Genomic DNA, 69,449 nt, shown 5'->3' with positions numbered 1-69,449 from the left:
AATAGATGGACATAACCATCTAGTATCACATATAGATGTATCCCAGAGCCTCCCCTTAATCAGCTACCATTTTGAGGTGCATGCAAGTATGTATGCGAGAGATGGATTGCCAATTCCTGTGGAAAGGCTAGATTGTCCCCCTTGTGTATTGTAGCCATGCGAAGTGATACTAAGGGTTACTTTGGCAGCTCAGGCTAGGTCTATCCAGGGCAGCACAACCTCCACCCTTAATTATCCTAGGCCTGCGCATCCCTGCCTAAATCAGGAGAGAACGCCCCCCTTCCGATGTCACTGTTTGGGAGTCAAGCTTCAGTGGAGGACCCCCTAGTCTCTTGTGCACACTATACCGAAAATAGCCCACAATTCACAAAATACCTCAAAAAATACCTAAAAATCAAGGAAAAATCAGAAAAAATAGCAACTTGATAAATAAGATACAATGCAGGACTTGGGCTTCATATGATACATATAGTTAGACCACTATATTACATTTGCATCCAGCTGGATTAAAAGAACATATGCTCTTTGCATGTTTTAAGCATCTACTTAATTAGCTACAAAAGTCTGCTTTTAACTCAATTGTTGCCACATAATCTAATTACTGTATAAGAGATTTAGCTAGTAAAATAAGCCAAGCACCTTCCTTCCAACATTCTTTCTCCTATTCATACTCTTCATTGTTCACTGATTTTGAAAAAAAGCAATGAACAATAATCAGCCACCACCACCATCATGCTAAACATACATCGCAAACATAGCACAGCCAGGAAACTCTAATACTAGAATGATCCCTTCTTCCTCTAATCAAAGCCAACACAAGAACAAGAACTTCAGAACCAATGCAACAAGCAACTGTATGTATCAATATAGGAGTTACTACATCCTGCCAAAGTTAACTAAAGTTCAATTTAGTTAATAAACAAAAATGCATGTTTCCTTACAGTAAAGTTAACTAATTACATTTAACTAAGACAGATCAAAACAACTAGTAAACAAGGCATACTGATTGTTCTAACAATCAATTCTGAACATGAACTAAGGGACCTCAACTATACATAAAGATGATGCTAGCAGCACCTTAGAAAATCATAGCTATGCTATACACATGTAGGAGAAAAAATTAATCAGGTGGTGTAACAATATAACCAAAATAAAAAATTGGTCGAGCATACCAGCCACACAAATACATACTACAAGTAAATACAATGTCCTAAAACTGAATAGAAAAATAGCTTGGTTTCAAGCTTACCAACCTTCCTCCAACATTCTTTCTCCTATTCATGTTCTTCAACACCTCACTTTTCATTGATTCTGAAACAAGACAATAAACAATAGTCAACATTGAAAAGTCATAAATGAAAACTTAATCTACTATTTTATTAATCCATTGCTGATCATGTCACAAACCAGTCACCACACAGCCAGGAGCTAAATAATCCCATGATAAGATTAAATTAACATCAAAGAAGCAAGATATGCTATTTCTAATAGAGCATCGGTAATTAATTTGGCTCCAATTATCACACATGTTCATCTACATGTCCAATTTCTAAGAATTCATCAGCAATTAACCAAAAAAGAAAAGGATCATTCAACCACGTAGCAAGAAAAACAGGTGCTAACACTCATGCATATGAAAAACGACATTAATCGGGTAGTTGACCAGGTAGCAAGAAAGAACAGGCAGATTAATCAGGTAGTTGACCAATTAAAAAATCATTCAGCCAGCTGTAATCATTCTGTTGGCCTAGTGCAATACATGATCAGCCAAGTTACTAAGGAACAGTCCCATTTTCAACAACCATCAAGAACAAAGAGCACTACAAATTCATGCAGAACCTCACTTTAGTATATTACTGCAGACATTGAGTGGATGTAAGATAATAATATGTGTGTCTACTAACTTCAGCCACAATAATGATTTTGTTGGAGTAGACGGTAGTTAAATAATCATATATCAAAATTTTATGTCTATATAGGGTCATGGGGTTGCCTCAGGGATTGAAAGGATCTTGGTGTCGCCTAGAGGAGGGGTGAATAGGCGTAACCTGAAATCATCGCCACTTAAAACAAGTTTACCAGGGACTTGCGGATTATTCCAGAAATATGTACGGAGATTCCGCAAATTACAGAATCTACGAAGAAATCTTCGAAATCTTCGAGGATAGGAAACATACGCCTTAAGCAGCGGAATAAAAACTGTCTACCTAGAAACCAGAACTTCCGGGTTCAAAACCGGAACCTCCGATTTTGGCTCGGGCAGAGAGGACCCCCAAACCTTATGCGTTGCAAGTGAGGTAAAGGTCAAACCAAGTTTAGAGAGTATGCTCAGATGGTGTATCTTAGTAGGATCACAAAGTTACTTCACTTCACAAACATGAACACCCGAGTAGAACAACCAATATTATGAGATCACAATGAAATGGAAGTGCAATGCAAAACTAAGCAAACTAGTGAGAAGACACAGTAATTTGTTTCACCGAAGTTTAGATTCACCTCCGGGCAAATCCTACATCTCTGTTGGGTGCTTCCAAGAAGTCGGGTTGCACTCAACCCTTTCCCCACTTCACTAGTTAGCTTCTTCCCTTTTAGAGGTGAAGCTTGACCTACACAAACTGTCCCATGGCTCACCACACCTTGGGAACTCTTGGGCGACGCCTAGCCATCTAGGAGGAACACCTCCAAGAGTAACAAATGCTTCACTTTAAACTTAACAAGGCAAACCAGTGCTCAAGTGTATGGGTGCTCTTCTAGTGCTCTCAAATAACTCCTCTCCACTACCCAACTCAAAAGATCTATCAAAGATCACACTACCTCACTAAGAGAGGTTGGGGAGAGCTATTTGGCTTTAGTTCAGCTTAGAACAAGCAGGAAGCACACCTGCAACTGCAAAAATAGCAACCAGCCACTGAGGAGATCGTGGGGTATAAATACTCCACTCCCCAAAAACTACCCGTTAGAGTTGTCAACCAAAACCGAAACTTTCGGTTTTCTAAAACCGAACCCTCTGTTTTTCCAAACCAACTAGCCATTAGGGGTTTGGTTCTGGAGTTTTCTGTAACTTTCTCCAGAAACTTTGGAACTTTCGTAATCTTCCGGAAACTTCTCTGGAAACTCCGGAACTTCTTGTTTTGCCACTTCCTGACCCGTTAGTGTGTACGTATGGCTTTTATGTCTCTCATCCCTCACATAGGACACTTGAGCACTGAGACTTTGTCAAATGACCATATGATGCATCCCTCTTGATAGTACGGCACACCTATACTCAAGATCAAAACATAAATACCATACACATCCTCTTGAGCTTCTTTATCATGAACCAAGCCATACTTTGATAATGATATCTACTTGAGAGCTACATCCATCTTTGTCTCTTTGGTTTGAGAACTTCAACCTTGAGCTAGTGACTTGGATCAATATTCAACCGCTTATGAATGAAATCCAATTTTCTATCACAAGTCACTTCCTCATATGACTCAATAAACATTTGATGCCTCCCATTGCTATACTCGGTAAGGCTTGACTTGATACCTTAAAATCCTCCAAGCACTAGCCACTTCACCCTAGCAAAGCTCATGGCCCAAGTCACTACTTGGCCAAACTTTGCCTAGTACCTCGTTGGTAATCACTTGCTTGATTTCTTTATCAATCACTGCCGCATTTGAGTCTAGCTATGTTTTGACATCATGAATGAAATTCACTTGAGATCATATCTTCTTTTGACTTCTATATCTCATTTGTTCATAACAAGCTTCTCATTTTATTTTGAGACCAACTAATATACCAATGTCATCATGCCTCTATCTTCACTTCAATTTGCTTGTCACATATCACACATAGCCATCATGGGATCCACATACTATTCCTTATTATGACATTCATCTTTAACTTCAAGCAATCTTGCAATATAAGGCTATCAACCAAGCCTCAACTGTAACATCCGCAGAAATCACCAACTAAAATCACCATTAAAAATCGCTTTCAAAATCTTTTTACCGCTGAGCTCCCGGAATTCTAAAATCTTCCCGGTGATTTCGCCGTTTCAGCACTCAAGCCGACAGCCATCATTTTATCCGTGCCCGTAATTTCCGCCGCGTGCCGTCATCAGACGCCGCGCGCGTGCTCCGACCGCATGCCGCGAACGCCACCGGTCTCCCTCTTTTCTTTCTCTTTTCCCCCTCCCTTATTGTTTTTCTTTTCCTTCTTCCTTTTCTTCTTCTTCTTTCTTCTTCCTCCTTCCTTCTTCTCTCTCCTCCTCCTTCCTCTTCCTGGCGCCGGCACGCCCGGCCCCAACGCCATTATTCCCCCCGACGCCCACCTCCCCTGGCGCCATACCGCCGGCCGCCCGGCCCCCCCTGCGCGCCCGGGACCCACGCCACCCGGCCCGGCGCCAGCCGCGCCGGCGCCTCCCCTCGAGCCGCACGCCCGACCCGGCCCCGGCCACCTGCGCCGCCCCGCTCCGGCGCCCGGCCACCTCGGCCCCGCGCACCCGCCTCCCCTGCGCCGGCCCCGCCTCCAGCCCCGCTCCGCGCCGCCCCGCCGGCCCCTACCTCCCTGCCCCGGCACGCCACCGGTGCCGTGCCGCCAAGCTCCCACCACCGGCCATCAACCGGCCTCCTACCGCCGGCCAGCCCCCCCTCTCGTCGGCCTATAAAAGGGGCCACGACCGGCCTCCCTCACCACCCAATCTCCTTCTAGCTCTCCGTCCTCCACCCCTTGCGCCAACCATAGCCGCCGCCACCCGAGCGCCGCCGCCATCTTGACCACCGTCGGCCGCCCCTCTCATATCTCCAAGTGCCCGAGGTAAGGGGCAAAATGGAGCCCCCTCCCCTTCCTCCGCCGCCCCCGTCCCCCGGCCCGCCGCCGGCGAGGTCCGGCCGGCCGGTCGCCACCGGCCCCCAACCCCACCTCTCTTCCTCTCTCTATTCCTGGGGAGAAGAAGATAAGGTGCCCCAGATTTTCGATCTGACCCCAAGTTTTCCCAAATTGCACATAGGTCCTTCCACCACTCTCATAAACCTATTCGCAGATAAGCCCCTCCACCTCCAAAAGTATTTACAAATAGGTCCAATATTCACAAATAGGTCCCTGGTTTATCGCAAATCAGTCCTAAACCTCATTTTTAAGCCCCTAATCCCTGTTTAACTCATCATTTCATGTGCCAAACTTCCTCCAATTAATCCCAAATTCGACCACGTCATCCTCCAGTATACTTCCGCCGATCCATATCCAAATTTCCCAAAAATACTCTTTCTACCTATTTTCCGTTTGCGTTTTCTGTTCGGAGCTCAACGGGTAAAAACCGTTTTTCTTTTATTTATTTGTGTGCCCGTTTGTGTGTGCCGTAGATCGCGGAGTACCCGAGGAGGAGCCCGAGGAGGAGTTTGACCGCGAGCCCGAGCCCGAGCCCGAGGACCAGCAACACGAGCCGGAACTCCCGGAAGGCTTTGAAGACGGCAAGTCCAATCTCTCCCTTTGATGCATACTTAATACCTAGTTTTTCAAACACAACCTATTGGCCTGTTTTATAAAATGCATATTGTTTTATTGCAAGACATGGTTGGATAGCCACTCCTTGATTGTTATGAACCTTCCTTGTTGTCCTACGTTTATCTCTAAATATGACTTGCTCTGCTTAGATGATAACTACTGCTAGAACGCTTAGGAATTTGTTACTCAACTTCAATCATTATTGCAATGGTTTATTTGGAGAATAAATGTGTGTGTGTGTTCAAATGGGAAAATAGTTTTCCGGGTTCAAAGGCAAGGGATGTGTAGATGAGATGGATGGGTGTTTCTTGTGTGAAATGGCAGGATGTGGTGCTCGTACCTTAGTGGTTGAGCAAGGTTGGGAGATATCCATCTTGTCACGGTTAAGGACCGAGTTGATGTGTCATCTTGCCTAATTCAACCATCAACCATCTGCAACCACTCGACAGTTGTATGGGCAATGGCTTAGCATAAATCCCACTAGCTGAACTGTTAGTCTTCAGGGGTGCTGGTGAGCAACGGGAGCCCATAGAAAAGGAGTAAGATCTTGGTGACTTAGGTCCTAGTTACGGTCTCGTGGGTGAGTCGTTAACCCCTTGGGTGCTTCCGTGTGGACTAGCCAGTCTTAGCTAAGGTGGGTAAGGGCTTTGTTAGGATCCGCACCGGCACTAAGGTGATCGTGCTGCGGTACCCTACTTGTGCGAAAAGTGTACAACCTCTGCAGAGTTAAAACCTATCCGGGTAGCCGTGTCCATGGCATTGGACGAGTTACGGCTTGGTCACATAACTAGCATTTGGGGATGGATGGTTTCATGGCGTGTGTGTGTGTGTGTGTGTGTGTGTGTGTGTGTGTGTGTTGGATTTTGAAAGAGTCCGGCAGTTGTGCCATGAGCTATGACGGACGGGGAGTCCGATAGCGATAAAATTTGGATCCTTGGTGTAGGATCAACCCCACTCAATGTTTCGGTTACTAAAGAAAAGCTCTACAAAAACTCCTTTGAAAACGAGCCCATACATGTGTTGAAAATCTAGCTTTATTGCAAATGAACCCTAGTCTATCCTTGTTTTATCCTGTGCATATACTTGTTTGTATCCCCCTCCGTGGATGGGGTTGGACTTGTTGAGTACTTTTGTACTCACCCTTTCTTCGTTGCTACAGAGGAAGACCCGGACTTCATCGCTGAGGACTTTGAGTAGGAGGTTGTGTCCGCACCCAATGCTGCCTGTGGTGTTGGCCTTTCCAAGATGCTTCTGCTGCCGTGTAGTCCCGAGTGCTGTCTTTTGGCAGTCGCTTGGTTAGCCGCTGTTGTTTATTTGCTTCTTATCGCTGCGTGGCTTTCACGCCCACTCCCTCGGGAGTTGTACGGTAACTGAATTATCTGTCGAATAAATGTGTTATCAACCTCCTAGGACTGATATTTGCATCACAGTTAGTCTCTACTTATGTGGGGACGCTTCATCAACTCTCTTTTACACCGTTGCTTGCTTAGATGAACAATGACATATACCATAATTGTTTTTTTCATTGTATGAGCCATTTGATGCAATCTTTCCCACAAAGATTATTCATCAATAGCATTATACCTACTCATAGACTTAACACGTTCATTAGTCCTTTAATCACGTTGTCATTCAACTCACCAAAATCCACTAGGGGCCTAGATGCTCTTTCAGGGATCAATGAAGCAGCATGCCCTCCAACAACACCCAAATAAGGTTGGACTGCCTCAGAGGCACCCCGGAGGTTCCCGAAGTAGCGAACAAACTCCCAGGCTATATGTAACATAACAGGACAATATATAAACATAATGGAACTTTAACCTCATGATAGCAAGCTATGGTTAAGATTATTTGGGGAGCAAGCCTTATTATGATAGCAAACAGAAATCTTATGAATATATTATCCTGACCCAGGCAAGTCAGCACTAACAGGGGCACTCTACACAACTACTAGCCAGCGAGGATCCTTCAGAACATGCCACACGAACTGTATTGTACTGTTATGAACCTGCCCCTTATGGTTTATTGCTATGACAACCACTAATGCTCAAGTTTTACAATTTTGATGTATGTTGGAGAATCATACTAGCCAACACAAGGTTGGCCTCAAGAGAGCATATAAAATAGAAATTCAAGGGACAGCACTAAACTTGCAATTTAGGTGACCACACTGAACTGAATCCGTGAGGTGCCATGGATGTAAACACACGATTACGACAGAATACTTCAATCAATTACGACAGGCACATCACACGATTCAGTCAAGGTAGATTAAGTTGTAATCCAGCAAAGCCATTTATTCAGAAAGCTGCTTGCATTCAGGACATTTCACGCAAGTACAAATTGATCGACAGGGGTGGATAACATGCTAATGATGAGCACTACTAGCATACTAGATGCGCAGAGAGGCTTACCTAGGCCAAGAATGTCCGGTGAACAAGATCTAAAAGAACTCGAATCAACAAGAGGAGTATAAGCCCTAGATAATAGGAGAGGAGAAATATTGTGCTGAGGAGGAAGACATATAGCGCCATCGTGGTGGATGCGGAGGTGGTGGCTGAGGCTGAGGTGCCACCGCAGATCGGAGGCGCAGAGGCGGCGCTTGGATAGGGAGACGGAGCAGTGGCAGCGTATCGACAGGATGACGAAGGGGGCGATGCTTGGATGGCGGAGGGACGGCAGCACCTGGACGGAGGCAGGGTGACAGGGAGGCGACGCGAGCGCTTGGGAGTCGGGAGTCGGGAACATCCGCTTGGACCCTGGAGGTGGGGAGGAGCAGGCCCGTGTAAAAGGAAGGGATAGAGCGGAGCTTCCCTAGCAAATGGGCTTCCAAAAGGCAGGTTTGATTGGCCCGTAGCCAGAGGGACGCGCGGGCCTCCAACCAAGGAAAAGGCCGGGAACCGTTGGGGTTTGATGTCTCCAAAGGGGCCCTAAGGGTTGTTGGATCCTGATGGTCCATTTGGGTATGTATCCATACAGACGAGTTAGATTAACAGTAGGTGGGTTGCATTTTATACTTTCATATATATTTCCTTTTGTTAACTGACAAAAGCAAGAGAAGCTGTTTTGTAACCTGGATTCTTCACCCACACCACATTAGTTAATTCAAGATTTTTTTTTAAAAAAGAGAGAGATTGGCTAGTAACAAGAACCATACATATCCCTAAAAAAAATTGTCTAAACATTTTGAATCCGTGGAAGTTGACGTTGACATCAGGTATGTCATACTCTATAGTTTTAAAGTTTGAAGTTAAAAACTGATCAAATTGTATATGCATGAAACCATCGCAACATGAGACCACTTGTCAACAGCTAGTAGCATGTTCATTATTTAAAGATACGTCGCTTACGTATAGGAAGATTTGGTCACTACTAATTGCATGGAAAATTAAGCGCAGCTTTTGTCAAACATGACGGCATATGTTGCCCCTTGAATTGTCTTTTGCAAAGATGCTCTCTTGAAATTTAACCGCCCGAGGTGATTGGAAATTTGCTTGGTCGGCGGAGTATGCTGTCAACAAGTATCATACTCCTTCAAGCTTGAATCTAGGTAAATTGCTTTATGCTTAAATGGGATTACAGAGGTCGTAGCCTTTTTTTAAAAATAATTAATTTGATGATATGATGAAATGGTAAAATTTTCGCGAACCGCCTTCTACACAATATATAAATATGCAACACTGACACTTCAAGTACTCGGTCACTTCGTACCACCGCGAACAAAACTAGTGGTTCCTTCATCAGCAAATTTGGTGGAAGTGTAGCATGCCCTTATTATTAACCCATCTTTAGTTTAAAGTCTTAGGACAAACAGTCGCCATCTTCCACCAAATGTACAACTAGATCATTGCATTTGCACCCCTTTTTTTTCCAAAGATCCAAAAAAAAAGACATCACGTTTTCCGCTGCTTTTGGGAATGATGTCTTGGTAGCCCTGATTAACCTGCATGATGATCGGGCTTTGCTTGTAGGCTTTAGATGACACTAGCTAGTAGCAGGTGGGATTCTGGAAAAAAAACTAGTGGCCGAAACTAAGTTCCACCGTAACAACCCCGTAGAACCAACTCATAAAAACAAATACAAACTCTGCCCGCAAAAAATTGCATGGAAAATTTACAAACTCTAAACTTTTCTGTAGAACTCCTGGTTTCAGGCTTGTAGTCGAGGCAATATGAGTTGGAATGAGCTAGTCATCATGTGGCATCCCAAATGCAGGGATGGGTTTTCTTGTGGCGTCACCCCCTGCACCTTTTCCAGCTACTTCTTCCGGTGGCTGCACATCAGAGTTGGGTCACACGTCAACAGGCGCAGGCCCGCCGTTTTGTCCCGCCTCCTGTACAGCAGCCTTAGTTTAGGCAATGGCGGTGGGCCCGGCCGGGGCGTACGCCTTCGTCTACATACGTGCACGTGAACAGTTGGCCTTGGTCTCGGCTGTTCCGGCGTACGTGACGCATGCAACGCGAAAACAAGTATCAGCTACAGGACCGTTTGTGTCCGTAGGTAGTAGCGATGGACCGGGTCAATCATCGCCGTCCGACGTTCTGGCCACCTTCCAGATCCGTTTGTGCAGAGATTAGAGCAAAGAGGGCTCTTCTTCCTTGGTCTAAAAAAAAAATTCATCCTTGTGTCGGAGAGGTTGAGAGAGACTCGAGGAAGGTCACCAGATTGTCAATTGAGATGCAGATTTATTTTTTAAAAGAAAAACATTTAGTGGTCCCTACATCTTCTAAATACTTGCATGAGAAGGGTACAAGCTTAACGCATTTTGGTAAAACTAACAAGCGAGGTGTCATTTCGAGGCACCTTGTACACTACTGCATGCATTCAGATGCCATTCCCAAATTCCTATCCAAAAAATGCTCCCCGCTGATCCCCATGTATGTTCGATCGAGGTGGCAGATGCCATGCCAAGCAGAAGAACGCTTGCCTGTGGGGACGGACAAGCAAAGAGGCTGCTGTCCTGCTAACCCAAACCCAACGGTGGTGGTGCGGACCAGCCGCGCATTGATTGGGAGGGAGCCCGGACGTGGCCCACCGCCGGCCCAGCCACTGCCGCCGCGCGGACGTGGACCTGGCCCACAAGCACCTGCGCCAGCTGCATGGCATGTTGGAAGAATGGAAGAGCTTCTTCAGCTCCATGCATCCTCCTCTCCAATCAATGCAAACTTCTCCAGCTTCTTCTCCCCTTCGCATATAAAACAAATATTTTTCCCGCCAGGCCACGGAGATTATACACACATATAATAAACGAGCTGGTACGTAGTAGAAACAAAGATAGATCCTGCTCGCAGCAGGCCACGTTCGTCCGATCTGAGTGGGATCGGAGGATGTTTAAAAATGGTTTTTGAATGCACCGGCGAGCCCGGGGTTGGCGTTTCGGAATTTTGAAGGAGTGGGCGGGCGGGCGGGCGGGCGGCCTCTGACGCGGTACGCAGCAGTTATGGGCGTTGGTAGTTAATCTACACGTGGTCGCTTCGTCTACCTCGAGCGAGCGATCACGGGCTACAGGAGCTCTGACCACGACGGATGAATGCCGGCCGCTTGCTCCATCCATTATGGCGTTTTTCCTTTCAAATTTTTCCCTGCATGAGGGAGCCATTTCGCTCGCTTCGGATGGATTGTTCAGGTCGCCCACAGATAGACGCTGCAGGGTTTCGTGTAATCGCCGGCTCGGCGCAAATGGCATTATGCCGCATGGACCACCCTCGTGCGCTTGCTTGCGTTGCGTGCGGGAGGTGAGACGACGGTCCTTTCGTCTCCGTCCATCCGTCGGCCGAGATCGATTTTGTGCGCATTCAATCCCGCCATGATACGAGGATTGATTGATCGAGTAGGCAGTTGCAGCTTACGTGGCTGCTGACGGAGCTTTATTTGGCTTCTTGTGAGACGAGCTAGGCGGGTCTCGGCACAGCCCACGTGCCATGATTTGGACTCGGAGATCATCAAGAGCGTCTCATCTGTGACTAGAGATGCAAATGGTTCGGATATTTCGTGACGGGCCGACGGGATAGCTCCGCTAGGGATTGGAGAAAGTGAGAAACCGTCTCGATTGGATTAGTCTGCCGGGATGGGATAGATTCGCGCTAATGTATTTTTGGAAATAAGTATTTGGATTTAGCAGAGATGTATCGTTGGGGGTATATACATGGATGCACACGATATTTTCAAATGATTGGGTCTTAGGAAAAGTTGGAACATGTTCCAGCTTCCAGGGCAAAATTCTAGAAAAGGGCCACGCAGAGTCTATGAATTCACACGTAAGCAAGGGCCAGAATAAGCTCAGAGAGTGGGGAGGAGGCCAGGAGCCCAGGAAGGCAGGTGCGTGTTCTATGATGATGAGCAGCAGCAGAGTCAGACAGACTCTATCAGAATGTCTATGGGCCAACGGCCAACCTGCAGTGTCGTTTTCGAGTTTTCCTGGATGTTTATAGATGATGGCTGGCTGGCCCCATTTCCATTGAAAGCCCAAAGGCTATCAGAGAAGCAGCGAGCGTTTGGGGGCCTGGACTGGATTAAAAGGTCTTTTGGGCTATCCCATGGGCCTTCAATTCAGCCTATGCCAGACGGCGAGAAACGATCGATATCTGTGTTTGTGTATTTTTGACTTTTTTTTTCTCTGAATGAAGTCAAGAGTGTCAGACTCGGAATGTGTCGGGGGGCCTCGAGTTCAGCCCAGTAGAACCATTGGCTGGTACCTGATGCAAACAACAGAATAGAAGCAATGAACCACGGCAGCATATCAGTAGTTACTTAAACTGCTGATACATGACATGTTTAGCAATAACCTATAGAACCTTTCATGAACGAACCTACGCAATTCCAGCGATCAAGAAAAGCAGGTAACAGACGTTTAGATGTTTAGCAGGCAATAAACTAGCATCGATCTATGGATAATCATACCCAGAAAACAGATAAGCACAGCTCAAAAAAGATACTTTCTGTTTTAGCAGAAAATATAATGTATGGAGAAACAAATTTAAAACAACGCTAAAAAGATACTTTCTGGTCACAGTAAGAAAGAAAGAAAGAAACTTCCATTTGCAAGGTATACGCCTCTCCTTGTGTAGGACGTCTATACTCTATATATACACAAGGACCAAGCACTAATTTCACCAGCAGCATAGAAAATCACAAGGGAGTTAAAATCCATCTGCTCTTGTGATCTTCCCACCAACGATTCGAATCTCATCAGCAGATCGATCAGCCATGGCACCTAGCATCCTCCTCAAGATCGCCTCCCTCGTCGTCGCCGTCGTCCTCCTGGCCACCCCACAAGCTCGAGGTATACACGCGCTTGCATCGCATGCATCAAGAATTCGATCGCGATCCTAGTACGAAGATACTAACGATTATAACATTTATTAGGTTGGGCGTCGGCGGACGCCGGCGATCAGGTGTCGGACATGGTGCCGGTGCGGACGCCGGCGGAGCAGGTGGTGATGGCGATCTCCGGCGGCGGCGCGGGGACGATGGCGGTGGGGTCGCCCGTGTGCCTGCAGTGCCGGTGCTGCTCCAGGTCGAGCCCGGGCAACTGCCAGACGACAACCTGCTGCTCCAGCTTCAACTGCGACCCCGCCGGCAAGTGCAACCTCGTGCAGGACAAGTGCGGCTGCAGCGGCTGCGGCGGCGCCAACTAGTTGTCGACCGAGATCGAGATTCGAGAGCATGGATCGGCGGATTGATATGGGGAGTTATAGGATTTTGTTTAGATATACATAATAATTTGGATCAGAGTCCAATCTGCCTCATTGATCAATAGCGCATGAGTAGGAATTGTCAATTTCTGTGTCCTTTTTTCTTCTTCTGAAGTTGACAGTAAAAGGATGACAGAAAGTGCCGCGTTATCATCTCATAAAATCTGTGTACTGTATTGCACAAAAATGTTTGCTTCCACTACAGATTTGCTAGCAAACAAAGAAACGGAAACTGCAGAAATGAATACACATAAATACGTACGTCCTCCTAATCAGAGGCGTTAGAGGCATACATCTGTTGTGCATCGTTTTGCATATGTGTTGCTACACTTGCTCGTTCCTAATCTTGGTGGTGAACCGATGGGTACGTAGTAGCAGGCGCGAGGGAAGCCGCCACCGCCGGCGGAGTACAAGCTGCTGGAGCGGCTACTGGCACTGGGGGTTGCGCGCTGAACGCCACGTCGCCACCGCGCCACGGACTCTGTGCGATCGCTGCAGGTGCTGCCTCAAGAACACCAACCCGCAGGTGCGCCTCACGACGTCCTCCTTCCGGAGGATCTGTGTCGTGTGGATGCCACCCCTGGAAAGAAATGAGACGGTGGCGAAAGCATGCATATACAGGAAGAAATAAATTGAAGGCAACTTCATTTGACTTTGGTATGGGTTTCCAGTAAAGGAGTAACTGAACGTTGGCCAGACCCAGCATGCAGCATTGCAGAAATTCCCAGTTCTCCGAAACAACCACCACACCAGATTCGAAACATACAGATCCAATAGATTACAAGCGCGCTTCAAGATGTCTTTGTCACGCTTCGACTAGAGTTGCAATTAAGAAGACCGACAAAGTTCGATAACGATAACAAGTTCAGACACAACAAGAACTAATTCCACTCAAACAGACAATGTGAGTAGACCAAAGCTTTAACCGGAAGCACCTAGCAGCAGTGGATGCAACCAAAGACGCATCATCCCCTGTTCCATGGCGGCAGCATGCCAACTTGGATGTGAATTTAATTTAGCCCTGCAACTGGATGCAATGAAAACCTATAGTTAGAAACCACCACTGCATATATGCAGCCATGCAGGGCAAACATTGCTACTTCCAGTCCGTCACAAAGGGTGGTTTTTGACTGCACACCATAAGTTTGTAATACTATTCTTTTTCCTCATACACACTGCCATTTGTTCCGGTAATCATGCATTGATAGAACATATAGTGACACCAAAAGGTTAATAATGACGTGGTTCTAACAAATTTACTTGTGCAGACAAACAGCTCTACCTTAATTTACTACTCTCTGGTCGATTTACTAGTCAATTGTAACTCTGACGTAACAACTATATACTGCTCTAAATGAATACATACTTACCAGCATCTACTTGGTATGAGTGCCGTCTTTTTTCATGGAATCAGTTACCTCCCCGGCCGGGCGGGCTGGCCGCCGGCGCTCGGCTCTCGGCGCGCAGGCTCGGGCCTCGGGGTGCTCTTCACGGGAGGGCAGACAAGTTTTGTTCCATGACCACTTCCATCACTAATCACCAATCATGATATTTACCCATTCCAAATTGTAAATTGTTTTTTAAGGTGAATGCCAATGGTGTATAATAGGTTGGAATGTAAATCATTTTTTTTAGGTGAATGCCAATGGTGTACAATAGGTTCTAGCATATTTGTACAAAACTTTTGAGAAGCTGTTTTATGAAATATGTTCGTAATTATTGGTTTGGTGGAATAAAATCAGAAAAAGAAAAGTTCATGGTTGTTGGTGTGGAGCCAGTTTTTTAAAAGGAGTCACCTGGGACTAAAGAGAGCACCTTTTGTCCTGAATAGTCAGTTCTGATTGGTTTTTCAGGATCTATGTGGCTTACCAACTGGAATTAAATGTGAGTTTTCCACCAGTGACTCACCGCTGCATTAGGTGAAGGGACCTTAATTTTCAGCTCTATACTTTTGGTGATGAGTCACGTAGCGACTAAATCATCAAGTCGTAGTTGGCAATATGTTTGGGATGGTAGTTGGACCTTACATGTGGAGTTTGGCAGATTATCAGTTTCCATTAGGTGAATAGGTGATAATCCGTGAATGTGGGTTCGCCTTTTGGGAGGACGAGGGATGTGAATGTGGGTTCGCCTTTTGGGAGGACGAGGGATGGCTAAGAATATGGATTTTGTAAGAAGGAAAGAAGAATTATCTCTAGAAATTTGTTTCAAACTAAACTAAATCCTTATTTGTTGTATTTCACTGTTTCTTTCTACTTCTTCATGCCAGCAGGAATTCAATCATGAAGCTTTCCAGATGGACACCTCCAGCCTTCCCCAGTGCAAGTTTTTGAAAATTGATATGGGAGCACACGGATTACACGCCTTTGAGATGATCGTGTCACATCTCCTCAGGAAATGCTCTAATGCAAGAAAACTGTATGTTCATTGGACCCACTTCAGGAAGGTATGCTGTCTATTTATTTGGATAATTGAGTGTGGTGTATCCTGGCCACCTGTTTTACATGCATGATTTGGCTACAGCTACTTTGGAGTTCGAAGCCAAAATCCATTTTTGCGTAAAAGTTGTAAAGATCGTTGGTACATTTGCATTAGCGGGTTCAATTTTGTTTCACTGCAAATCCCAACCTTAATTTTACCAGTTCTTGAAGTACAGTACATTTTTCCTTGTGGTGAATGAGATTTGAGGGGAAATGCACACAGATTCTCACGTGGCACAGATGATCTTGTTACATCTCCTGATTCAACAAACGTTATAGTGCAAGAAAATTGGATGTTCATTGGATCAGCATTGGAAAGTTATCTTGTCTACTTATTTGACTATTAGTTGCACGTGTGAACATCCTTTTTTTATATTGTATACTAACCTAGTGTCAAACTCCGAAGCCAAAGTCCGTTCATTTGATTTTCTTTGCAGTCCTGATGTGTAGCTAGTTTCACTAATTCTCCAACAATTTTTTCTTTGCCAGAAATAAATTTGTGAGAGGAAATGCACGCTGATCCATCTGTTTCTCCCTTTTTCAGGAGTCGTATACGTATAATCCACTCTCCAGGTCCATGGACAGGGAGGAGGAACGAGTATATTCTTCGTGTGGTCAGCTAACCACCGACCGCGTCGCCCTGGACTCACTCTCGAAGAAGTAGAGCTCAGCTTCTCCATGGTGGGAGATCGCGTGGTGGTGTAACTGGTGAAGCTGGTACTGCTTGTCTGTAGGCCAACCCTGAGAAGGTTGGCCATCCGCGCACACCGGGCTGCTCCGATGTTGAGCACCGCAACGCCGGAGGCCATCACCGGCTTCTGCCGCCCAGAGACGAGCGTCAAATTTTACAAAATCCAAGAGTTTTGAGTAATGAGTTGGCTGCTAATCCCTGTGATTGTGTAACCAGCCTGAATGTTTAACTCTTGTTATTGGTACTTGTAAGGAATTGAACGTTGGACGGATCCAGCATGTTGTACTGCAGAAATTCCTAGTTCTCTGAAACATCGACCACGCAGGGTTTGAAACATAGAGAGTAGCAGCTCCCGCTTGATACATACTTGTAGGGAGTACAGAGATGATGTCTTTGTCACGCTTCGACTAGAGTTGCACTTATGCAGACCAGCTAATAAGTTCAACAGCAGTGTGGTGTGACCGTGTGAGTGGTGTGTCTCTGTGTGGGTCTTTGTGTTTGAGTTTTGACATTCGAGGCAGTGTAAATAAACCAATTTTCTTCTTTTCCATCCCCAATTCAAAGAAACCCAGCTCTGCTGCGTGTTTCAAAGAGGGAAAAGAGGCCACATGGATATGGGAAAACTTGAATCATCAGCTAACAGTCCATCAATAGAGACCTGTCCTGGCTCCTGGGAAAAAAAATACACTGCTAAGTGCTAACATGATCCATTGGAAATAAGTTTACGACACGTCAAAAAACCAAAATCATTAAAAAGTTCTTACGGTAACTATTAGTGGCCTATCTCAACATGAACAAATTGTCAAATCGTCAAGTAGCACATATGGTGATCACAAGGATCTAGACAAGACTTAAATTCACCAACAATCCATTTTGAATATAAAAAATTGCAAATACCAAATATTATTTACACTACAAATCCCTGCAATATGCTAGTAACTTGAAGTTTTGTGAACTGCAAAAGGCCAAAAAGACTATGATAAAAAAGCTAACCACTTCTTATCCTTTAATTGTTCTTGATGAAATAGATGGTGGGAATCCAAAGTACGGGTAACAAGAGGAGGATCCCATTCTACTGACCCTCGCAATATTGGAAGTTTTAGTCTTGAGTGAGAAACAGACATAATTAACATATGACGGACCATTGAAATATGGCGGGTGTGCTAGGAAAAGGTATCCTTCGGCTAAACCAATGAATCCATTTAAGCAAGGAGAGCACAGTGGGGTTGTATCACTCATATGCCATTCATTGTCCCTTCCACTGCCATTTTGCATAAAGGTGTAATACTCCACAGATGTACCTTCCCAATCATAATCCGGAGTAAACATATAATCTTGGAGTAAACATCCCAAGATTTCCTCCGCCTGCCTCCACGATGGCAATACTCTGATTGTAGAGTTCAGGTTGGAGGTCAATGGAGGAGAACTCCATCGTGTCCATGTCAAGCTTGAGCAACTTGTTTAGATCTCTTATTTTCCAGTAGCAGCAGCTGTACGCAAATTGGGGCGTCTCCAACATGGGTTGTCTTGGTGGTATGTTGAAGCTCAGAACAACCCAACTAGTAGATGCACCAACACTCCAGCAACCAGAGGTCGAAGAGAAGACACATACCACCAACCCTGTCCGGCTTTCTATCGTGCGAAGCACTCTGAATGATGTCTCCTCCCAGTCTCCAGAAGGGAGTGACTCATCGAAATAGTAGATATTTCGTTCCTCGATCTGGACGTAGGCGAGAAGATCCTCGTGTATGCGAGGCAGTAGCAGGTATTGCCGGAACAAGGGGTTGCACACGGCGAGATCCGGCAAAGCGAAGCTGTCGGCGTCGTTCCCGTGGACAGGGCTGGCCTGAAGAAGGACGCGGCCGTGACTGACGTCGCAGGGACCCCACCCGAGCTCGGAGCTGTTGGGGATGTAGTCGAAGGAGAAGCCGGCGGCGTTGCCGAAAGAGCGGGCGACAGGAGCGTTGGGGTGGGGCGCCTCCACGGGCTGGAAGCCCACGCCTCCGGCGCCGAGGAAGCCGAGGAGGAGGGGCGGGTGGCGGTGGCGGCGTTGGAAGGAGGGATCGGCGATGAGGCGGCGGAAGGAGGCGCAGGCGGTGGAGGCGCGGGCGAGGTCGGCGTGAGACGCGACCCGGTGGAGGCGCGGGCGAGGTCGTCGGCGAGGGCGGCCAACTGCCGCGGCGACGCCATGGGTTCCAGGCGGGGGCGAATCGACCGATCCGACGACGCCATTGCCGGATGGCCTCCTGAAACAGACTTCCCTATCGCTATGCAGGCGATGTGTGCGGGCGAGCGAGCTGCGTGGGCGCGTGGCGAGCGAATTCACTCAAGCCGAAGACATTATCCCCTCCGACTAGCAGCATCGAGAAAGGCAAAGCCTTCCGCCTTCTCTCCTGCCGCAGCCTGATCTGCGCCATCATTCCTTTGCTGCTCCTGTTCCAGACGCACGCTGCCCGCCGCGCGCGAAGGAGAAACGGCGTCCGCGCCGGCGCCAAGCAAGGCACACGTGACGAAGCAGGCAAGCGGCGCCAGTCCTTTGCAGCTCTCCCGCGTCCCTGTACGCCCTCCTCAGTTGGCGCAGCATGCTTCATTCTAGTCCATCAAGTTAAAAGATGATTACCCTCGTTGAAATACTATGTGCCTAGTTATTCCCTAATAAGATTCAGATTGTATTGAGTAATAGTGAGAAAATGGAATCCCGTTACAAGTAGGGGCAAATTTTTTATGTGGAAATGCTTTCTAAATATTTCATATAGGGGTAAACATGGGTATATTTGCAAGTGTAAATTTGTCTTCTTTTAGCTCATTTGACACCGCTATGTACTCGAATATTGGTAAATTTTGTCTTCAAATTTAAAAAGTAAGTGTAAAATCATAAAGTGGATAAAAATGAGGGTAAAATTATAATTGGAACGAAAGTTGGAGAAGAACGCAATAGCCCTATATACGTAATACATGTATACAACCTCGAACCTTGGTATCCTACCATTTTTGACACCGACACGTGGGGTCCACATGGCAGTTCTGGCTTCAACCCGAAGCCAAGTGGGGACAAAATATCACAAAACCAGATAAACCCCCGTCTCCCTTCCTCCCTCCCGCGCCCGCCCCTCCACCACTCGCTCTCCTCCTCCGTCCACCTCCACACCACCATGCCCGCCTCCCTCCTTCCCTCGACCTTCCTCCCTCACCGCCTGCGCCGCCTCGGTCCCGCCGGCTGCACCACCTCCCCCGCCGCCGCCTCCTCGGCCCCTGCTCCCTTGAGCCGCTACGACTTCGAGCCCCTCCTGTCCTACCTCTCCTCCCCGTCTGTATCGGCCTCCCTCACCTCGTCGTCCCCACCGGCATCCGTTCCGGCGCCCGAGCGCCGCCTCGCCGCGTCCTACTCGGCCGTTCCGTCTCACGAGTGGCATGCGCTGCTGCGGGAGCTCGCCGCCAGCGACGCGTCGCTGCCGCTCGCCTTCGCGCTGCTGCCCTTCCTCCACCGCCACCGCCTCTGCTTCCCGCTCGACCTGCTCCTCTCCTCGTTGCTCCACTCGCTCTCCGTCTCCGGCCGCCTGCTCCCGCACTCGCTGCTGCTCTCCTTCCCGCCGTCGCTCACCGACCCGCCTTCGCCGCTGCTGCTAAACTCCCTCCTCGCCGCCTCCGCCGCGGCCTCGCGCCCCGCCGTCGCGCTGCGGCTGCTGGGCCTGCTCCGGGAGCACGACTTCCTCCCGGACCTCGCGTCCTACTCGCACCTCCTCGCCTCGCTGCTCAACACCAAGGACCCGCCCGACGCCGCACTTCTAGAGCGTCTCCTCGGCGACCTCAGGGAGTCGCGGCTCGAGCCCGACGCGCCGCTCTTCTCCGACCTTATCTCGGCCTTCGCGCGGGCGGCGCTCCCGGACGCCGCGCTTGAGCTCCTCGCCTCCGCGCAGGCCATCGGGCTCACGCCGCGGTCCAACGCGGCCACCGCACTCATTTCCGCGCTTGGCACTGCGGGGCGCGTCGCCGAGGCGGAGGCGCTCTTCCTCGAGTTCTTCCTTGCTGGGGAGATCAAGCCGCGGACGCGCGCTTACAACGCGCTGCTCAAAGGGTATGTGAGGATTGGGTCGCTCAAGAATGCAGAGCAGGTGCTCGACGAAATGTCACAATGTGGTGTCGCGCCAGATGAAGCCACCTATAGCTTACTTGTGGACGCTTACACAAGGGCTGGGAGGTGGGAGAGTGCGAGGATACTGCTCAAGGAGATGGAAGCTGATGGGGTGAAACCAAGCTCTTATGTGTTCAGCCGGATCCTTGCAGGGTTCCGTGACAGGGGAGATTGGCAAAAGGCGTTTGCAGTGCTCCGAGAGATGCATGCTAGTGGGGTAAGGCCGGACCGGCATTTCTACAATGTCATGATAGATACATTTGGGAAGTACAACTGCCTGGGGCATGCAATGGATGCGTTTGACCGTATGCGAGAAGAAGGGATTGAGCCGGATGTTGTCACATGGAACACTCTCATTGATGCACACCGTAAAGGAGGGCGGCATGACCGGGCAATGGAGCTGTTTGAGCAGATGCGTGAAAGCAATTGCCCACCAGGCACGACCACATATAACATCATGATCAATTTGCTTGGAGAGCAAGAGCGTTGGGAGGGTGTGGAAGTAATGCTATCAGAGATGAAGGAGCAGGGACTGGTACCGAACATCATCACATATACTACTCTTGTGGATGTGTATGGAAGGTCCGGTAGGTACAAGGAGGCAATTGATTGCATTGAAGCGATGAAAGCTGATGGCCTGAAGCCATCGCCTACTATGTACCATGCATTAGTCAATGCATATGCTCAAAGGGTAAGGAAATTTTTTATATTGTGGCTTATTTTTTCCATTGTGGTTATGAATGATTATTCAGTAACTACCTGATTATGCCCAGCTAGAGATAACTAACCCTTAGCCTTGATGGTACTTTTGAGATACTTTTCATAATAGCCAGTATTGTTCTGCCAACAAAAGACCTGCACAATCTAATTAGATAGGACCTATATGTTCTGATATCAATACCTACGTAGTCGATTTCTAAAGTCAGTGTATGATATGATAGTTTGCTTAGTTATGTATACATATCAGTTGCAATGTGCTCGATATATTTCTGCCAGATTAAGTGAATTTATCTTATTCAAATTAAAATTTTGGGTTATCATGGTTCATGCAATGATTATCTGCAGGGTTTAGCAGACCATGCGTTAAATGTGGTCAAGGCTATGAAAGCAGATGGTCTGGAGGTTAGCATCTTAGTGTTGAATTCGTTGATTAATGCTTTTGGTGAAGACAGAAGGGTTGTTGAGGCCTTCTCTGTGCTGCAGTTCATGAAAGAAAATGTGAGTGGTGTTTCTGTCATCATTTTGTTATGATCTGTTTCGGATACTCATATTACGCGTTCTTCTGTTCACGCTGTCTTTGGCAATTCATCTGCGTGTAATGAAAGTTTGCTATGTTCTGCATTTCATACTGCAGGGTTTGAGGCCTGATGTTATAACATACACAACATTGATGAAAGCCTTAATTCGTGTTGAGCAGTTTGATAAGGTAAGCACAAACTCTTGTGTGCATCCTTTCTCCTCGCCACAATAAACTAGAGACAACTCAGATCAAAATCTTACGTACTCACTAAGTTACATGCTATCAAATCCATTAGATCTAACAGATCTGATCCAATTTGCTATTCTAGCTTTTGTTCTTCTCAGATAATTAGAGTAGCAGCTACTGCATTTTACATGGTTGTATAAGTCAACTAGTTATCTTCAATATTACAATTTGTATTTCCTGAATGATTTATATAGTTATAAATCTGCAGGCTCCAATGGGGTAATAGCCGAATAGGCATGGACTGAATTCTTAACCTTGTGGTTTTGCCAATGATTTAACAGGTTCCTGTCATCTATGAAGAAATGATCACATCAGGATGTGCCCCTGATCGAAAAGCTAGAGCAATGCTACGGTCAGCTTTAAGATACATGAAACATATGAGGGTTGCATAGGCTATTTAGACACAACTACTGATCAAACCTGATGGAATTATAATCTTTCTGCTGATCTTATTAAACTTTTCAACACAAGGTTAGTGCTGGTCTGATGCCCACATTTTGCTGTAGATTTTCTCAAGTTCATCAGATAACTGTTTTTTCCTGAGACGTATGGTTGTCTTCATCAGGTGAAGCATTCTGACTGGTACACTCTGCTTTTGCGCATGACAGAATCATGATATCTTCATCTGTCCTCCTAATCACTAAGGAGAAGACATGTACATCTTGATCATTTGCAACAGAAAGGAGACTAACGCAAGACGCCAAGGAATGAGGACCTTGATATAGGAAACAAATACGGTGTCCCAAAATTTGAATTGGAAACTTAGAATTGATATTCAATTCCAGTATTTTGCTGAGACAATAGTCCCATTTGTTTCCGCTTATAAGCGGCTTATCGGTGGAAATAAGCGAGAATCTCGCCAAACGTTTTGCTTATTTCCACCGATTCTCGCAAGTGTATCCAAACAGGGCTAATGAATTGCAACAGGGAATCAGAATTCCAGCTATTCCAGATTGTACTTAGATGCAGACGTCTGTAGAATTTGTGTAGGGCAATACAAAGGAAATGTATTATATTTTTATTGCCTCAAAACTAACTATTGGCTTTGCTCTTATCATTTTGAATTTTCTTTTTATAACGTGCAAACTCGAATTTTATTACCAAGACAATGAAATTACAGACCTAACAGCACTGGTAGGACTACCAAGGATGACACCCCTAGCGCGCAGCCTAACATCCAGCAAACCCAACAGATTTTTGTACAACAACAAAAAAACGAGGCATGATAGTGAAAATGCACGCAGGTTTCATAATGATGTCATCAAAATAAATTAAACAAAAGAGTGCCGAATTGCTGATATTCTAACACTAAATATGGTAAATGGGAACACATTGTGTGTTCTCAAAAACATGGAAATTTAAGGAGGTGCGCGCATATTGATTAAAATAAAAATAGCAAGCATACAAAATTAGTACGCTGGACATAAGAAACATTAAGAGTAGCCATATCTTGAACAAAATGTACACATAGATAGCTACATTGCAATGAAGAGTTGGCAGGTACGCAACGAACTTCCAACTTTAAACAATACTAGCAGCCTAACGATAGATCTGCTGTAAGGATAGCAATAGGCTGAGCCTCACTTCTTCCCAATCTCTATCAACAACCAATCCTTCCTCATGTCCATTGGAAGTGCCATAAGACATTCAAACTTGCGATCACTGCTTGTGAGGATACAATAGGCCCTTAGCAAATCATCACGTGCTAAATTGGGTATCGCTTGAAGTGCTGCAAAAATTTCCTTAGGACATGCAGACTTTGGCTCCTCTTGAGTCTCATTTGACTTCATAGATATTTGGAAAGAATTTTTTATGCTACCAGACATGCAAAAGAGTGCATCCTTTGTTCTGAACCTCTTCATTCTGCCTTGTTTGTTTGATTGGGTCAGCATGGGCGGTCCAGGACGGTATTGACTGCTAGGTCCAGATGTTGAAGGTGAACTTGGACTTGGAGTATGGTGACGAACATCTTCGGCAACCTTCATTGCCACCTCTTGGCCATTCTCAGCACCTGCGCTAACATCCTCACTTGTGGCAGCATGGTCTCTGGAAAATATTAGGCTTATTGCATCCCAGTTCTTGATAACTTTATGCTGATAGCAAGCAGCAGCTTTGTTTTTCTGCAAAATAGCCATCAAAGTTCAACTACATGCCTGAACTCGTTCCAATACAAACTACCAAAAATGAATCCATTTACCCCACCTCTATGTATCTGCTCCAAGCATCCTCATTGTGAATCACAAGCTTGTTCCTGTCCTGATCCCACTCAAATCCATCATGGGCGAGTATTCTGCCAAGGACATTGCAGTGCTTGTCGAACGTCTTGCATCTTGACATCACATGATCCTTTGTGATGTCCACGTTGCACTTCTCCCGCACATTTCTCACTGCCGCAGTGTATACATGTGGCTTCCATCCATTAGCTGTGTGATCCCCATTGTTGTGATGCTCAACAAGAACATCCAGGAGTGCCTGATCCATATCATCCGTCCAAGTAAGATAGCCTCTATACTTCTTCTTACCATTGCTCGCACTCATGGTGTACCAGATCTCTTATGCTAAAATCAGGAAAGAAACGTATTAGACTTTTCAAGTATGATAAAGCCTGATTTATAAGCTTTGGATGCTAAAATGAATCATTTGATAGAATTTGGAAGTATAATCCAGCAAATGAATTCTTAAAGTCAATGTTCATTTCTTCCTTCCTCTGGCATAAGCTTTATACACTAGAAACAAGCACATGACTACATGGATCTTGCAACATACCTGATGCCCTTACTGCACCTTGCTTGTGTTGTCTACTTGTCTGCTAGACACCTGGGCTAGCACAGGACTCCAACCTGCACGTACGCAAGTTTCAGCAATCACAAGATTTTCAGGAACCAGGAAATCCAAAACTGAACAATATAACGGAGAGCATGCATAAAGCAAGGTTGAGTGATTATAAAAAAACAACAAAAAAAAAGGCAGAGTCGCGTCGGGTAGGCGGAGGAGGGGTCCTGAAGTTGGATGTAGAAACCGGCGGCCGGAACTGCGAAATGTGGAGGGGGGGGGGGGGGGGGGGGGGGGGGGGGTTGCGCTGCCGGAGCGGGTGAGGGGGTGGCGGCGGCGGCGTACGGGAAGACGAAGGTCTGCCGGTGTGCCGCAGCCTTCGGGTAGGATTACGACAGGAGTAGGAGAATTCGCCGGAGGAGGGGAGCCGAGGGTCGAGGAGGGCCTAGAATAGCGCCGGCGAAGAGGAAGAAAGGGAGGGACGGAGGGTGGTGGAGATTTACCTGTAGCCTAGCGTCCGGGAGACGAGACGAGGAGCGGCGGCGGCGGCGCCGCGGAGGCCTCAATTCCACAGGATTCCGGGGTTGGGGTTCGGAATTGTGTGGCTTTCCTTTGATAGCTGAAGATTATTCCACGTGGATTCAAATTCCGTAGGTTAGCTGAAATCCAAAAGAAAATGTTAGGGGCCTCGAATCCCCGGTTGAGTTAGGCTCACTAGTTGATAACATAATAAAGAGTACAATCCCCTCGACCATCTAAAAAAACTCCTGAAATTAATTTTAAATTCTGTTGAGTTGGTACATTCTTATCCTTAAAGCAAGATTAAACAACCATGTCATTAAGATATCTCGGAATTTACATTGGGCTATGAATGTTAAAACATTGAATTCTAATAATTTTTGCTATTTCTAAATTGCATTTCGATATAGATTTTGCAAAAATTTGTCCACGGCAACACAAAAAAAAAATCATCCTACCATCTTATTGCCTCAAAACTGGCATGCCGTTGTATCTCCTTTATCGTTAAGGCTCTGGTTTGAAATTTGGCAAACAATTCCTGATAGGAAATCAAATCCCGGGAACTTCTTGGGACTGCTGCTACCCCACCCTGTCCGCAAAAGGCCGCGCGCTCAGCTTATCTCCGTCGTGGGCCGACGTTTCCACGTGAAACAACGGAACCGAGCGTGGGCCAGGAAACGCACCATCCGAGTTTTCTCTACGACGTTCCTCACTTCCTCCACCCGCGACAAGGAAACAGAGGAAAAATAGTATCAAATCCGTTTCCGAATCGATCTCACCCTGATGGCCTGATCACGGATCGAATCACTTATTAGATACCGCCGGCGCCGATCCATTCCCCAAACCGATGAGGGGAACGGATCAAGGCGACGTCGGCGGCTGCTGCCGAGGCGGAGGCGCGGACCGCATCAGCAGCCTCTCCGACGACCTCCTCCACATCATCCTGCTCCACCTCACGAACGCCGCGCCGAGGCCGCGCGCACAAGCAGCCTCTGCCGCCGCTGGCGCCGGGTCTGGGCCTACCTCCCGGAGCTTTCTTTCTGCTACCAGAACGAGCCGGTGTCCGCGGCGCAAGCGCACATTCGCGTCGACGCCGCCTTGGCCGCCCACTCGGCGGCCACCGTCACCCGCCTCGAGATCACGATACCGGACGGGTCGCCCGGCATCCCCACGGACAGCGTCTCTCCGTGGCTGCGCTTCGCCTCGGAACGCCTCACGGGCGAGCTCTCGCTCTCGCTGCCCTACAACAGCGCGGAGCAGGAGGAGGAGGAGCTCCTGCTTCCCCCGTGCGAGAGGCTCACGGCCATTCGCTTCGACCTCAACCGCACGCTGCGGTTCCAGCTGTCCCCGACCGGCGGCGCGTTCCCGGCGCTGGCCACCCTCAAGATAACGAACGCCCGCGTCGACGGCCGCGAGCTGGAACGCTTCCTCTCCACCCGCTGCCCACGCCTGGAGGAGCTCATCCTGGAGTGGATCACGCTGCGAGATGGAGCTCCTGTCCTCTCCATCCGCTCCGACTCGCTGCGGCGTCTGGAGACCAGCGGCATGGGATTCGAAGGCTAGCTTCAGGTCGCCGCCTCACAGCTCCGGTGGCATTGTCCGGAGAGCCTGTGCGGTCTCCACGTCGCGGCACCCAATCTCTCCGAGCTGCTCTGGGAAAGCCCTAATTACGACCCGACGCGCCACCGTTTCGCAGAGGCTGGGCGCCATCTCCGGCGCCTAGTGACCTCGACGAACTATCCTGCGGCGGTCCTGATGCGGCGATTCGACATCGTCGACGAGCTAGACGTGACAGTCTCCATTGCGAAGGTGCGCCTGTGCCTACACGCACCACACGAGCATTCTGTTGTTGGTCGGTAAAACTCCGACTCTGATGCTTTTGTTTCGTGTGTTTTTTTTAAAAAAAATTGCAGGGCACGCAAGAATACGAGAGATACCTGGAGGACATAAGGAACCTTTCCAAGTGTTAGGTTTTGGTGGTAACATTCACGGACATAAAGCATTCCCTTATGCCAACTGTGCTACATCTTCTCATGAAATTAAATGTGTTGGCATAAGAAAGCTTGTGGTACATTTGAGTTATACAACGGTACGTGCAGTGCGTATATAACTAGTCCATTCATTTATTACATTTTTTCAGGAAGATTATCCTTGCAAGTCCGACATTCTTACACTTTTTTTTCAGGAAGATTATCCTTGCAAGTCCCCGGGATGTCCATGTGGGTTGCAACAGAAGGCAAACAACATTGCACTGGATTCACTCGAAGAAATAGAAGTTAAGGGCTACGATTCAGACCACAAAGTGGAACTGGTGAGGCTATTGTGCAAATGCAGCGCAATGTTTCGCAAAGGATGGCCATTACCGTGTATTAACAAAGCAGTTATATGCGTGCGAAGATCATCAATAGCATTCGCACTCGGAACAACCAAGTTCAACTCACCGTACGCTGTACATGAGTCCGTGGAATTGCCGGTAGCCACACAATATACACCGATATTCGTTTTGTGTCATGTGTCCTAGCTGCATGAATCTCAAAGGGATCGGGATCGTATATATTCACTCCGTTCTAAATTATTATTCATTTTGATTTTTCTAGATACAATAACGTTTGATATGCATACAAAACAAATAGTAGATATGGGAGATGGGAGCCTGGCAATGCAAGGAAAAGCTGATGGGCATGCACAACAATCTGGAAGAAGCGAGCCGGGTTTCTGCCCAGAATTTACTTCCTTTTTGTCTCTGTGGTGTTTGCTGTCTTTTTGAACCAGTCACATGGCTTGTGAAGCCACAAAACTCTGAATGTAATATGATGCTGTGAACACTGAACCATTTTTGTGTTCTGAATCCTGATGCAAACAAACAACTGCATGTGTATTTGATTCCTTCTAGAGATCAGCTAGCAGATGGCTTTACTAAAGCATTGCCGAGCAAATTGCTTGAAGACTTAAAAACAATCTAAATCTCAAGAAGAAGAGAAGTTTAGATTGAGAGGAGCTGTTAGAAGTAGATGTTATTCTATGTAACCGAGTGCAAGTTTAATTGTACTCGGATTGTAGCTTGGAGATATTGGTTGTTGTGTCCTGGTTTGGTTTACAGATAGGTCAGAGATAGATTACTTCTATTCTTTTACAACGGGAAGCTGAAACCGACACGAATCATGGGCACGGATCACGGCGACCTCGTCGGCGCCGGCGAGGACCGCATCAGCGGCCTCCCCGACCACCTCCTCCACAGAATCCTGCTCGGCCACCCGGACCTCAGCACCTTCGACGCCGCGCGCACCAGCGTCCTCTCCCGCCAGTGGCGCCGCGTCTGGGCCGACCTCCCCGACCTCTCCTTCAGCTACAGCGGCGAGCCGGGCTCGTACGCACGAACGCACGACCGCATCGACGCCGCGCTGGACGCCTACTCCGCGCCGGCGGCAAAATGCCTCAGGATCTCCGTGCCATTGTCCTGGACTTGCCGAGTCCCCGTGAACCGAGTCGCTTCGTCGCTGCGCTTCGCCTCGCGGCGGCTCGCCGGCGAGCTCCGGCTGTCGCTGCGTTGTGGGAAAAGAAAGAACGAGGAGGAGGAGCTCGTGATTCCCCTGTGCGAGAGGGCTACGGCGATCAGATTCATGGATCTAGGCTGCACGCTGCGGTTCCGGCTGCCACCCGTCGGCGCGTTCGCGGCGCTCGCCACCCTGGGAATAAGGGACGCTAGCTTGGACGGCCGCGAGCTGGACGACATCCTGTCCTCTCGCTGCCCACGCTTGAAGGAGCTCGTCCTGGAGGGGATCATCCTGCCCGATGGAGACGCCGCTGTCCTCTCCATACGCTCCAACTCACTGGAATACCTCAAGGTCACCAACGGGTACTTCGGCTGGCTCCAGGTTGCCGCGCCGGAGCTCCAGACGTTGTTCTTGACCATCGGCCCATTCGACCAGCGCGGCACGCACATAGCTGCTGCTCCGAAGCTCAAGGATGTGTACTGCTACAACAACGACTATGGCTACGACCCCAGCCGCCATCGTCTCGTAGAGGCCGGGAAGCATCTCCGGCGACTGGCGATCAAGGCGAGTGATGCGGCGCTTATGCGGCAGTTCAACGCCGTCGACGAGCTGGTCCTGGATGTCTACCTTCCGAAGGCACGGTGCAAATGACTAAGTTAATAAGCTTGCAGTTCGAAACATTTTTTAAAGATAAATATAATTCAACCTCACATGGGTCATGTGTGTTGAGATCTCTTTTTGTGTGGTTCGTAGGGTGTACAACCATACGAGAGATTTCTTGGGGATACAAGTATGTTTCCAAAGTGTAAGGTTTTGAATGTGTCTTTGCGATTGGAGCAACATGCATTGGAGCCAACAATGATTCGCCTTCTCAGGAAGTGCGCTGGTATAAGAAAGCTTGCTGTGTGTCACAGAAATTATGGCAATATTGTTCTTTTGCAGGAAGGTTATTCTTGCAAGTCATTGAGATGCCCATGTGATTCGCCAGATAATCATATAGCAAAAGATATCGTAATGGATTCTCTTGAAGAAGTAGAAATAGAGAACAACAGACGCAGAGAGGATGATACGCTAGAGCTTGTGAATCTATTGTGCAAATGCAGCATGATATTTGAGAAAAAGGTGTCCATTATTATATCAAAAGTTAGCGGAAGCGAGTATCTATGCGAGAAGATCCGTAGCATTCATCCTCCAAGCAACAAAGTTGTAATCACCATACAGCCGTGAGTGTTAGAACTTGTGATTCATACAGCTATGATTACCGGGTTTGCCATGTAGAATCGTTTGTGTTCTTTTTGTTGAAGTATAAAAAGAAATACAATGAACATCAGTCCAAATGTCCAAGGAGTTAGGCATTACTGTGTCTTTGTGTGGTTGAAACTGTTCCTTTCGCATTGCCATCCTGCATTGCATGCATATGCTTCTGTGCACATAAGCTTCTCATTATACTAGTACATGGGGTATTGTTCTGTTTTTATTTTGGAGTAAAATCCACCAGCAATCCCCAAACTTGTCGCAAGATACCATCTAACTCTAACTAGGTCCATGAACTTGCACATTGCAGATGGGAAGAAATCCAGTTACTAGAACGTGACCCAGAGGGCGAGGACCAAATCACATGGAGATGGACACAGACAGGAGAGTACACAACAAAGAGTGCTTATCGCATACAATTTCAGGGCAAGACAAAGACACGAAATATATGCCCAATATGGAATGCAAAGACCGAACCCAAATGTCGTTTCTTCGCATGGATCCTGCTACACAAGAAGATTCTCACAGCTAACAACCTGGCAAAAAGAGGCTGGCCGCATGACCCCCAATGCAAACTATGTAACTCTGAAGCCGAAACACCAACGCACCTTTGCAAAGATTGCCCGTACACTAAGACAGTGTGGTCCAAGCTCACAACCTGGTACAGCCTGCAAGGCCTACCAACAAGTGATTCAACCCCCTCGGTAAATGGATGGTGGAAGAAATGCAGAGCAAAACTGGATAAGCAATCGAGACCGACCTTTGATGGCCTCATCATCTATTTCTGGTGGAACATATGGAGACCTTTGATGGCCTCATCATCTATTTCTGGTGGAACATATGGAAGGAAAGAAACAGGAGAGTTTTTAATCATGAATCCAAATCAACTGAAGAGGTAGCATACTTAATCAAAGAAGACACCCAGCAATTCAGCTTCGCTACACAAGGACCAACAAATCAGTAGTCGAGCATCTCACTGGTTCGATCACCCTCGTCAAACTAAATATAAAGCTGGTGAAAGAAGCGCCGGAGTTGTAGCACTGTTTCTTGCTTTCGTTCTTCAGTTTTCAGGGTATTTAGTTGTTTAGTTTGCTTGGGAGTTTTGTTTTGTTGTGTTTGGAGGGCAGTAGATGCTGTTGTACAGACTTGTTCTTTTTTCCTTTTTTTCTCTTCTAATAAAATTTACGGCAAAGCTTTTGCCGTTCCTTTCAAAAAAAAAACTTATCACCAGTTCATAAACTTGCAGAATGTATAAATGGGTCCTAACTTGCTAGAAGATACCATCACCCATAAAAAAAACTTATCACCAGTTCATAAACTTGCAGAATGTATAAATGGGTTGATACCATCACCCATAGGAGTGCGACCTCAATAACCAATGGCTGAGGTAGAGTTGCATGCACTGTTGGGATTTCAATTCTTGAGATTGGATTCCTACATGTGTTTTTACAAGTTTATGGATCTAGATGACACAAGAACAAGTTTTAGAGACGTGCTTATGCAATCTGTAAGTTTATAAATTTAGATTATATGGCACCCACGATAAGTTTAGGAATATGATTACGCAATTTGCAAGTTCATGGATCTATACTTCACCTCACAACAAGTTTGAGGACCGCTAATTTGTACTACTTAGTAAGCACGAGCCTCTAAAATATTAACGATACTCGGTGGTGGTGTGTGAGGAAAAAAAATCCATCAATGTATGAAACAAGTATCGTAGCTAATTATAATGGAATGTATTTGGTCCTGTATCCTTTCGATTGATGAGTCTTTGTAATGGTTTATGTGGAGCGAAAAAGCCTCTAGCCTAGTGGTTAGAGCATCTGAGTAGCACCCAGCATGTTCGGGTTTCACTCCTCATGGAAGCGAATTAAACGAGCTTGGAATAAAAAATAAATAAAATTAGGAAGAGGCTTCCCCTGCTAACTTCGGAAAAAAAAAGTTTTATGTGGAAGGATGTGTTTATCCGCTTGGACAATGGCCGTGACCTGGAAGGCATCCTACTGTCTTGAAGTGGATCACTATCATTGGAATTGCTAGCCTCTCCATACGCTCCAACTCGCTGGAACGGCTCGAGATATCTATATCACCATACCATTCATGTCCACATGTCGGCTTTAAGTTTGTTGCCTCAGAGGTGCAAACGTTGTATGTACATACTCTTTTCGTTTCAATTTATGGGTCGTTTTGATTTCTTAAGATTTATATATTTTGCTATGATCTAGATATAGCATATATTTAAATGTATAGTAAAATTTATAAATGTAGAAAAGTCTATAATTTAGGGAGTAGGGAGTCGAAAGTTATTACAAACTAAAAACAGCGCAATCTGGTTCGTTTTTTATATTTATTTTTTTGCGAGGACGTGCTTGAATTTCTTAGCATCTGACAGCCGTGTAGTCCAAAGTCCAAACACCCAGTGGCCAATCAAAGAGGCGAATTCCACTGACATCCGCACCACAAATCATCATCCATCCAATATGCGGTTTCGCACGAAACGCAGGCCAGGGTTGTTTGATTCGAAGGATTAAAGTTGAGTCCCCATAAACATTACTAATTAGGAGTATTAAATATAGATTAATTATAAAATTAATTGCATAAATAAAGACTAATTCGTGAGATGAATCTAGCCTAATTAGTCCATGATTTGATCATGTGATATTACAGTAAATGTGTACTAACCATAAATTAATTAGATTTAATAGATTTATCTCACAAATTAATCTTTATTTATGCAATTAGTTTTATAATCGGTATTCAAAGCTTCGACGTGACCCGAACTAATCAGTGCATGGATCCTAACTCTTTCGGGCCCAAAAGTCCACATGTCAAAGCCCATTCGTGCCATTTTCAGGGGCTCCAGTCGACTCGCCGACGCACGCAGAGCACTTCTGCAACCGTAGCGCCGCCGCCGCCGCCGCCACCGCGATTTCTCCACCTCGCGAATCCCTAAGCCATTCCCCAAATCGAAACGCCCTCCAATCGATTCGAGTACTTCTGAGTTGCAACCCTACACCCGCCGCTTATGGGTGAAAACCGCCGCCGCCGCCGTCCAGGCGGGGTGCTCTCGCGCAGCTGGCCCCACGTCTGGGCCCACCCGAGCTCGTCCTCGGCGGCCCCGACGCGCCGCCGCCGGCCTCGTTCTTGGACTCCGTCGACGCCGCCCTCCCCGCCTGCACCGCCCCGATCGTCAAGCGCCTCAAGGTCACCCTGCCCGATAATTGCCCCAACGTCTTGACCAGTCGCCTCGCGCCATGGCTGCGGTTCGCTTCTCAGCAGCGTCTGGTGGGCGCGCTCGTTGTCTGTGTGCCTATGCTGATAGGTTCGCTCCACAAGCCGGGAGTTGAAGGAGAAGAGAATGAGATCGAGCTTCCCGCTTGTGAAGGCGCGAAGACAATCAAGCTCAGGCTCGACCTGCAATGGCGGCTCCGGCTGTGCCCAGCCGGCATGTTCTCGGCGCTGACTGATCTGAGGATACAATCTTGCAGAATGGATGGCACCGAGCTGACAGCCCTTGTGTCCATGCTGTGCCCACGCCTGAGAAAACTGAGCATTCAGGTCTTGTTGGTTGCTGTCTCGGACGTCTCCATACGCTCGGACACGGTTGAGTCGCTATGGTTCCATGTCGAAAACATAGGGCGGCTAGATTTCGTCACCCCTAGGCTGGAAGTGTTGAATGCATCTCGCGCCATTGAGGTTCATATCTCTGCCCCTAAGCTTGCTGAGGTAGTTTGGAACAACGGCACCTATGACGACCCTCGCCTCCACCAGTTTACTGATGCAAGTCGTCACCTCCGACTGCTAGACATTAGCTATAACTCTCTGGTGGCATCCCTGTTGCAGCGGTTTGATACAGTTGGCAAGTTGAAACTGAGTGTCTCCATTTCGCAGGTGCGTCCGTATCGTTTTTTTCCAAAAAAGGGAAAAAAATCATTTTCTTCTGTCCAGTGATTATTTTGTTGGCAGGGAATCGCTGAGTACAATAGCTTCTTGAGTGAAACAAACAAGCTTCCCAACTGTGAGAACTTGTCAGTATACTCAGTGTGGAATCACCGTGGCCTTGCACGAACCATGCTGCATCTCTTGAGGAATTGCAATAGTACAAGGAAGTTTTCCCTAATGTTGGTTGATGGTCCTTACCCCTCTTTGGTAATTTCTCAGATTCTTAGGTCTATAGTAATCTTCCTAACCTTAGTGTTCAATGTTTTAAACGATTGTGGCATTTCGCTTGTTATTTGAGAATAGATAGGTTCCTGATCTGGTGTTTATTGAGGTGGGGCTGAGGTTATTCAAACATGTTATCGTACTGGTAAGGGTAGTGCAGTGTGGTGGTGGCAACTGGCAAGGTCAGCAAATTTGAGTCTTAATCGTGCAAATGAGAAAATGATGAATTTTGTTTGTTTTCCTTTTTTTTCTGTGTGCATGTGGAAACTAGGGAGGGGACAGGGGATGCATTTGTGCATTGGTAACATGACAAGTAGACTTCCATGGAACTACGCATGATTTAGATCCAACTGAACATCACAGCCACATAATCAAACATAGTTAACCTTTCTGTACATACTTGCCGCTAATGCAGTAGTATTGTGTTTTCTTATTTCCAGAGGAACTCGTGTCCATTGTCTTGCCCATGTCGCTTGGCAGAGGGTTACAAGATTGATGACATTACTCTTGATTCACTTGAAGAGATAGAAAGCCGCACTTTCACATTGGGCCGACCTTGTTGTTTGTTATCATAAGTCCATGGCAAGCCTTTGAATCCAATATCTCTCATATTACAAAACTCTAAGGTCTCTCGAAAATCCTCCATTTGCTTTTCCCCTCTTCTACTTTCAGAAAAATGCTCGAATTGCCAAAGCGCTTCATTGAAATCCCCCGTAACAATCCATGATGATGGTGATCTAGATTTAATCCTCTGCAATAAATCCCACAGCAGATGGCGATTTTCGACTCGAGGTTCTCCATACACAAAGGTGATGCGCCATATAGGAGATGATGGCGACTCCTGAACTGTCACATCTATGAGCCTGTTGTTAATAATCACCAGCTTAACATCTAGGTTTTCATCCCAAAATAGAGCAATGCCTCCACTAAGACCAACACTGCTCATTACTAAACAGCCCTTCAAGCCAAGTCTCCACCTTAAATTCTTGACTCTAGCTTCACTCTGTCTAGTCTCCGACAAGAAGACCAGCTTGGGGTTGTAATACTGCACAAAGGCAGTAAGATCACGATTTGTCTGGGAGTTTCCCATCCCCGGCAGTTCCAAGCTATAACATTCATTGCTCTTGGTGGGGCTCGTCTTGAGCACCCACCAGGTTTTCAGTAGCCTTGATAACATCCTCAATTTTTCTCCTTCGCTTTGCCGGAGAACCATCAAACATATCTGTTTGTACTTCATCTTCCTTAGACTCACCGTGGCCCCTCGATTTGCTTGAGGAAACATTATCAATCTTCCGTTTCTCTCTCGAGCCATCTACCTTCATTGCCTTCAAGGACTGTGTACTTGGTTCGAAGGATGCATCGCCACTCAAGTAGGGTATGGGTAGAAACACCCTACTTGATGGCTCCTTGTGTCCCTGGGTAAATTCTGACGGCATGACCACCCCGTCTTCCACATGCATTTTCTTGACATTCTCAAACAGCTCATTTGTTACTTCTATTGGTAATGCTTCTGGCAGATCCTGCACAGGCAACTCTTTCTGGTACTGTACCTCGTGGTCTATTGCCATATTAGTTGCCTGTGGATGCTGTGGCACACTAGAGTTGGCAGCAGTCTCCATGATTGCTCCATATTTATCCTCGCTCGTGGTACTAGTAGCACTCGCAGTCATAAGAACTTTCTCATTCCGATCCCCGCCTTCCAGGATAGTGATCTTCCTTTACATCTCCTTTTTTGTTCGATACGCTCTCAAATCTTTGCCAAAGCACTGACACTTCACTCCTTGCCCTTTCTCAGGGCATCCTCCCTATGCATGATCCAACCTTCCACGACAAAGGCTAAGGAAAAGCACATTCTCGTATTTCACCTTAAAATCCATAATTCCCACATTCTTTACCATTACTTCGACTATTTGTTTCAGTGCTTCCGCCATAGGGAACAACACTTTTACTCTGTAATCCTTTGGGACTCTGCCTACCTCCAGCACCTCCCCCACATTTGATCCGAGGGCACGATCAGAAACGATAGATGCCAATTCGATAGGGATATCATAGAAACTCGTCCACAATACAAAGGATTCGGTGACAAATTCTGACTGACATCTTTTGCCATCATAGTATACGATATTGAGAGCCTTGCCCTTATGTTTCCATGGGCCTCCATTGATCACATAGTTGAAACTATTCATGGAATAAATATACAACCAGTAAAGGTAATCCTCCAACTCCATAGCCTGAATCAGGTTCTGCATACTCCATGTAACACTCTCATCGACCGATCCTTTGGTCTCCAGATTTTTGCCCCACTCTTCTCCTTCTAATGACCTTCCCTGGATCATATAACACAACTTACTATATGTGAATTCCTGTAACTCCAGACCCTCACGTGGTATCTATTGACGCTTGTTATTGACACACTTTTAGTGTCATTTAACTAGTATTTTCAGGCATATTTTTATACTAACCCACCACTTGGCACCTGAAATAACCCCATATTCATATATGTGTTGTGTTTTGAACCATATTGCAAAATTATAGGAAATATGACATAAATGAAGGGTTTTTCTATGAGTTGAATTTGGACCCAAACACGAACATTGAACTGCAGGCCCGCAGGAAGAGCTGAAACTTGCATGGGCCATATCTTTCTCATCCGAACTCCGATTAGGGCGAATTTACAGGGAAAATTGCATAGCTCGACGAGATCTACAACTTTTATATGAAGCACTCGAGCATCGGAGGCTAAAACAGAGCAGGACGATCAGCCCAAAGGAAAGGGTTATTTTACAGAAACTTAGCTTTGAAGGCACCCGAACCGACGCCGCCAACTATAAATACCCAAGACATCCAACAAGGAGGAGAATCCCGATGAGTTTAGACCTAGCCGCCGCCACCACAAGAAGAAAAATAGAGATTAGATCAGACCACCGCGACGACCAACACCAACGGGAGTCAGGAGGCGCAAGGAAGCCCTCAGGCCGATCGGCCTGAGGTGAATCCCGACGAGCTTAGACTTAGCCGTCACTACCACAAGAAGAAAAATAAAGATTAGATCAGATCACCGCGACCACCAATGTCGGCGGGAGTCAAGAGGTGCAAGGAAACCCTCAGGCCGATCGGCCTAGGGTGTTCCTACCCCCCCCTCGCCACCATCTTCGATGACGACGTTCTCCAGAGTCTCCTTCACCCCTTTTTGCATCAATCTCTGTAACATGATGGGGTAAAGCCTCTGTTCATCCCTAGGATTATTTGGATCTTTGATATGTAACTGCTACATGTACAATATGCCTATCAATGCTTCATGGTCTATGCCATTGCAATGCTTTATTTACATATGTGAGCGCTTCATATGTCGTTAGTAGAGTTTGTGGTAATTGTGGTGATTAGCTTAACTTTGCGGATGCTTTGATATAGATGTGTGAGCGGAGTTGTTGAGTATCCCTGTGTAGTGACAACATACAGAAGGGAAAGAGCCGAGCAAGCACATAATCTCTGTGATAGCTAGTGAAGGCAACACGTATTTGTGTAGTAGATGCATGTTCATGTGAACCTAGATTCTAGGGAAAGAACACTTATCTATCTTTGTTTGCTATCTTGTATCAACCTTTGCTTCTTGTTTAGTTTAGATTAGTTTGTCACTCTACACAACTCATATTGCTTGATTTCGTTGATAAGATTAGTATAAAGTGAGAGCCAGCAATCCACTTGTTCCACGGATTGATAAACCTTGAGGGAATACTTTAAGGAAAAAGCTACAACTAATCCGTGCACTTGCGGTTCATTAATTGACGCACTAATTGCCGTCAACAAGCTTCCTAGCCATAGAATCATCCTTCTGTTCATAACCTTCGTTAACCACGACATTAGATTGGGGATCTGGCAGAATTGCATGACCCGGATCGGGGGTACCCTGTAGACCTCATCCAAGATGCGGCTTGACTTGCTCTTTAAGCCGACCAAACTCTGTTTTAGAATCTGTAGGCGGGCGATTAGGTTCCTTGAGATCATGGTGGATGCATCGATTTTGGAGTGGAATTGGGCATGGTTTTGGGTTTTTGTTTGGCTAGAACGGATATAGATGGTTTTGAAGTTGGTTTTCTACGGATTTCGGGTTTCTGATACTAGGGAGTGTCGATTTCTGGATGGGATTTTTGGATCGCCCCTGAGGGGGTGCGGATGATGAATCGTCATCCTAAAGGTTTCTGCAAGAATTTGTCATCCTAAAGGTTTCTACAAGAATTTGACAGACAACTTTTTAAAAAATAATCTAGTAACTGACCTGATTTGGACAAGAAGTATACCTCTCTACGAAACATTTGAAGCGACAACTTTCTCGCACAACTGCTTTTCTCGAGAAGGCTTATAAATGTTGTTGGGCCAAATTTGTGCTTAGTTTGGTTTGCAATGATCTCCAACTCAGAGCAATAAGGAAGATTCACATTCTCTATAAGGCTGTTTCGATCTGCATGATCCTGCAACGAGGCACACAAAGAGGAAGAGAACGCGAATCATGTCCGTGCGTGCGTTGGCCACAAATACCTATGCACATCATACACACATGCTGCTTATTACGCCAAAATACCATGTGTTCCCTTTTTTTTTCAGCAAAGAGAACTACGGTGTATGAACGTGTAATCGCCGCACATAAGCTTCCCGTTCACCCCACAGCTTGTACCTTCCATTTTCGTCTTACAAGGTACAAGCTGTGTACGCGCGAATTTTTTTATTTTAGTAATACAAAATCAGTACGTAATTACAAATTAATACGCAGATCCTAAAAATTTCAAAAATGTGCCCCTATCGTCTGCTAGGCAGACGAAATTCTATTTTCGTACCGAGCAGACGAAATATAGAAATTTCTTCTAACTAGTAGACGAAATAAGATTTTCGTCGGTCCAAAAGACAATTTTAAGCTGTTCGGACGAAAATGTTGTGGGTCCGACGATTTCGTCGTCCCATCAGACGAAATCACGTTCTCGTCCAACAGTTCGACGAAATTACCCCTATCGGCCTCTCTCTCTTCTATCTCTGGCGTCGGCTCTCTCTCAGCGCGGGCAAGCATGCGAGCGACCGAGCGGGCGGGCGCACGAGCGTGGGCGAGCGGTCCGCGAGGGCTGCTGTTAATTTCCTAGCTCCACCGAATACAATCTATAGAATCCACCAAGCAATATGCACCCATCAAGAAGCAAGCAGCAGCTCCTCCCTGCAGCTGCACCACGCCACCAGCCGGCTGTACGTGGAGGGCTTCAGCCGGCTGTACGAGTGGCCGCGGCAAGCTCTCACGCGCGGCGGCGCCGCGGGCCACGGGTGGCGACGGCCGCGAGCAACGCACGAATTTGGGGTCCGTGAGGTGGCGCGGCTAACGCGAGCAGGCCGCCGCAACAAGCGGGAGCTGGTAGAGCGGGCATGGAGCCGCGAGCTCATGCGGGACGGCGACAGCGGCAGCGAGCGCGCACGGCGAGCGGCGCGGCGGTGGATGCGCCGGCGTGCGACCGGCTTGGGCGGGGTCGCGCGGCAGAGCCGGCGGGGGCCAGCGGGCACGCGGCCTGCGCGGGCGGGGCGGCTGGGTCCGGCGAGGGGCGAGGGATGCACACTAAATTTTTGTCTGGGTACCGGATGAAAGCAATATTTCGTCCGATGGGTGGACGAAATTTAGTTTTCGTCATGCAATTTCGTCATTTCTGTGGATTATATAAATGGACGAAATCATGATTTCGTCCATATTGGATAGACGAATAGGAAATTTTGTCTAGTGGCTCGTATCAGTAGACGAAATTTAGATTTCGTCCGCTGGGTAGACGTTCATTTTTGGAATTTCTAGAATCGGACGTATTATTTTGTAATTACGTACTAATTTTGTATTAAAAAATAAAAAATTCCGCGAAAGCGAGCCGTTGGGTTCATCTAAGGCGTCCGTTCTGAGATGCACGGCCGAGGCTCGTCGGCGCTGCGTCCAGCTGTGTACGCGCGTTGCCCACTCATTCCCCAGCTGACCCTGAGCAATGCGCTTCAGACCATACCATTTCTGCTCGGACACCTCCGCTACAAGGCGCCGCGCTCTCCCTCTCCGCCGCTCCACGCAGCAGCAAGCCGCCGTCACGAAACCCTAGAACCTCTCCTGCATATGAGGCTCCAATAGATTGATCTCGCCATGGCTGACAATCGTAGCGTGGGAGTCTCCTGTCCCGGCGGCGACCGGATCAGCGACCTCCCCGACAATCTGCTCCATCACATCCTGGTGCTCATACCCCTGGTCGAGGCCGTGCGCACCTGCGTGCTGTCCCGCCGCTGGGGCGGCGTCTGGACGCGCCTCCCGCGGCTCCTCTTCCAGGACGTCGACGCGGCGGCGGCGGCGCCCCGCGTCCGGCGATTCCCGGACCTCGTGGACGGCGTCCTGCGCGGCTACGCCGACGACGTCGACATAGACGACCTGTTCATCTCGGTCGACGTTGCGGCCGGCGTCGACGACCCCGTCCGCCTCGCCGCCGCTACGGCCGCCCTCGCCGCGCCGCGCGTCACCGCCAGGTTCGGCATCTTCCTGTCCCCTGACGCGGTGAACCTTTACATGGTGGGTGAGGCGACGCTCCAGCTGCCGTGCTTCCCGAGGGCGACGGAGTTCTCGGTCACCTTCATGGGGGTTGACCTCAGGATGCCCGAGACAGGTACGTTCGCCAGGCTGACCAAGCTGTACCTCGCCGGAGTCCGGTTCACCGACGACGGCGAGGGGATCAGCGACGCCGTGTCGTCTCGCTGCCCTCGCATCAGGGTCCTGGAGCTGCTCATGGTCGACGGCCTGAGGGTGCTCACCGTCGCCTCGCAGTCGCTCCTGAGCTTGCGTCTCTCCGCAATCATGGAGCTGGAGCGGCTCGGGGTGGTGGCCGGAAACCTCCGCGAGATGGTGGTGGACACGTGCTTTGTGCTGAACAACGCCGGCGCGCTGATGCTGCTCTCTGTGCCGGCGCTGGAGAAGCTCCACTGGGAAGACTGCTGCCCCGGCCAGCTTCGCCCATGGAAATTGCCAGGGTGCCTCCGGAGGCTCGTCGTCACCTGTCTCAAGCTTGAGTGTCTGGTGGATGCCGCTGGAGGCTCGTCAAATTTCATGAGGATCCTGCAGCTTTTCCCACGTGTCCACACTCTACGGCTCGAAGTTCCTATTGCTCCAGTACGTATCTATCATGCACACATCTGCTGATCTGCTATATATGATAGATGCTCATGAGAGTTTGCATTTTGCACTAGTAATGTTTTTCCTATATGACATGAAATTATTTTTATTTTTTATTAAAAAATATCTTGTTTTTATACTTCTCTGTGCTTGATCGGTAGATCTTAATGATGAAAATATATAATGCATGGGTAGCAAGAAAACGTCTTACTGACTTTATTTAAGATATTTGGCATAACTAGAATTTCTTTCTCTGATGATAGTTCATCTGGGTACCTTTGCAGGATCATGCAGACCAAAACAACCCTATAGAGAATGTGAATCTTCCTTATTGTTCTGAGTTGGAGTTCATTGCGAACCAAACTAAGCACAAATTTGGGCCAACAATCATAAGCCTTCTCAAGAAAAGCAGTTGTGTGAGAAAGTTGTCCCTTCAAATGTTTCGTAGAGAGGTATATTTCTTGTCTTACTAGTTTCTATTCTACCCCTATTTGCTATCTACCTCTGTCGAAATCAGGTTTACTAGATTATTTTATTTTTGTGTTTCAGCAGGCCGGGTATATCCCATGCACATCTGATTGCAATTGCCGTCAACTGTCAATCTGGAGAGACAAAGGAGTCGACTTAATCTCTCTAGAATGGGTGGTTATGTATGGGTTTAGTGAGACACAAGATGAGAAGAGCTTCATATACTATATTATGAGAAAGGCAAAAGGCCTCCGCAGGGTTTCTTTAGTACTCTCAGTGGGTGTTAATCCAACAAGAAGATTTCTGCGCAAGCTCTGCACACTATCTATGTCAGGCTGCAATATCGAGTTCTACTCATGCTGAAAAGCATGGATTAAACATATGCAAGATCAAGCTAGCATGCCTGATAGCTTTTGTCTATTTCAATTGCTTTTGTTAATGGTGCTGCTTATTGGGGCAGTATCTATTATTTTGGAACGTATTATCATCACTCTATGTTGTACTATAACATTGAATTTTTAAGTTATTAAAAATGTACTGCTCTATCTAAGGTCGACATATATGCTGCTATTGATATTTTTTCGATTGTTGTCGAGCTTGACTACTCTTGAGTATCTACAATGCTCCAGTCTTGTTATTGGTGCTTAAATTAGAGATAATTTCGTGCCACCTTAAACTACTGTGCAATCATTGGCTGTAAGCAGCTTATGCTTGTATATATATGGACGCTTGCATTGTGTTGTTGTATAGGATCAGTATGCATCCAGTAATAGAACAATTAAGATCAGATGCTTGCACCGGATGATTACATTATTATATTCTTATAAATGGTTTTGCTTATGAACCATTATTGTCTACTACGTTATGTTCCAGACATAGAGCTCGCCATCATCAGTTTTCTGTGCATAAGCTTGTGACTGGTGCCGTTTTAAAATGGGATAACCTGGTAGCTGGGTATGTATATTCGGCTGCAAGAAAATAATGGTGGACGTCACCAGCATGACAGAGCACTAGATCTAGAGTGAGCCTCTCCTAGTCTTGTGTTTTTGGCAGATGACACACAACTGGAAGCCATCGGAGTGCTTCTTGCCTGGCGATGTCAATTTTTTGCACCGGAAGACCTAGCTTGGGTAGGCAGGATTGCTGCCCGGGAAAGACTATCGCAGCTCAAGATCCTCGTCGTTGGCAAAGTCAGTTTCCGAAGAAAAGTTTGTCTGAATCGCGCATACAATCTCAAATATGTTTCTCTATATATTGCTGAAAGTTAGGAAAAAAAAGATCTTGATGTTGTATTTGGCTAAGTAAACTGATTGTGAACTTCATATTATAAATATGATACTTGGAGCAAGCTATTGGATCATAAGTCAATCTTAGCATTTGGTAGTTTTAGTTTATTAAACTAGCTCTCTTACAGTTATATAAAGTGCCATGTTAAGAGTTGAAGATAATTAATCAGTTTTGAACTTAAATCTGTGCAACTGTGCTATTTCTTATTGGTGGTAGAAAACTTTTCTGTCCTGATCTTTCATTCATTATTATTGAAGCTTGTGGTAATCATGATTGTGCATCTAATATAGCTAAATGCATAAAAAATGTAATCATGCATGATTACATTTTGTATGCATTTAGCTATATTAGATGCACAATTTGGCTCAAGCTAGCGTTTAACCAATTGATTAGTTTTTCATATGGATATGTACTAAAATGACTTGTAATGTTTTTTTAGTTTGTTGTTTTTCAGTTTAAATTTTTCCACTATTGGCCCTATAACCTTAATTAAATTTATCTCTATATATATGCATATATTCAATCATACTGACAAAGGGGAACACTGATATCGACTGTCAAAACCACGATAGATAATTTAAATAGATGATTTTAGTGACCAAGCGGAAAAAATTGTCTTGAATTAATTTCTTAGCATTGCATGCATGCTAATTAATACATCAAGCTGACACTATTGGAATGATTTTATTTCAACTGAATCTTAACGTGGAGCTAGCTAATATGGAGGAGGGTGCACATGGCTTGTGAATTTCGTTCACAAACATTGAAGGTTATACTCACTCAACTTCAGATGCATATGTATGGGTGGTTCACTTCAGAAGAAGAAAAAAAAGTGTTCTAGCTGTGCCAAATAGGTAATGATTAGACATTGTTGACAAGTATAATGTATAGAACAAATGGTCATGTTTCTGTAAGATAGTTTTGTTCCACTTCTAACTAGGATAAAGTTGCTTCTCCAAGAAATAAAACTCGCATATGTATTTTCCAAAGTATTTTCAGTTTTTGCTGTCGTTAGCTATGTAAGTGTACTAGAAATAAAAGATTCACACACTTGACACCAAGTTACATCCTTTAGTACAGATACACTAAAAAAACATGGCTATAAATTGCATTGAAAAGAAGTGAAACAATATAATGCTGAGTTCAACAGATATAGGTAGCTAGGTGCAGAATGACGTCTGATCACAATTATTAGCTTGATAAATTTAGCAATTTTCCCTTGTGAAACATATGTTAGCAATCATTTTTTGTATCATGAGATTCGAGTTATAATGTATGTATGCTCATATGCTTTACAAAGCAACGCTTCATTTTGTTATTGGCCTCGTGCATATTATATCCAGTAGTGTTTAGCTAACGAACTTGATGACCAGATTGAATTGTGCGTATATATATCCAGTTCAAAGTCGGAAACTCAAACACTGATGCTTTGTTAAAAATTTACTTCTTTTTTGTAGTGGTGATTGGTGAAGCACTGATTTCTTTTTTTTACTAGATCGTAGTGGTCTAGTGGAGCATTGATGAAGCCTGGGCCTTTTTTTGGTGGGCTATGTGTTCTGACTGCTGAGGCATAATATTTGCTGGGCTGGTGTTGTCATGTTGGGTTGGGCCGTCTATAGAAGAGCGCCCACCCCCTCTTTGCTCCCTCTCCCCAGTCCCCACCACACTCGCCTCTCACCGCCGCCGGCAGGTTGCGCCGTCCAGTGGCAGTCCCCCTGTCTCCGCGGCGCCACCCAACCCGTGCGCTCGCCACTGCCAGCCTTGTCCTCCTCCGCGACCGACGTTGCGCGCTTCACTGCTCCGTTAGCCGGTGCCGGGCGGCGCTCCTGCCCCAACGGCGAGGTGCGATCCAGTCGGGAGGAGGAATTTGCCTTTCCATCGCCGTCTCCCCATTCCCCAAATTACACCCGCCGACCAATCTCCACTGATGAGCGGCGAAGCAGGTTATCCTTCTTCTCCTCGTTATTGTTGTGGGATTATATCTGATTACGTTCAACTTCCGAGGGTAAAATTTCCACCAAACTGTCGAATCAGATTATAGGATGGGTTAGGCTGGTGTCCAATTACTTGCCATCTGCATATTTGGTGGACTTTTTTGGCCAGGAAAGATTAAGGATTTGTATCACTTTTCACCGTAGCCACGTCTAGGGTTATCTCCTGCTTGAACAAGTGAACCCTTTAATCATTATATTTCCTCCTGCCTTAAGAAAATCATGTATGTTGAAATATTTGTCACTGTTTATCTTTGTAGGCATGTCCCATCAATCAGACACTTCGTCCTGCTCTGATGATTCCGAAGATAGAAACACAGTCAACCCAACAGGCATATACACTATGGAAGAATTCATTGCTGAGCACTGTGTCCTGCACAATTTACTTGAGCGGATCAGTGTGAAGATTCATGCCAAAATCAAAGCACGGCAAGCTGGTAAAACTGGTACGTCTCGCCGCCGGACTGGTTTTCATAGGAGAGTCATAGAGAGAGATCACGGAGAGGGTCATCAACGGCTTGTCACTGATTTCTTTTCTGAAGATCCAGTCTATGATGAAAAAGTATTCAGAACAAGGTACCGGATGAGTAGACCCCTCTTTCTACGTATTGTCCGTGCGCTAGGTGAGTGGTCCCCCTATTTCACCAAGAGAACTGATATCTGCTATCGCCAAGGACTGTCACCTCTGCAGAAATGTACAGCGGCAATTCGTATGTTAGCTCGTGGCTGCGCGGCAGATGCTGTGGACGAATATGTGCAGATTGGTACGAGCACAGCAATGGAGTGTTTGGAGCGGTTTGCAGAAGGGGTGATTGACAAGTTTGGCGGAGAATACTTGCGAGGCCCTACTAGTGCTGATATGCAGCATCTACTACAAATTGGTGAAGGCCTTGGCTTCCCTGGCATGTTGGGAAGCATTGGTTGCATGCACTGGGAGTGGGAAAATTGCCCTCCTAAATGGATGCGTCGTCTTAATCATAGTGATCACGGCTTTGCCACATTTATTCTTGAAGCTGTTGCTTCACAAGATCTCTGGATATGGCACGCTTCTTTCAATGCTGTTGGCTCCATCAATGACATCAGTGTTCTCAATCAATCACTGTCGTTTACTCAAGTCTTGAAAGGACAAGCTCCCCCGGTGCAATTCTCCATCAATAAGAGTCAATACGATATGGGATACTACCTTGCTGATGAAATTTACCCAGAATGCACTGTATTTGTTAAGACAATACCCTTCCCTCGAACTGAAAAGGAACGATTGTTTGCTAAACATCAAGAAGAGGCAAGGAAGGATGTTCAGCGCGCATTTGGAGTCCTGCAATCTCGTTTCCCCATTGTTCGTGGTCCAATTCGCTTTTTCCAACGAGCAACTCTTGGGAAAATCCTGCAAGCTTGTGTCATTCTCCATAACATGGCAGTTCAGGATGAGAAAGACATGGCAAGTACTTATTCTGAACCAAATGAAGCTTCAGGTATAACGGCTGTTTTACCATCAAACATCAAAACTGGGCCTGCCAATTGCTTAACTAATGTACTCCAGAGAAGTGCCCCTGTTTGTAGTCAAGCAACACATGGCCAGCTAAGAAGGGATTTAACTGAGCATATCTGGCAGCAGTTTGGGCCATTTGGCGACAAGTAAAAAAGATATAGTATTAGTGTACGAAGTCATGTCGCTTGGTGGGTCACTGGTACGTATCTTGTCCTAGTTATCTATTTAAAATTCATGTTGTTTAACTTCATTTATAAGTAGCTAAGCTATGTTGAATTTTTGCATTCGCATCTTGAAAAAGATTAGGTTTGGAAATTAATTCAAACTGGACCTTGAAACTGGATAAATTTAATAACTTTAATGCTGATCATTATTCAAGCAAATCAGGTCAAATTGTTCTGTCAGGTGTGCTCGATCTCTAATTTGAGTATTAGTGCCCCTTCTCGGATGTAGAGAAACACATTCAACCAAAGCACACTAGCTTATGTTGATATCTTTGATGCTTCCAACTGGGGAAAAGGAAGATACATGTTTATATATTATTATTATCTCCTGCAGTGCTGGTGATCCATCAATTTTTTTGACATCTATGTGCTGCATCATATATAAGACAGAAAAGGCTAGATTACTTCTTCAGTAACAATAATAATCTTTTAAAAAGTGTAGCCTTTCACTAGTCTTTCATGTGCTGTATTATCAAAGTGTGCAAGAGAGCATTACGTTGCTCGTATTATGAAATGGCCACTCCTCGTTGTTATTGCCATTGTCTTGTGCAGGCTACAATTAGCTGTATAAACGGCTTTTTTGGGGGACAAAAGGCTAATTGGCAGGATACAATGAGACGTGGCATCTGACTGAACTATCAATTCTGCCACTGGAAATTGGGTGGAAAAAACAAATGTCTTATTTTTTCTGTAAGAGATAGCGTTATTCTTCAAAGGAATCTTCAGTCTGCACAAGGAACTCTGTACCCTTGCTGTAGTCTATTCTATAAAGATTTCACTAAAGCATCATGCTTCTGAAGTAAAGGATCCTCTTCTTCTCCTAGCTGATTAGCCTGCCATACCTGAGTTATCTGGTACAACTGAACATTGGGATAAGGCTGAAGGCTACAACTGAACATTGTTCTCTTCTAGCTAGACACCAAAATTATGCATGATATTTTGTTAGAACTTGTAGTTGTATCTAGCCCCTGTGGTCACATATTTTGTTGAGGTCTGATTTTGGTTCTCTTCTGGCTTGTGGTTAAATTTATGAACAAGTCTCCACCTCAACTTAACTGGAAAGGTGCTGTATTCGTACATCTTGTCCAAGAGCAGAATTACACACGGCTCATTTCACGGTAGATGGCCCATGGAGCAGGGCTTGCTTACAACATGCACACATTCAGACACCTGTAAGTTTTAATTCCAATGAGCTTATCAATGCGGATTTGAAGCAATATTGGTTGCTGGCATCAAGGAAATGCGTCCACTACCACAACGTGCTAAGTTAGCCCAGAAATCCAGAATGGACCAAAATATTAATTAGCTTGGCTAACCTTTAACGATCAATCGATCTCAAAAAAAAAAACGATCAATCAATTCTGTCAACACTTGAGATTTTGCATTTTGGCTCCAGCTCCACGGCAGCCACCAGCTATAGGTGTCCGATCGAGCAGGCCGGCATAGCTGGCCACCTCGTGTTTCATTTTTATTGTGACGATTATTGCCAATCTTGTTGCAAAGGAACGGATGATTGCAATTGCAACTCGAAGAGTGGACTTGATATATAACGTGTAAGCACGTTCGCTCAAGTAGAAGCTATAGTGCGACCCATCATGTAACAGAATTAATTGAAGAAAAGGAGCACGCCTGAAGCAAGCAAGCGCGTGCTTATAATTAGTTTATATGTAATTCGGCAAATCTGAGCCTATAAAAGGCCCACCCACGTACTCACCCAGCATCGATCGCACATCCAGCTTGCCAACATACACAACACACTAGCATTATTATCGCAATACGTACAGTAGTAACACACGCACAAAATTCAAAGATGGCCAAGCCCTGGAAGCAACAGGCCCTGATTCTGGTGGCGGCGCTGCTCCTGGGGCTCTCGCTGCCAGTGCCAGGCAGCGCAGACCCGCTGGGCGACGCTTGTTTCTTGGGTCTTGAGCGGTTGCGTTTCTCCACCAGGGACCTATCATGTGGCAGAACCATATTGGATGGCTTCGATATTATTGATGGCACCTCTAGGAAGATGTTGGAAAGTGCTGTGGCATGCTAGAATTTGTCGCTTTGCAATCCAGCGGAGACTGCGCTTGCAGTCTTCAGAAGGCATTTGCGCAGAGGAAGATCGACGTCGATAGAGTATGCAAGCTTGATATGACCAAAGAAAAGTGCCAGGCCAAGGAGGATGCCGAGAAGGCAAAGGCGAATGCCGAGAAGGCAAAGGCGGATGCGGCTCAGCAGCGGGCTCAGCAGCGGGAGGACGAGCTGAGCAAGCTCGGTGCCTGCGACAGGTTTTTCGAGCGGCTGGCCGCCGGCGAGCTGTCCAAGATCAGCCGGGACGACGACATCATGGCGTGCCGTCAGGAGATGAAGACGTGCCCGGCCACCTGCCAGGTGCAGCAGTGATGACCAGCTCCGCGCGCCGCCGAAGAACCGGGTCATCTGTTTCATTTCCCGCTAATTAATAATTTCACTGCAGGCTCAAGCGGCATCGTCGCACCGGCTTTCCTTCCTTCCTTTTTTTTTTTATAATTGCTTCCTTGTTTAATTTATTTGCGGTTGCAAATGGTGTGGTGTTTGTTTGTTGGACTATTCAGCTTGTTGGTTTGAGTTGATTATTATTGTGTTTGTAACTTGCATTTTTATGAACCCGGGCCCCTCTATGATATAAATTTGATTGTTTCATTCCACCAGTTTGTTTTACTACTCGTGGTAATTGCATGTTCGATCCTGCTCATGCTAAGATGGATAACATGTGCATTATTGACTCAGTATATGATCAGCAGCATCAATGATTAAGAATAGAAATTCTCATTCAAATCGTCGGAAAAGAACAATACGCATTGGGAAATTATTCAAACCGGAACAATGAAAAACGTCATTGGTTGGTTGGCAAGGGAAATTGTGTTAAAAATGCAGAGTGCAAGACAAACAATCATATCATTTAAAAACGGACACTCGCCAAAATAGAATGTAACTAAAAACGGATGGTTTTTCTTGCTAAAATTTCTGAGTTTTTCTGCAAAAAAGATTATCATCTGAGGAAACACTGATATATACACGTGACCACGATGCTTGATCGATCTTACTAAAATCAATGAGCTCGCATCACATTACGGTAAGGGAAAGGAATCTGTACTCGGGAAATGAACTAGTGATTACAGTTCACCAACTCAAGAGTTTGGCGTGTACATAGTTTATTCTGGCAAATGGAGAAGGCCTCCAAGCTAAGGGGAAAAGGAACAAATATTCAGAAAGTATAGGTTGTATCATTACATCAACATCAATCTGCTTGATATAGCCCATGAAAAATCTATCAACGGGCATGAAAAAGGTGGATGTTCTATATTTTCGTATATCTTATAAAAGTACGTACATCTTTTTTCACATGTTATCATCAATTGTCATAATTGAATTTTTGTTGCGTAAAGTCAAAGAAGTATCCCATATCAGTATCCTTCAGAGGAATCTCCCATTCCCCCCAGAGTCCACTTGGGCTACGCGGCCTAGAAAGAAAGAGGCCCGCGATACCTTGGGCTGAAACCGAACCGCGCCGACACCGAGCTGGGCTTGGCACTGCTCACTTGTTTTTTCACTCGCCTCGTCCCCGTGGGCCATCTTGCGCTCCTGCCTCGCCGCACGTCGGCCGGTCGCCGTCCCCGGCGGCCCCTAACGCTGTCCGCCGGAGCATCCTGCTTCTCGTCCCGTGAGTCCGTGACCAGACATAGCATTGCGCCGATGCCGCCTGTACCGGTGACGGGGCTAAACCCTAACTAGCCCCTCGGCTTGTGCGACTGTGCGTCCTCTGCCGCCAGCCACTCCTCTTCCTCTCCCGCCACCGTCGCTCTCGGCTCGCCGCGCTTCTCCGTAATCCGGTCGGCGCTGGTGCCTGAAGTCAGTGAAAGGGTGATCCAGCCGGGACCGGCCATTTTGCGTTTGACTTCTAGTCCTTGACTGGCGGTGAAGCCAGTAACCATTTTTTCTACATTTAATTCTCGTGGGATTATGTCCGGTCCAATTCCACTTTTCGCCTGTTTTGCTTCAGATTTCAATTAGTTGTATTAGTTATTGTAGTGTCCATTTACTTATTTAGTTGGCTTCCGCAGAACATTACTGTCACAGCTTCAGTAGTTGATGAATTAGATTAGACACGGTATTGGGATCATTTCGAGAATGATGGGGTCGTATTAAGGTTATACTAGTATACTAATGGTAGCATAGCATCCGTAAAGCGCATAGAGATTTACATTTTCTGTGTAGTGTATCTAGGCAATTTGGAAGTATAATCCATAGTCTACAGAATAAGGGCCCATGCAAGCATGGATGGTGGATTAAGTTCAGGGGCAGTGTGATCTTTATAATGTTAGCTATTGCACAGTTGTTGATTATCCTTTCTTTTCAATACTCAACTGATTCAAATACACTTGCTTGGAGAATAGTAGCATATAGATTGCAAGTAGGAGGTAACATGATGATAATTGGCCAATCTCCAGAATCTGGATATGAGTTTGTATTGATTGATTGCACATGCACATAGAAGGATTTGCTCATTCCTTTCTAGCAAACAACTTTGCTGCCTACCTTCATTCACATTTGGGATCATCGGAGCACGGCACTTGCTCATGCGAAACATTAGCCATTTGTTTAACTTTGCAGGTATGCCCCATCAATCAGACACGCGTTCTTGCTCTGATGATTCTGAAGATAGCAACACCATTGACCCAACTGGCATATACACCATGGAGGAATTCATCACTGAGCAAGGTGTATTGCACAATTTTCTTGAACGGATCACTGTGAAGATTCAAGCTAAAATTGAAGCTCAACAAACTGGTACATCTCGCCGCCAGAGTGGTACTAGGAGGTTTGTTGGAAGAAATCATGAATAGGGCCATGGACGACTTGTGGCTGATTTCTTTTCTGAAAATCCAGTCTGTAACGACCAACTCTTCCGAACAAGGTACCGGATGAGAAGACCCCTCTTTCTACGTATTGTCCATGCCCTAGATGAGTGGTCTCCCTATTTCACCAGAAGGAGACCCCTCTTTCTACGTATTGTCCATGCCCTAGGTGAGTGGTCTCCCTACTTCACCAGAAGGAGAGATGGTTTCTATCGCCAAGGGCTCTCACCTCTGCAGAAGTGCACAGCGGCTATTCGTATGTTAGCTCGTGGATCACCAGCAGATGTTGTTGATGAATATGTACAGATTGGTGAGAGTACAGCAATGGAGTGTTTGGAGCTGTTCGTGGAAGGGGTGATTGACAAGTTTGGTGGTGAATATTGCGATTGCCTACTAGTGTTGATATGCAGCATCTACTACAAATTGGTGAGGACTATGGCTTCCCAGGTATGTTGGGAAGCATTGGCTGTATGCACTGGGAGTGGGATAATTGCCCACCTAAATGGATGCGCGGACTAAATCATAGCGATTATGGTGCAGCCACAATGTTTCTTGAAGCTGTTGCTTCACAAGACCTCTAGATATGGCATGGTTTCTTCGGTGTTGTTGGGTCCAACAGTGACATCATTATGCTCAATCAACCATTGTTGTTCACTGAGGCGGTGAAAGGGAAAGCTCCTCAGGTGCAATTTTCCATCAATAAGAGACAATATGATATGGGCTACTATCTTGCTGATGGGATCTACCCAGAATGGACTGCATTCGTGAAGACAATACCTCACCCTCAAACAGAAAAGGAACGATTGTTTGCAAAATATCAAGAAGAGGCAAGGAAAGGTACCCAACAAGCATTTGGAGTCCTGCAATCACGTTTTCCCATTGTTTGTGGCCCAACACGTTTTTTCCAACGAGCTACTCTTGGAAAAATCATTCAAGCTTGCATTGTTTGTACTACTTGATAAATTACTTTGTACTACTTTGTCCACCATTCCTGTAAATCAGATGCGGCTGCTGGAAGATAATCAACTTGCCATCCCATCCAGTTAGAGAGCAGGAACCACACTTCTTTAGCAAAGCAGCAGTTTAAACATATGTGAGCAGCGGTTTCAGGTTCCTGATCACAGAGGGGGCATGCTTGTGGCCCCTGCCAATGCCTGTCCATCAGTCGATCTGCCGTTAGAATTCTTTCCTGCAGCAGCGTCCAGGCGAAGAACTTCACCTTTCCAGGAGGTTTCAGTCAAACTTTTCGGCTGATGTTCCGGACGTTCAGATGTGTTTTCAGACGTTCAGATTCTCCGGACGTTCAGGCGTTCACACGTTCAGATGTTTGGTCGTTGGCTGATGATCTACTGGTGTCATTTTTCTTTTCAAGACGTTGTAATGTAACTCCGGCCGTGCTCTGCTAGACTTGCTCGGTTGCTCATGGGGCTGGGGCCGTGCTAGTTGCCACCGCTCAATGCTCTCTTCTGCTGCCTCAACACGAAAGGAAACACACGAAGCAAGTCCCTCAAAGCTGAAACCTTGCCCAGCGGCCATGGAGGCGCAGGGCTGGTCGTCGCTTCCGGCGGACCTCATGAACTGCGTCGCCGACCGCCTCCTCGCCACCAACGACCTCGACTACTACGTGGACCTGCGCGCCGTCTGCCACGGCTGGCGCTCCTCCACCACCGACCCAAAGACCAGCCACGACGACGAACGCTTCCACCCCACCCGGTGGATCGTGCTCGACAACCTCTCTTCCGAGAGCGACGACACCCGCCTCTTCGTCAACGCTTCCACCGGCCGCTTCCTCCGCAACTACCACTTCGTCACCTCCACCACCGGCGGCTTCCTCGTCCTGGCGGAGAGGGAGCCCCCGCACGCCGCGCGGGTCCTCAACCCCTTCACGGGTACCTTGACTCGTTTCAAGGCACCCATGCCTGAGGCGTTATATATGGTTGCTGATGTGGTGGGCAGCTCCCACACCCTTATCGTGGTTAACAGCACTTCGTCACATGAGTCCAGATATCACAGCAATCGATCTACCATGCTAATCCTGAGAGTGAGCGATTTCATGTTGAGTACGCATCAGAGGTCGCCTTGGGTCCAATAGCGTCTTCTTTTCTGGTTCTGCGTTGTCTCGCTGTGAAGCTTGCTGCTGGCGAAATGCTGCGCGTCTACAGGTCCCCACCGCAAGGCGTCCAGCTTTTCAGGAAGAGCTCAGGCTTAGCTGGGAGGAAAATGGAGAGGGTATACAGCATCGGCGGCCGTGCTCTGTTCGTCGGCAAAAGGTGCATAACCATCCATGCTGATAGTTTTCCGTCCATTAACGCTAACAGCGTCTACTACACGAAAGAAGAAGAATATGATGGGATCTGGTACATGTATGATCTAGCTCAAGATAAGGAAGAGAGGATCGTTGAATCTAGTATCTGTATCTACCCGGCCTCAATCCTTCAGCTACTCCTCGAGTACACCATGTGTTCTCCGCTTTACCAACCACCATGGGCTCGGTTAGCTGAATATTTGGATTTTGACCTGTCGGAGCAGATGATATTGCAGATGGCGGAAATAGTGGAGTTGCGGATGGACATACCCCCGACGATAGCGGATGATGAATATGACAATTTCGTATTCGAATAATTTAGTTATGCCTTAGATTTAGTCTGTATCAGACCTGCATATGCTTGGCGAGTCTTGCAAGTCTACCCTTTCAAGTGATTGTTTGCTGTTTTTCAGATCTTAATTCAGTTCGTTGATATTCCTGACATTCAACGTTCTGTCTTGTAATGATCTTGAACTATCCGTATGAATGGTTTGTAGCGTGCATAAAGGCTTCGAATAATAATTGGACGTGGTGTTACTTATACACTTGTGAGAGCTCTTAGCAATTAGCATGCGCATATGGTTATCAGCTTTTCAGGAAGAGGTCACCTTCGAGGGAAGTGGAGAGAGTCTACAACATCTTTGATTCCTCTCTTTTTCTAGAGTGTCCATCTAGGGATCCTAGGTAGCTTCATCTGGAGACTTCAAAAGAAGAGAAGCCTCCAACTAGTAATAGTAAGATTGACACCAGATCTTCAAAAGAAAAATGACACCAAACGACGTGAGCTGGCCAGAGGTGAAATGTCAGCTGAAACGAGAAACCAAACGACGCAAGTGTGGAAAGGCTTCTTGCTTCTCTAATTATCATCACTCTCACTGCCGCTAGGTTCATTAGCTTCTCTGACAAGGGTGGGCTCAGGATTTGAGCAATGGGTATTCTTTTTCTTCAAGAATATGCAGGAGAGCTACGTATCTTTTCATTAAGAAGAAAAAGGAACATAGTTCTTACAACGCGGGCCTTCCCGGGCACACGCAGATGGTTGATTTACATGTTGTGAAATTCCATTGCAAAACTAAGGGTGGGTTCGAGGGAGGAAGTGGGATGGGACTGGATGATCCCACTTCTTCCCGCGTTTGGTTTGGAGACAGGTGGGATGGGTACATCCCTACGAGGGAATATACCCTCTAGATCCGGAATGCCTCCGTCCCACCAAAACGAGCGGACGGGGGCATCCCACTTCGCCCCCGTCACGCTCTGTTTACCCCGTCACGCGTCATTTCTCGGAGGGGAGGTTGGGGCGGCATCTTCTCCGAGGGGAGGGCGGCGGCAGCGGAGTCCGAGGGGAGGAGCCCGCGCGGCGGAGTCCGAGGGGAGGGTGGGGAGGGCAGGGGCAGCGGACTGTCCGAGGGGGGGAGGAGCTGTTTGAGCTGGTGGAGAAGATGATGTTGAGGAAAAAAAGAAAAAGAGGATGACACGTGGGTCCCACTAGAACCTGAGTTGTTACCCAAGCCATTCGTCCCTCATTTTCAATCCATCATACCAAACAAAAAAAGTGGGATGAATCCATCCCTCCCAACCAAACATCAGACGGGACGATCCCATCCTAAAAAATTAGGACGGGACCGTCCTGTCCTACCTTGTCTCCAAACCAAACACATGCTAAAACAACATAGAAAAGAGCACAGACAGCATCACGGAGCTAAAGTGGTAAGTGCTGAAGCTCGTTCAGCTGCAGCCGGCCATCCTAGAACTGACATCAGAGTAGCACCGGCTTCTATCCAGAGCTGTGGCTGCTGGGTTATGACCGTAGTGATCTGAGCAGTTGACTGTGCTGTCAATCGTCCAAAGACTCTGTCATTACGTTCCCGCCAGATGGTCCAAGAGATCCACATGAAGGAGGAGTCGAGACCCTCTCGTTTGCGCCTGTTAAAACCCAAACACATCTGCATCCACCAGTCAACCAGTGACCCAGTCGGAATAGGAGTTTGGATATTGAGTAGCCTGCTGACTGCATACCAAACCTCCTTGGTGTAGCAGCAATCCATGAAGAGGTGTTCGTGGTCTCCACTCCTTGGTCACAGAGTGCACAATTTGAATTTTCTTGGAGGCCTCGTTTGTGCCTCCTAGCTGCAGTCCACAACCTATTTTTTATTGCTAGCCACGTGAAGAACTTGATTTTCAAAGGTGCACAAGTCTTCCAGATCGCGTTGGCTACAGGGAAAGTCATGGCTCCGAGAAATAGGAATCTATATGCTGATTTGACCGAGTAAGTGTTGAATAAGCTTTGGCGCGATCTTCAAATTAGTTTGATATTTCAGTTTGTTTCAGTGAGGCAGTGAGCCCGATTGGTTTGGGCGCATTTGTTAGGTGTTCCGACGCGTGCGTTGTTCACGCGGGGACTGCGTCAAGTTGAGCGAGTCGCGCGGCATGTTCTGGAGCTCGGGGATGGCGCAGCTCGCGGAGGAGCGTGGCGCGCGGCGCGCGCGTCATGGCCTAAACAGCCGGCTTGTTCTTTGCTGTTAAATAGCATCAATAACAGAAAACGTGGTGCTCGTTTTTGGCCGCACAAAAAATCCAGCAAGTGTTAGCTTGAGTTTCTGAGCTATCATTGTCTTCCTCGTCTCCGGTGAGAGAGCTAACTCCGGTGTGTGTCGTAACAATTGGCATCAGAGCTAGTTACCGGGCTGGGATCGTACACAAGCGATCGAGTGGGCATTCATGGCGCGTCCATGCTCGGCCTCGCCAACACGACGGACTCGCTGGCAGACGCCGCCACCGCTAGGGACACGCGGTGGCGCATCGGGGAGCCGTGGTGGCGCGACGGCGAGCCATGGTGGAGCGGGGAGAGGCGCGCCCGAAGGCAGCGGCAGCCGCGGTGAAAGAGGCCTGATGATTCACCGCATCACCAAGGAAATCAACGGCGGTGGCTCCTTCGCGATGCTCACCAAGGAGAGACATGACGAAAACCGTTACATGTCCCACCAGGCGTGCAAAAGTGTATTGACGCAAAATCAGGAGGTGACCTTCACGTACTAACACACGAAAATACGCGAGTTCTGTTTTGCTTGTGTATAGGTTGTAGCCCTCTTGATCCACGGTGTGCCAGTCAATCTGACCCGCTGATTCACAAGGATAGATGAAACGTTAAATACAAGAGCGAATCGGCTGGTGTTCCGATTAGCCCTGAAGGTCGTGACGGCCGAATAGCTGATACGAGGATAGTACGATCGGCTAGATCAGCCGATGTAAGCGTAATAGATGCAAAGGAAACGTAAAACGCCACCTAAACAGCACTACGTGAACGACACTTGAAACAGATCTAAATCGGCTATGGAATAGTCTTTTGAACAAGAGCAGAGTAAAAGCCGATCTAAACTATTTCAAGCTGGATAACTGTGATAAAAGTTAAAACAACAAGATTTAACAAAATAAACCTGCTGATCTAGCAAATATCGATAACTTGTGAATAAATCTAAACAAGACACCAGCGATACGCCAGAGGTTCAAGCTTAGAAAATACTCGATAACTTGAATAAAACTAGACGAAACAACAGCGATGCGCCTGAAGTTAAAGCCTAGAAATTACTCGGTGAACGCGGAACTTACAGTCTAGCCAGAGATCAAGTTGATGCAGTCCTGCTAGCTTGGAAGAACTCGTGAAAAGAAGAAAACAATGGCGAAGTCGCCAACTTGAACGTAAATTGCGAGAATAGTAGATTTGATTATGATGTGTACATCTTTACATACCCTGCAAGGCCTCTATTTATAGCCTAAGTACAAAACTTCTAGTCCTAGTCGATTACGACAAAGCATAATATCTAGCTCTAAGGAAACAAACTATTCTAAGGAAACAAACTATTTAAATAACACGACTCGTACAGGAGTCGGAACCTATCTTTCCACCTTGCAACCTCTTGACCGACCAAAATCCTCTTTCCTTTTAACAGTCAATCTTTCCACAACCCCTGGTCTGTTAAGATCATTTTCTGCTTGTATCAGCCGAACCCATTATCTCCATCGGCTGTTTCTCATCGGCTAAACCTCTGTCATCCTCCATCGGTAAGGCTTTCGCTATCATTGGCCGAACTCTTATAGTTTCATCGGCTGAACCCTTTGCAACCCCATCGGCCGATTCTACTAGCCGTTGCTCCCCCGCTATGCATCGGCTTCTCTGCTCCCTTTTTACGCCATCTTTGACACATGTCAATAAACAGTGTCAACACATAGACTATTTACAAAACCCATTGCACAGATGAAGGCTAAACGGCGAGATGAATCTATTAAGCCTAATTAGTCCATGATTTGACAATGTGCTGCTACAGTAACCATTTGCTAATGATGGATTAATTAGGCTTAATAGATTCGTCTCGCTGTTTAGCCTCCATCTATGCAATTAGTTTAGAATTAACTCATATTTAGTCTAACTAATTAGTCTCTAAATATTCGATGTGACACGGACGCTCAAGGAACCAAACATCCCTAAAACCAGCTTGGATTGACATGCGTGATCAAGCGCAAGTAGCTAGTGGAATCATTCTATAAGCCATGTAGCCAAGCCGGCCACCAACCTTAGGAGTACTAAATCGTTCTATTGTTTAGTAATCATGCTTATTAACTAAAGTCGATGCCAATAAGCAGGCAAAATCTGGGCTGACGTCTTAGTTTACATTTTTCTTGACTGCTTTTAGCAGCAAGTTGTCACCACTTTCCAACTGCCCCACTACTTTGCATCATTTGGCTCCACTGATGCTCGGCACATGCATGGCATGTCGTTGGCTCGAGAGAAAGCTCCATGCTGATTTCTTTGATAGCTCACAATTTCACATCCAAGTCCACTGTGTGTAATTCCGACAAAAGCTGGGCTTTACGACTGTGACGAATAGCATGTGACGCCACAAACCAATCAGGACCAAGAAGTCTAAACTGTGAATTTTCCTTGCTCTTCCCATGTAGATAATACTCATCGATCATCACTGTTCTGCTACCATTCATCACCTTGCACCTTGCAGAGTTTACTCACGTAGTCACGTGACTAATTCCTTCAGCACGAACAAACTAGGCTGGAGTTTTCTTTTTGAAAATTAACTAGGCTGGAGTTCTCAACAACGGTTTTCTGTGTTATTACTTTATTAGTCTGGTTCCGATTCTTTTGTATATTGGTCTTTGCTTCTTCCAAGTGCTCTTCCCTGCTGAAAATCGGGTGCGCATCTTACAAATTTTCAACATGGTCTAATCGAGTTCTTGATTTTTCTTGTTCACAAACTCCTTATGACCGGGGTAACAATTTTTTTACTTGGGTTGCACAAAATTTTAAAGCGCAAGCCATAGAGCCATAGAGGTAAAGCAGTTCGTAATCTTTTTAAGAAAAAGAAAAGATAAAAGAGTAGACGTGTGCCTAGAAGAACACTCTATTGGGCTGGCCTGCTGGATGGACCATGTGGAACTGGGCCTGAGGGTAGCCCATACAAGGCGATCTCGCTCCAGAATCCCCTCTCTTCTATCCCCTCTCTTAACCCGTCCGCCGCCGCCGCCGCTCAGTTCTCCGCGGGTTTGTTCGCATCAGCAGCGTCTTCCACCCGAGCTGCCACCATGGTGAGACCACCTCCCCCTCTTACGCCACGCGCGGAAGATTGGCCGCCCGCTTGAGCGCCGGCAGGATGATGGTTGCGTTTGCTGACTCGTTCGCGATTTTTCCCCCTTTTCTCGGCAGCCGAAGCAGATCCACGAGATCAAGGACTTCCTGCTGACGGCGCGGCGGAAGGACGCGCGGTCGGTGCGGATCAAGCGGGCCAAGGGCGCCGTCAAGTTCAAGGTGCGCTGCTCCAGGTACCTCTACACCCTCTGCGTCCACGACGCCGACAAGGCCAACAAGCTCAAGCAGTCGCTCCCGCCAGGTCCGTGCTCCACTGCTCCTCCCATGACCCCCCGCATCCATCGGCTGCTGCACCTTTCGTTCGTTTTGCTTGCTTGCTAGTCGACTGTGTCTGTCCGGGTGGAATCAGATGAATCATTTACGGACAGGTGTAGGCCATGTTGCCGGTGTGCGAGATCGATAGGGGTAGCTGTGCCTAAACGACTGAATACCTGTACCTGATGCTTCGGGTAATTTGGCGAAGAAAAAGCTATACTTGATCGGCATACTGGGCTGTTGCTGGTTTGATGCGAAATCCTGGTTGTTTCATGTATACATTGACTCGTTCTATTTGTGCGACATACGAATTTGATTGAGCCCATTTGTCTGAGACATTCAGTATAATGACAATTACAGATAAATCAGTGGATAGTCATATATGTTATTCTGGATAGTCTAGAATCTAGATCTTCCTATTTATATAGCCTGCAATCTTTTTTTCATTCTGATGGCTTGCAGTTATCATGGCTTGTCACCGGATACTTGATTTGTTGTCAGTGTACTACACAAATAGGATGATTGGTCAGTGTGCATGATATACTTCTGCTAGTTTGTTGCTGTCATTGTGTATGACATAATGCTTTCTACCTATGCATGGCTACTGTAACCTTGGACTGGTGTTTATCCTACTATTAGTTCAGACTATTGTAAGTTTGTAACTATAAAACCTTGGTCTGAACAAATTGTGCAGAATATATTTATAGATTCATGCTGCAAATATGATAATACTGTGCACATGTTTTGTGAATCCTGAAATTTACATGTTCTGCATCATGCCAAGTCATTTTGATGTCAGGTCTAGTGTTCTGAATCTATTTTATTACTTATATGGTTTATGTGTGTACAATTTGCAGAGTTGCCCCGCTTTACACATACTGATTGTGATTTTCCCTTCTTGCAGGCTTGAGCGTTCAGGAGATTTAAGTAGCAAGCCAGAATATGCCCTGTGCGGTTTCAGAGATGTTTCAGAGATGTGTCTTCCGCCAGTATTGCTTTAGTATAATGCATAGGTGGCTTAAACCATGTTTGAACGAATTATGAAGTTTGAGTTTGAAAAGTGTAATGTTGGAAGTGGTGTTTTGGACCTATGATCCTGTGGTGTAATGGTACTCCCCTGTGGAGAAGATAACGGCCTATCATATTGTTCTAAGTCTGAATTTTGTGTCCCCTTTTCAGATTTCTGCTCTGTTCCAAATTCTGAGTTGCCCATCATAATTTATAAGTGTACCTGCAAGCTGCGGGTTGTTGTTCATGCTATATTTTTGTGAAAAATTTTGAGCTAAACGTTTGTTCAGTGAATCATAAGCATGTATGTTTTGAAGTTCTGCTACGCGCAATGCTCTTGAATGGATTAAGAATTAAGATGAAAGAATTAAAAAAAAGGAGGGAATAAGTTTCAAATACAATTTAATATTTTTTTCTATTAATAGTTTAATATCAACCGTCAGATCCTTATCACTTTAATCCCTCCCTCCCCCAATCCTTTTCGGCTAGCCGCTGCGAGCCTGCGACCTCGCCGCTCCTCCGCGACGCGCCTCCTCCGTCCTCCCCCGGCGTCCCTACCCGTGCGTGGCCCTGCGCCGACCCCGACGCGTCTCGCAACGGCATGGTTGACTGCCCGCGGCTGCTTCTGCCGGCCGCGCGGGTCGCCGCCGCCGTTCACTACCCCCGCTGCACCGCTCGCAGTAGCTTCAACCCGGGGCGCTCCCCCTTCTCCGTTTGTTTCAGCCGCCGCCGCCGGAACCCTATTCCCGGTGAGTCTGTCTCCTCATTCCCTCGTGCAAGCAAGCATATGCAATCGGGTTCATGAAATTGCTGCAACCAAACCTCTTAATTTCAACAAGATTAAAATTAGGATTAGTTCGAGAGAAGAATTACAGCTGGTGATTTATGCGTTAGTTTTCTTATCCTCTGGATGAAACGTTGACAGACTTGGATCAACACAGTGCAATCTGCATCCGCTGGGACCGGAAGCCAGTCGAGCGTTGCAGATGAACCGGAGGCTGCCGAATGGGCCATGCAGGGTAACTTTTCTGCTAGCATTCTTCATTTGGTGCATTTGCTAAGAGTAAGACCACTTATTGTTATGGTACATAAATGCACCGGATTCTACCAATAGCTTTGAAAAACGTGCAGATTTCTACGCTTTGCGGAAGGAGGTTGAGTTGGCTATAGAGCGCGTAAGTGAAGTCAGGCAGTCTGCAGGTTTGGAACAGCTTAAGGAGGAGATCGCTTCGCTCGAGAAGAAGTCAGCAGATAGTTCTTTGTGGGATGATCCTTCCAAGGCCCAGGAGATACTTGTTTCTCTGACGGAGCTCAAAGACAGAGTCAAGCTTCTCAACGATTTTAAATCACAGGTTTGAGCATTCATGGCATTGATGATGAACTGAATGTACTATTTCACAGTTCCTATGATAATAGTGATGACACATTTGCAGCACCTACATATTTATGCAATTCATAATAATTAATTAACAAAAATAAGAATCTACTGCATATGTCCCAGCAACTGTTCTGAATTGTATATGCTATCACTTTTGGTGGAAGAAGAATGACGTATGGCAACAATTTGGCATGAACACTACTAGTTCTTAGTTGTAGTGGTCCTTTTGTGCTTGTAGGTTGAAGAAGCTGAGACCATTGTGAAGCTTACTGAGGAATTAGATTCCATAGATACTGGTCTTCTTGAGGAGGCTTCAAATATTATAAAGTCATTTAATAAGGCATTAGATAACTTTGAGACGACACAGCTGCTTTCTGGACCATATGACAAGGAAGGTGCTGTAATTAATATTTCTGCTGGTGCTGGTGGCACTGACGCTCAGGTAAGCCTTCACTATGTTTATATGTTTTCTTTGTATAGTTGAAGAATACTTCTTACTTAAACTCACTTTCCTTAGGCACGGTGGTTGTATTCACTAACAAAGATTGAACACTACAGTTAGTTTTTAAGATCATATGTATTAGTCATTAGGTACTTTGCGTAGGAAGAAATTAAGCCTGTTACTTTCTTTTTCTTTGTATCACCAACTATTCAACTTTGCAATAGCTTCCCTATGCAAACCTGTTCTCATAAAAGGGTTGTCATGATACCATGAAGAGACACTGATGAAAGAAAAACTAGTCCACAGATGTTGGAAGTTTAGCTGTTTTCGAAAGTACAAACAATGAACCATGATACAGAGATCGCATTCTTGATGGCTATTCCATGCACTAGGCTACTGGCTTGCAATATGTACATCATTATTTGTTACATCTATGCTATGTATGTAGACATGTAGTTATGTACTGGTCTCATGTAAGAATGGCAATGACTGGATTTTTCATTCGAAAGCATGTGTTTGCTTACACAAAGTGTGCTTGCATTCTGTTAAAACTTTGTTTGGTCTTTGCAGGATTGGGCTGACATGTTACTAAGGATGTATGTAAGATGGGGAGAGAAGCAGCGTTACAAGACAAGAGTAGTTGAGAAATCACCTGGTGAAGAGGCTGGTATAAAATCAGCAACAGTTGAACTAGAGGGAAGATATGCCTATGGCTATCTCTCTGGTGAGAAAGGGACACACAGGATTGTCCGCCAATCACCATTCAATGCTAAAGGGCTTCGGCAGGTAATATTTTCATTTCACAGTTCTAGTTCAGTAAATTTATCAACACTTTTTCATGAGCTAAAGGGATAAGACTACCATTCCTTTCCAATTCTTAGTTTTCTTCTATATGTACTACTTTATGCAGACAAGCTTTGCTGGTGTTGAAGTTATGCCTCTTCTTCCGGAAGAATCCATGGCTGTGGAAATACCTGAAGAGGACCTGGAGATAAGCTTCACAAGAGCTGGAGGTAAAGGAGGCCAGAACGTGAACAAGGTGGAAACGGCTGTTCGCATGGTCCATATTCCTACTGGCATTGCCGTTCGTTGCTCAGGTATCATTTCAGACCAGCTTGCATCACATATGCTGAACAATTACACAATCACTCTTCTTTGTTATACGAGAATTGGAAGCAACTGCAGGTTATACGAGATAAACCTGACGTTTGTTTTGCGATGCCCAACTTTGCAGAGGAGAGGAGTCAGCTGGCCAACAAAATAAAGGCTCTCAGCCGGCTCAAAGCGAAGCTGCTGGTGATCGCGGAGGAGCAGCGTGCATCGGAGATCAAGCAGATCCGTGGTGACATGGTGAAGGCAGAGTGGGGGCAGCAGATACGCAACTACGTCTTCCACCCCTACAAGCTCGTCAAAGACGTCCGGACAGGGTGCGAGACTTCAGACATCACCGGCGTCATGGACGGCGAACTCGATCCTTTTATCCGAGCGTACCTCAAGTACAAGCTCACTGCAGCAGCTTCTAGCTGATTTTGAGGAACAAAGCAAACAAGCGACTGTCCCCTATGCAGTATCATCCATTTTTGGTGCAAAGACCATCGCTTTTTTTCCCTTTTCTTGATGTAGCAGACTTTCATTCATAGTAGTAGCATCTTATGTATTTCTTGATTTAGGAATCGTAACAGATAAAACCAATATAGAATCGTGGTTTCCGCATTCATAGTAGCTGCCGCGCCTGTGAATGTCGATCCAAATACAGCACATTTGTCAGCGATTTTACATACTGTATGTTATTAAAGTTGATATGGTCCTTGAAAATCATGCGTCCGAGTTGGTTGTCGAAGTTGTCGTAGCGGTGGTGGAAGCTCTTCCTTTCGCTGCCTAGATATCCAGTAGCAACACGTCGACATTGGATTTGACGGAGAAAGATGCTCGTTGAAGCATACCGGCCGGGGAGACACATAGCGCCTTCCAGGTTCCAGCTGGCACCACACACAAATATTAGTATTCCGGATTATGGTCCAACATGCCTGAATCTGACCAAAATCTTCATCACGCAAAACGTGTAGCTCGGGAAGCCATTAAACCGTGGAGGATGTTCGCAGAAGATTTTGAAGGAGCAGCAGTTTATACCTGCCAAGTCATGTTCACGTCCAAACAGGACTAGGTACAGAGTACTATTCACCTAAAAAAACATGATAATGTTTGTCACAAGTCAGTTGATACTACAAACTTCCAATAAATAGCACCAGCAATCATGCCAAATAAACAAAACGCTAACACTCTAATACCACTAATTTAGTGGTGTGATCCCCAATCATCATCACAGAACCAAACCAATCGCGGGTTACTCCTAGTAGTAGCTTCCTTGAGTTGAGGTGCTAAGCACCCGTTTGGATACACAACGCTAAACTTTAGCACAGTACTAAATTTTAGCACCCTCAAATGAAGTGCTAAAGTTTAGCACTTGAGGTTGTTTGGATACAGTAATAAAGTTTAGCACGTTGGGTGAGAAATGACTACATTGCTCTCATTTATGACTGGCTTGGGAAAAGTGGAGAGGAGAGAGAGGAGGCAACTAGGAAAAAAGTGGGCTTGGGAACCACTTTTAGCACCCATTAGCACCTTTTAGCACCCCTTGGGTGTGCTAAAGAAAACAAGGGTGCTAAACTTTAGCACTCACCTTTTAGCACCCCTGTTTGGGAGTTCAAGTGCTAAAAGTGTGCTAAAAGTGAGGTGCTAAAGTTTAGCACCCCTTTCCAAACACCCCCTAAGTCACATCAAATATTCGGATGCTAATTAGAAGGACTAAACATGAACTAATTACAAAACTAATTGCACAACCCCTAGGCTAAATCGCGAGACGAATCTATTAAGCCTAATTAATCCATCATTAGCGAATGTTTACTGTAGCATCATATTGTCAAATCATGAACTAATTAGGCTTAATAGATTCGTCTCGCGATTTAGCCTAGGGATTGTGAAATTGGTTTTGTAATTAGCCTATGTTTAATACTCCTAATTAGTATTCAAACATTCGATGTGATAGGAGCTAAAATTTAGCCCGGGGATCCAAACACCCCTAAGTTTGCATCTCATGACATTCGACTCTTCAATACCACTACAACAGTGTCTGTTGCGTTTCGATCTCCCATCTTTCTCCACCATATTTACCTGGCAATTCAACATGTTCTGGTCCATGTGAGCTCTTTCCTCGGAACAGTTTCCCAGTATCCTCCCACCAGAGGGAATTGAGCCTTCATCTTCGTCCCAATGGAATCCATATGTCGCAGCAATTGTGGAAACGACATAGGCATCCTCTTGAATGCTGGTGATGTAGCTCCAACGCCGCACACAGGACTGCCATTCATACCTTGCCTTACTTGAGGAAACAATGCTATAGATATCCTCTCGAGTGCTGGGCGTGCAACCCCAACCCCAAACAGAACATCAGCAAGCTCCATCTCACAGTCTGTTCCCATGAACCCGCTGATCCTTATCTCTCGAAGCAAGCCTAGTTCTAGTTGATCTCTACATGCTTTCCACGGGTTGCAGTCAGAGCTTTGCCATGGCTTTTTGATTTCAGTGTCCCCGTTATTCTGATAGATCAATTCGGAGGGGGTTTGTAAACTTCATTGATCAAACCAGCACATAGAATTCCAAATATATGTGTGAAATTACTTCTAATTTTAGCCTACTTACATATACAATGCACGTCACTAGAGATTAAAAAAAAAATTGATAGGTTACCAACAAAAAGGGACTAAACGAGGTGCCTATCGTTTATATATCTTTCCTATAATAGCATTTTGTTTTCCAAGCTTTATCTTCAAAAAGGTGCTACACTACATGGTGAATCAAAACGAAGTAATTGATGGAATTCAGGAAAAAAATCATTATGATTGAAATCTTTTAAGGAGAAAAGAACTCACCACTGCCAAAGTAACCTATCCCATAAAGCAATGTACTATGAACTATGAAGACATCGATACTTACCGGAACCATAAGATACTCTGGATCCAACCTTGAAAACTGGTGCAGCATTGACAGGTCAATGTGAAGCCGTGTCAGGTTGGGACATCGCTTGAGGAATGAGAAGATAATTGGGGCAATGGGACAGTTGATAAACCTCAAAATCGCAACTAACCGCAGGGAGAGTACCCTGATGTTAGGAAGCTGCGGTACATGGTCCAACTCCTGTGCTAGAGAGTACCTCAAAATTAGCATGAGAAAAAACATGTGTCTATATGAGTCTGGGCTACAGAGCTAGAGTACCTTAGCTTAAAAGCTCAGAAGTCAGAACACAAACTTAAACACGTGCTGATACCTCTTGAGTTAACATGGATGGAGTAGTGAAGTCTGGAATGTCAATGCAAACACTCAGATGGATGGCACTCGAGCACATCTCCAGTAACCGAACAGCGCTGGTCGACCCGAACTCATTCTCGGGCAAGTAGAAAAGGAGACCAGACAGACGCCGGATGCAATGACTGCCGTTCAGGAAGCTGAGGTGCTTCGGCACTCGGCAGAAAGCCGGACCAACCGACAGCCTCAAGCCTCGGCGCCGAGATCTCAACCACGGTGTAAATGCCCCACTGCGACACAGATCCAAAGCAGGAGTGCACACCCAGCACCCGGAGATTAGCAGACACCACCTGCAGCTTGTTAAAGCTCTCGACGCGATCGACCACGAGCTCCTCGAGCATGTCCAGGTGGAGCACGAGCGGCCACAGGCGCAGCCCCCCACTCACCTTGCTAAGGCGCAGCTTCCTCAGCCGGGGGCAGCACGACGACAGGAGTTCCCCGAGCGGGCGCACGCGTTCCTGCAGACGCACCCTCGAGAGGCTCAGCTCCGTCAACGCCCCGAACGACGTCGGTGCGTCGGGCCCCGGGAGGACGAGCGGGCCGTGCTGGAAGGAGATGCCGCTCGGTACCAGGGTAATCGAATTGGCTCTCAGGCCGCGGGGGAGGGTCAGCGGGCACAGCGGCCCCGGCGCCATCACCGAGACCGAGACCGATTCGACGACGCGCTCCATGGCGTCGCGGAGCCACGCGGCGGCGGCGGGGCCGCGGTTGGACTCGCAGCCGAGGGTCACATTGAGCGCGGGGACGTCGGGCGAGCCGTACCGCGCGAGGACTTCGCGCGCGAAGCCGAGGAACCGGTCCTGGAGGCGCTCGTCGGAGAGGTTGAGCGCTGGTGCGTGGGCCCAGGCGCGGAGCCACCGCCTGGAGAGCACGGACGAGCGCACGGCGTCCGCGGCAGGGAGTACGGAGAGGACGTGCTCGAGTATGCCGTCGGGGAGGTCGCTGAGCCGGTCATCGCCGCCGCCGCCAACTGCAACCTTACGGTTTCCGGCCATCCCGCGTCTACCTGTTTGGTGGGTGGATAAGAGAGGGGCGGGCGGCGGCCGCGACAAATGGAGCTGCGGTAGGGTTCCTTCACGCCGGCGACGCTGGTGGGAAGCGAGGCCAGAGGAGGGAGAGAGGCGACACGCCGACGACGACGCGGCCGCGCGGCGCGAGGGTTTTCGTTCGTTCGATTCCGGGGATTGGAGGACGGCGTGGGGAGAGGAGGAGAGCGAGCCAGGCTGTAGGCTGGCAAGGATGTTGGGCGGCCTTTTCGACAGCCCACATATAGAACGAGACGATACAGGCCTCGTTACACAAAGTGCAGTTTCGGCCCACTATAGAATCGTGAATCAGTTACATTTCCGCCCAACTTCCAGCTTGCGCCGCTTTTCCCCGCCTCGCTCGTCGACTCACTTCTCTCCCTCTCCCTCTCCCTCTCCCTCCCCGAGAACATATCCTGTATGTACTCCCACCCCTTAGTGTACTCCCGTACCCCCGCGAAAAAAACCCAACCAAACAGTGAATGTAAAATTCAACCAAAATTATGGATGGATAGTGACATAAAAATCTAAGTTTATGCAAAATTTGAGATGCAACAAAAAATCTATGCAAGGAAATAAAAAAAAGTGAAATCAGCATCTGAATAGTGCGAGTTGCATCTGTTCATCTCTGGACCTGCATTCGTGACAGTTAAACCTTTGATTTCTTTTTTTTTCTTGCACAAAATTTTGTTCATCCTCAATTTTTGCATGAGTTGAAAGATAACGAGATGCATCCATTCATATTTTTAGAAAAAAAATTAATGCATGTTTAGAGGTGCATTTGCAGGTTGGGAGCACGGGACCAGTGGGAGCACCAGATACATTCTCCCTCCCTCCCCAATCGGTACACTGTACACAACAGCGTCGGTATGTAACTGATTCCTGATCTCGCTGGCGGACCCCGATCTGGTGGACCTTGCCGTACGTCATCGCCATGGCTGTCGTCGTCTCTCTCGCTCGTCTCGCCCTCTATCATCAAAAGAGAAAAAGCGTCGCGCAGCGTCGTCGGTCCAGATCCAGCATGCGGAGCCCACTCGCCGGCAACCCTGGGCCCGTGGCGCACCCTCGCGAGGAGGACGCCGTCGCCGTCGATGTCCTCGCTCCCGCAGGCGCAGCTGTTACTCGCCTGTATGACGACGTGAAAAGAAAGCAGCGAAGGCGAGTACAAAGCCAAGCCTGAAACGCTTCATGAACGGCGACCTGTCGTTCAAAGCAAATGGCGGGCATCCATAGCCTGGGGCTGCCTGTCGCAGTTGCTGTTGCAATTGGTCAACCATAACATATTAACATTTATTTCAAAAAAATAACATATTAACATTCCCAAGATTATAATTT

The 69,449-nt window shown here is 46.6% G+C and overlaps 7 protein-coding genes, 1 long non-coding RNA gene and 2 pseudogenes across 10 annotated transcripts; 7 read left to right on the top strand and 3 right to left on the bottom strand.

The window, feature by feature from the left end:
• Positions 1–17,332: 17,332 nt before the first annotated feature.
• LOC117844422 (uncharacterized) lies at positions 17,333–18,772 on the bottom strand. The gene is made up of 2 exons (XM_072291910.1): positions 18,714–18,772; positions 17,333–18,601 (listed from the first exon to the last, which is right to left on the bottom strand). The coding sequence occupies exons 1-2, from the start codon at positions 18,770–18,772 to the stop codon at positions 17,665–17,667; spliced, it is 996 nt and encodes a 331-aa protein (XP_072148011.1). The 3' UTR covers positions 17,333–17,664.
• Positions 18,773–19,443: 671 nt separating this feature from the next.
• On the top strand, positions 19,444–23,027 carry LOC117844887 (pentatricopeptide repeat-containing protein CRP1, chloroplastic). Of its 2 annotated transcripts, none has more exons than XM_034725712.2 (5): positions 19,444–21,178; positions 21,553–21,705; positions 21,842–21,913; positions 22,255–22,444; positions 22,582–23,027. In XM_034725712.2, exons 1-4 carry the CDS (start codon positions 19,508–19,510, stop codon positions 22,363–22,365), a joined length of 2,007 nt encoding a protein of 668 aa, XP_034581603.1. In that variant the 5' UTR covers positions 19,444–19,507; the 3' UTR covers positions 22,366–22,444; positions 22,582–23,027. The 2 variants fall into 2 exon arrangements, with proteins under 2 accessions (XP_034581603.1, XP_034581604.1); XM_034725713.2 differs by having other exon boundaries at positions 22,539–23,027.
• Positions 23,028–23,397: 370 nt separating this feature from the next.
• LOC117844888 (uncharacterized) lies at positions 23,398–25,392 on the bottom strand. Its single transcript, XR_011897504.1, has 4 exons — positions 25,249–25,392; positions 24,740–24,813; positions 24,176–24,531; positions 23,398–24,093 (listed from the first exon to the last, which is right to left on the bottom strand). It is a non-coding gene; the product is annotated as an uncharacterized lncRNA (long non-coding RNA).
• A 7,561-nt stretch (positions 25,393–32,953) lies between these two features.
• LOC117846116 (uncharacterized) lies at positions 32,954–34,887 on the top strand (annotated as a pseudogene).
• A 5,440-nt stretch (positions 34,888–40,327) lies between these two features.
• On the top strand, positions 40,328–41,368 carry LOC117844420 (putative F-box/FBD/LRR-repeat protein At4g03220). The gene has a single exon (XM_034725128.1). The coding sequence runs from the start codon at positions 40,328–40,330 to the stop codon at positions 41,366–41,368; it is 1,041 nt and encodes a 346-aa protein (XP_034581019.1).
• A 3,374-nt stretch (positions 41,369–44,742) lies between these two features.
• On the top strand, positions 44,743–47,877 carry LOC117845585 (uncharacterized). The gene is made up of 3 exons (XM_034726650.2): positions 44,743–45,039; positions 45,348–46,775; positions 47,353–47,877. The coding sequence occupies exons 1-2, from the start codon at positions 45,024–45,026 to the stop codon at positions 46,724–46,726; spliced, it is 1,395 nt and encodes a 464-aa protein (XP_034582541.1). The 5' UTR covers positions 44,743–45,023; the 3' UTR covers positions 46,727–46,775; positions 47,353–47,877.
• A 3,529-nt stretch (positions 47,878–51,406) lies between these two features.
• On the top strand, positions 51,407–52,687 carry LOC117844419 (uncharacterized; annotated as a pseudogene).
• Positions 52,688–59,425: 6,738 nt separating this feature from the next.
• LOC117845174 (large ribosomal subunit protein eL38z/eL38y) lies at positions 59,426–61,059 on the top strand. Its single transcript, XM_034726116.2, has 3 exons — positions 59,426–59,583; positions 59,702–59,885; positions 60,804–61,059. The coding sequence occupies exons 1-3, from the start codon at positions 59,581–59,583 to the stop codon at positions 60,824–60,826; spliced, it is 210 nt and encodes a 69-aa protein (XP_034582007.1). The 5' UTR covers positions 59,426–59,580; the 3' UTR covers positions 60,827–61,059.
• A 335-nt stretch (positions 61,060–61,394) lies between these two features.
• On the top strand, positions 61,395–64,444 carry LOC117845171 (peptide chain release factor PrfB1, chloroplastic). 2 transcript variants are annotated; one of them, XM_034726108.2, is made up of 7 exons: positions 61,395–61,656; positions 61,849–61,926; positions 62,039–62,259; positions 62,524–62,727; positions 63,298–63,513; positions 63,638–63,824; positions 63,962–64,444. In XM_034726108.2, exons 1-7 carry the CDS (start codon positions 61,509–61,511, stop codon positions 64,252–64,254), a joined length of 1,347 nt encoding a protein of 448 aa, XP_034581999.1. In that variant the 5' UTR covers positions 61,395–61,508; the 3' UTR covers positions 64,255–64,444. The 2 variants fall into 2 exon arrangements, with proteins under 2 accessions (XP_034581999.1, XP_072147673.1); XM_072291572.1 differs by having other exon boundaries at positions 61,609–61,656; positions 61,833–61,926.
• LOC117845172 (F-box protein At5g03100) lies at positions 64,367–68,545 on the bottom strand. Its single transcript, XM_072291574.1, has 2 exons — positions 67,000–68,545; positions 64,367–66,921 (listed from the first exon to the last, which is right to left on the bottom strand). Exon 1 carries the CDS (start codon positions 68,082–68,084, stop codon positions 67,164–67,166), a length of 921 nt encoding a protein of 306 aa, XP_072147675.1. The 5' UTR covers positions 68,085–68,545; the 3' UTR covers positions 64,367–66,921; positions 67,000–67,163.
• Positions 68,546–69,449: the final 904 nt, after the last annotated feature.

Source organism: Setaria viridis, chromosome 2 (genome assembly GCF_005286985.2).
Source record: "Setaria viridis chromosome 2, Setaria_viridis_v4.0, whole genome shotgun sequence".
In the NCBI taxonomy this organism is placed as follows: Eukaryota; Viridiplantae; Streptophyta; class Magnoliopsida; order Poales; family Poaceae; genus Setaria; species Setaria viridis.
This window is presented reverse-complemented; position numbering and strand designations above follow the sequence as displayed.

What these genes read in the sequence shown, in the direction of transcription:
- LOC117845172 (XM_072291574.1), bottom strand. Translation starts at nt 68,084, where the DNA reads ATGGCCGGAAACCGTAAGGTTGCAGTTGGCGGCGGCGGCGATGACCGG.
- LOC117844887 (XM_034725712.2), top strand. Translation starts at nt 19,508, where the DNA reads ATGCCCGCCTCCCTCCTTCCCTCGACCTTCCTCCCTCACCGCCTGCGC. An exon ending in TGCAGTTCATGAAAGAAAAT is followed by an intron (nt 21,706 to 21,841) that starts GTGAGTGGTGTT and finishes TTCATACTGCAG; the next exon opens with GGTTTGAGGCCTGATGTTAT. An exon ending in GTGTTGAGCAGTTTGATAAG is followed by an intron (nt 21,914 to 22,254) that starts GTAAGCACAAAC and finishes ATGATTTAACAG; the next exon opens with GTTCCTGTCATCTATGAAGA.
- LOC117844420 (XM_034725128.1), top strand. Translation starts at nt 40,328, where the DNA reads ATGGCTGACAATCGTAGCGTGGGAGTCTCCTGTCCCGGCGGCGACCGG.
- LOC117845171 (XM_034726108.2), top strand. Translation starts at nt 61,509, where the DNA reads ATGGTTGACTGCCCGCGGCTGCTTCTGCCGGCCGCGCGGGTCGCCGCC. An exon ending in CCGCCGGAACCCTATTCCCG is followed by an intron (nt 61,657 to 61,848) that starts GTGAGTCTGTCT and finishes GGATCAACACAG; the next exon opens with TGCAATCTGCATCCGCTGGG. An exon ending in CTGGTGGCACTGACGCTCAG is followed by an intron (nt 62,728 to 63,297) that starts GTAAGCCTTCAC and finishes TGGTCTTTGCAG; the next exon opens with GATTGGGCTGACATGTTACT.
- LOC117844422 (XM_072291910.1), bottom strand. Translation starts at nt 18,772, where the DNA reads ATGGCGCAGATCAGGCTGCGGCAGGAGAGAAGGCGGAAGGCTTTGCCT. An exon ending in GCTTTGCCTTTCTCGATGCT is followed by an intron (nt 18,602 to 18,713) that starts GCTAGTCGGAGG and finishes AGTCTGTTTCAG; the next exon opens with GAGGCCATCCGGCAATGGCG.
- LOC117845174 (XM_034726116.2), top strand. An exon ending in CAAGCAGTCGCTCCCGCCAG is followed by an intron (nt 59,886 to 60,803) that starts GTCCGTGCTCCA and finishes CCCTTCTTGCAG; the next exon opens with GCTTGAGCGTTCAGGAGATT.